Source organism: Miscanthus floridulus, chromosome 15 (genome assembly GCF_019320115.1).
Source record: "Miscanthus floridulus cultivar M001 chromosome 15, ASM1932011v1, whole genome shotgun sequence".
Taxonomy (NCBI): Eukaryota; Viridiplantae; Streptophyta; class Magnoliopsida; order Poales; family Poaceae; genus Miscanthus; species Miscanthus floridulus.
In genome coordinates, this window is record NC_089594.1 from 11989632 (window position 1) to 12052254 (window position 62623).

Here is a 62623-nt window from a genome sequence, read left to right on the forward strand (position 1 = left end):
ATATATATATATATATATGAACACACCAAAACCCTAACCGGCTATCTCCAATTTCCATCTCACCCAATAGACATCCGTTCGCACGCCGCACCGTGTTCCCTCTCAAACACTGTGCTTTCCCTTCCACTGTGCCTTCCTTCTTCAACGGAAGCTCTCCTCCATGCTCTGGTCCAATATCGGCTCCCCTCCCCTCTCCCTTCTCCACTAGCACGGGCGACAATGGCGCATTGGTAGGGGCTGGGGCGCGGTGGGATCAATGTGCCCTCAGCCCATCCCGACCACTAGTAGAGAAACGACCTTTGATCCACTTCGAAATTTAGCTGTAGTCCCGGTATTTTTCGCGGCCGGGACTAGAGAAACCTTTAGTCCCGGTTGGTAGCTCCAAGCAGGACTAAATGTCCCTGCCCAACGGCTACTGCGGCAGGCTTTTGCTGCAGGGGACCTTTAGTCCCGGTTGGAGCTATCAACCGGGACTAAAGGTTAACTTTTACTCCCGGTTGGTCCCTCCAACCAGGAGTAAAAGTCTACTCCCGGCTAGAGGCTCCGTCCGGGACTAGAAAGAGACCTTTAGTCCCGATTGCTGTATCCCACCGGGACTAAAGGTCTTCAACCGATTGAGCATGTGGATGGGCTGCGTGGGCCTCAACTGCGTCGCCTGAGCCTGACCTGACCTGACACGACCGGAGCTTCCGCCGTACTACAGCCTTTCTTCTAGCTTTTTCGCGTCGCATGGCAACAAGAGACGACGACGACCCGTACCACATGCATCCATCCAAAAAGCCCATCACCATTCCATCCACTAGATGATCGTCAGTCACCACGTCGGAAACAAGGATGCGATCCGTACACTAGCTACTGCACCTTGCTGTGTTGTGCTCCATGCACCGTCACCCTTCCTGCTTTGCCGTGGCCGTGCTCTTGTTCGATCCTTCGGACACAGCAGGGGTGCAAGTCCGTATATTGCACCCTGTGGACAACGCAAGAGCTAGTACGTGATGCTGCACATAGTACGTGATGTACATTAGCAAGCTTTAGTCCCGGTTCATTGCTAAAGGACCGTACATTAGCAAGCTTTAGTACGTGATGTACATTGCTAAAGGACCGTACATTAGCAAGCTTTAGTCCCGGTTCGCTGTTAGAACCGGGACTAAAGGTTGCATTAGCTTTAGTCCCGGTTGCTGTCTCGATGGGCCGGCTCGACCTGAAGCCCACACATAGGAGAGAATTGCTGGCCAGTCCCACCTATTAGCACCATCTCGCTTGCTCAGAAGAGTGAAAGCTAACTTAAAAACTCAGCTCTGTAGCCATGCAGCACGACTTTACTTGAAACAGATCTGGTCTATAGGATCGTACTGCTGCATCCTTGATACTTTAGTTTGTACAGAATGTTACGTATATTGTAGCGGCGTAGAATGCATATTTGAAAATTCTAGCAGCGTAGAATGCGTATTCGAAAGCCAAAACGAATCATCAAATGAAAATAGAAAAAAAAGAAAAAAGAAAATAGAAAGTCCCGGTAGCAGCGTAGAATGCAAACGAATCATCAAAAGAAAATAGAAAAGAAAAAGAAACCGAATCATCAAAAGAAACGGTAGCAGCGTAGAATGCGAATGAATCATCAAAAGAAAATAGAAACAAAAAAAAGAAAATCTTTAGTCCCGGTTGGTAATACCAACCGGGACTAAAGGGCCGGCCCGCGTGGCCAGGCCGGGAGGCCTCTTTAGCCCCGGTTGGTCTTACCAACCGAGACTAAAGGAGACCTTTAGTCCCGGGCGAGAAACCGGGACTAAAGGAGCGGTCCTTTAGTCCCGGATTTGTGCTCCCGGTTGGAAAACCGGGACCGAAGGGGTTTCCCAACCGGAAGTAAAGCCCGTTTCTGTACTAGTGGACACAGCTAAGCCAGTGTAGACCCGCCGGTCCTGGGCCGAAGCCACACCCATAGGCAGGCATGACATGACACATTGAGCAAATAGGGCCGTGCCAGCCCGACTCTAATCGGGTTGTGCCTTAATGGGCCCATGCCGTGCCGGCCGGGTCGTCCATTTGGATATATATCTTATATAACCAAAAAGATCCAAAGTTATATATCAACTCATGCATTCAAAGATAGGTTTGGACACCGCCCACTAATTTGGCATTGTGGAACCCCATCTGCATGGATGTAAGAGTGCGTCTGGTAGGGCTCTAAATTCTTGTAGAAATGTTTCGGATCCAGATTCTCCCTTAAAACGTTTCAGGTAATGAATCGGAATCATTTTGTGATATCATTTGGCTGGTATACTTGATAAATCACTTCTAAACTGCCCGGTGATGAATTTGGCGAAACCAGCCTTTGTCCGACTCATGTTTCTAGGCAAGAAACTAGAAACGTTTCTACGCTGAAAAGTTTCCTGCTTTCACCGGTTAGAAGTGGCTAGCTGAGAATCTGGAACATTTCAGCTTGCCGAACTAACGCACTATCAGCACCTACTTCCAACTGATTTGGCGGTATATTAGTGCTAGCCCAAGTCAAATGTATCAGCTGTTTTAGCAAATCCAAGCCGCCTGCATTGCCAACCGGGCCCACTTATATAGCAAACAAAAAGGCAGAGAACGGTTTACATGAGATGCACTATGGGGTACAGTAGCTTTGCCGAGTGCCAGGGACGCTCGGCAAAGGCCCAAAGACACTCGACAAACGCTTTACTGAGTGTAACACTCGGCATACAACACACGGCATTATTTTGTCGGCAAACAGTAGTTTGCCGAGTGTTATTTATCGCGCACTCGGCAACTAGTTTGCCGAGTGTCAATAAACACTCGGCAATAATAAACTCTCGGCACAAAAATGATAACGGGATGGCACGGTGACGGCGATTTTGCCGAGTGCACGACGGAAAAACACTCGGTAAAGTTTATCCAGTTTGCCGAGTGTCACGATTAAAACACTCGGCAAAGTTTGTAAACTTTGCCGAGTGTCATCTCCAAAACACTCGGTAAAGTGCTAAAGTTTACCGAGTGTCAAGGACAAAACACTCGGCAAAGTTTACACATTTTGCCAAGTGTCACGCCCAATACACTCGGCAAACAAGCGCGCAACGAGCAGATTTTATGGTCACTTTGCCGAGTGTCCATTTGAATACACTCGGCAAAGACAAAACACTCTGCAAAAATGGTTCCCAGAATAACAGAAATTGGTTTCTTCGCCGAGTGTTTTGGCTCGACACTCGGTAAAGCGTCTCTTTGCCGAGTGTTACACTCGGCAAAGCGACCAAACCCCCCCTTTTTTACTAATCTGTCCCGTATAACGGACCCCTCTCAATTCACAATAAACCATCACAATTCACAATAAAGGTCACAAGCATAATTATATGTCACAGACATAATTGTATTTCACAGGCATAATAAACCATCATCACAATTTACAAACCATCATCACAATTCACAGTAAACCATCGTCACAATTTACAAACCATCATCACAATTCACAGTAAACCATCATCACAAGTCACAACTAAGTCACAATAAGCCACAAAGGTAAATGCAATCACTGCGGAGGCCCTTGGTACCACTGCGACAAATCCGGGTCTTGAGACTGATTATTTGACGCCGCCGATTGATTCTGCACAAAAGAGAATAGATTGCATGTGTAAGCTGCAGATATAAAAAACTCACTGCAATCAGAAAGTATAAGTAGTGTCTTCAAAAAATACTTGCACGTAAGTATATATAGTACTAACTTGTATTTGTGCATGGGAAGCTAATAAGGAAGCTTCTAGTCTATTTGATTAAATTTTGGGAGAATTTATATTAAATTTTGTGTGCTGTGCTTCTGCCAGGAAATAACTATATATATTATTAAACTAATAAAGTGGGAGTACGTATAGAACTTAACAAACGCAAGAAATTTTACCGATTTGAGACTGTAGTAAGGTGTTATATGCACCTAAGGACTAGCACACCAAGTTGTCACTATAGGCACTTTTTTTATGCTTTTTTTATGTGTTTCTTCTTGTTATGAACCGTTGAGCCGTACTGTATGAGAGCACCAACATGCTAGCAGATCTTAAAAACAAATGTTGAGATCCAATATATTTTGTATTTTGTTTATGCAAGTTGAAGCCTTGTTTTTTTTTTCAGTTAAGCTGTATTTAAGTGCCCAATAGGCACGCCCTGCTTGCTGGTTGAAGGTCTTCTGGGAACAAACTAATCAAATGGAAGTGTATAGAGATGGGTGCTTTTTCTGTATTGCTTCTATGAGATAAGAGATGATAGTGTCTCACAGCCTGTTCAAATTGGGGCACTAGCCACTGCACTTGCTAATGCCCCACCTGATCAGCTTATGGAGATGGACCAGACGGAGGTTCTCCACCTGCTAGAGTTCACAGATGCTCTCAAGGCAATGGTTGCTGAAACCATGGAGGTCCTACGTTCTAGCCAGCATCTCCAGCAAAGCAATGCCTCCCCCGAGCAGCAGCTGGTTAATCTGTCACTGAAGGGCTTGGGTTGAAAATTGGAAATTGCAAGTTTTGATTGCAATTTGAAGAGACATGTACTTATATAATTTGAAGAGGCATGTAGGTATATAATGTGTCAACTACAACAAGAAAGTCTAATGCACGCTCCTAATCTCTCTCCACAACTGGATTCAGGTTCTTTGCCGAGTGTCTGAGGCACTCGGCAAAGGCCCAATTGCACTCGGCAAAGCCTTTGCTGAGTGCGGCACTCGGCAAAGAACACACGGCAAAAATTTGATCGGCAAAGCCCTCTTTGCCGAGTGCCCCGGGGACACTCGGCAAAGAAAAGCGACCGTCACGGCACCGGTCCTGTTGACGGTCACTTTGCCGAGTGCCAACCCTGCAGGCACTCGACAAAGATTTTTTAAATCTTTTTTTAAAATTTCTTTGCCGAGTGCTAACCCGTCAGGCACTCGGCAAATATTTTTTTTTAAATTTCTTTGCCGAGTGCCAACCCGGAAGGCACTCGGCAAAGAGCATTTATTTTTTTTTGAAAAATTTCTTTGCCGAGTGCCAACCCTACAGGCACTCGGCAAAGTGTTTTTATTTTTTTAAAAAAATTTCTTTGCCGAGTGCCAGCCATAGGGCACTCGGCAAACGTTTTTCATTTTTTTTAAAAAAGTTTCTTTGCCGAGTGTCAACCCGGAAGGCACTTGGCAAATATTCTTTATTTTTTTTAAAAAATTTCTTTGTCGAGTGCCCTATGGATGGCACTCGGCAAAGTTTTGAATTTTTTTTTAAAAAAATTTCTTTGCCGAGTGCCCTATGGCCCGGCACTCGGCAAAGTTTAAATTTTTTTTTAAAAATTTCTTTGCCGAGTGTTATGTCACAGCACTCGGCAAAACTGGAAAATCTGTTTTCTGGTCGCCCATTTTTCCAGCTTTGCCGAGTGCTGTGACCATTGCACTCGGCAAAGGGGTGTAAGAGTGCGTCTGGTTGGGCTCTAAATTCTTGTAGAAATGTTTCGGATCCAGATTCTCCCTTAAAACATTTCAGGTAATGAATCGGAATCATTTTGTGAAATCATTTGGCGGGTATACTTCTTCTAAACCGCCCGGTGATGAATTTGACGAAACCAGCCTTTGTCGGACTCATGTTTCTAGGCAAGAAAATGTTTCTACGCTGAAAAGTTTCCTGCTTTCACCGGTTAGAAGTGGCTAGCTGAGAATCTGGAACATTTCAGCTTGCCGAACTAACGCACTATCAGCACCTACTTCCAACTGATTTGGCGGTATATTAGTGCTAGCCCAAGTCAAATGTATCAGCTGTTTTAGCAAATCCAAGCCGCCTGCGTTGCCAACCGGGCCCACTTATATAGCAAACAAAAAGGCAGAGAACGGTTTACATGAGATGCACTACGGGGTACAGTAGCTTTGCCGAGTGCCGGGGACACTCGGCAAAGGCTCAAAGACACTCAACAAACGCTTTACCGAGTATAACACTCGCATACAACACACGGCATTATTTTGTCGGCAAACAGTAGTTTGCCGAGTGTTATTTATCGCGCACTCGGCAACTAGTTTGCCGAGTGTCAATAAACACTCGGCAATAATAAACTCTCGGCACAAAAATGATAATGGGATGGCACGGTGACAGCGATTTTGCCGAGTGCACGACGGAAAAACACTCGGTAAAGTTTATCCAGTTTGCCGAGTGTCACGATTAAAACACTAATTGCTACTACTACCACCATTGGTTCTACTACTACCACTATTGCTACAACTACTACCATTAGTTGTACTACTACTACTACCACTACTTCTACTACTACTACCACTAATTCTACTACTAATACTACCACTAGTTGTACTACTACTAATACTAGTACAACTAATACTACTACAACTACCACTACCTCGACAACAATAAGAGAGAAGGCATACCTGATGGGCGCCGGGGTAGGGGCGGGCGGCGTCGGGATCGGGCGGAGTCAGGGTCGCCGGAGTCGGGGACGGGGTCGGGCACGGACGGCGTCAGGGCGGGCGGTCCACGGGGCGCGGCCGGGGCAGGGCTGGCCGGGGGCAGGGCGCGGCCGGGGCGCAGGGCCAGCCGGGGTCACGGCGGTGCGGCCGGGGAAAGGGCCGACCGGGGGCACGGCGCGGCCGGCGGCAGGGCGCGCGGGCAGCGGACGGCGCGGCCGACGGCAGGGCGCGCGGGCAGCGGGTGGCGCGGCTAGGGGAAGGGCCGGCCGGGGGCAGGGCCGGCCGGGCGCGCGGGCAGCGGGCGGCGCGGCCGGGGGAAGGGACGGCCGGGGGCAGGGCGCGCGGGCAGCGCGGGCGAGCGGGCCGGCGTGGGCGCAGCGCGCGGCGCGGAGGCGGGGGCGGGCAGGCGTGGGCGCGGGGCTGGCTGGCTCTGACTGCCCGGCCGACCCAAAACGCCTACCCGCGGCTTTGCCGAGTGCCGGATCAGGGAGGCACTCGGCAAAGATTAGATTTTTTTTAAAAAAATTCTTTGCCGAGTGCCCCAGTTCTGGCACTCGGCAAAGACTTAAATTTTTTTTAAAAAAATTCTTTGCCGAGTGTCTCAGATCTGGCACTCGGCAAAGAAAAATTTTTAAGCATCGTAGAGATGTCCTGGTTTGTAAGCATCGTACGTGACAACGTGCATGAAATCTTCTAAAATTTTTATCATAGCCTCCACATATGATATCACGACATCTCAACAAGTTTCATGATTTTCGGACTTCGTTTGGTTTTTATAGAATTTAAAAACACTTCACACGCAATTTCGCCGACATGTTTCGTGAACAAGATGTCCGAAATTTCGGGTCCGTTCCTGGATACGGCCTCTCACAACACTCACTAACATGACTATCAATTTTTGAATCATTAAACTCCATTATTCGTACCACGTGCAATTCAAATTTCTATTTTTCAGAAAAATTCAAGTAAACAAAATAAAGTAACTAAATATAGCAAAAAGCCACAAAAAATCCCCAAATTGTAACTAGGAGTTCCTGGTGCTTTAAAAGGGCTGCACAAAAAAATTGGAGGCCAAAAACAAAAAAACAAAAAAAAAACTTACTCTTTGCCGAGTGTTTTAGTTTTTTTTAAAAAATTTCCTCTTTGCCGAGTGCATCCACAGGAGCACTCGGCAAAGAAATTATATAAAAAAAAATTAAATCTTTGCCGAGTGCCGTGCCAGGGGCACTCAGCAAAGTATTTTTTTTAATTTTTTTTTCTTTGCCGAGCGACAGATCTGAGACACTCGGCAAAGAATTTTTAAAAAAAATTAAATCTTTGTCGAGTGCCAGATCTGGGGCACTCGGCAAAGAATTTTTTTTAAAAAAAAATCAAATCTTTGCCAAGTGCCTAACAGCAGGCACTCGGCAAAGAAGGCCTTGACCGAACGCCGTTTCGCGGGCAGCCTATGCCGAGTGCCCTTGTTTGCCGAGTGCCCGGCACTCGACAAAGAACTCTTTGTCGAGTGCTGCACTTGGCAAAGAAGGTCTTTGCCGAGTGCCCGATTTTTGACACTCGGCAAAGAATTTTGCACTCGGCAAAGTTTCTGTTTCCAGTAGTGCTCTCTCTGAGGTCAGCACAGAGAAATTAGAGAGGGAGTTAGAGAGAGGTAGGGACTTATAGAGAGAGAGAGAGAGTCAGAGAGAGGAAGCTGCTGCAACATCAGTTCTAGCATTATTTTGGATAATTGGCACGATTAGAAACTTCCCAGTCCAGGAAGGAAATACAGAATATTTTCTTCGAACCTTCTTCCTGGGATATATATATATATGTTATAGCGATAGTGGATGAATTAATGTAGCTTCTTTTGTGCTTGCAGACAAGGCAATCATTTACAGCAAAGCAAGTAAACGAAGCTACCTATGTTGATATTCATGGCAACAAGGCTGTATTTGACAGCTTAAGGAATAATCCCAAAGTTTTATTTGATGGGACTCGTTTCTCTTACAAGGTAAATGCATTCGATGTCATTTTGTTAGCAAGTTTCATTGAATTAGCACATTCATGAATCAAATTGTTTCATGAATATTACTTTGATGCATAAAATCTTTTGATTTCAATGAAACGCATGTCTCCTACGTTTTCAAAAAAAAAAAAAACTTTCGATTTCACTGCTCAATCTCTAGATCTAAACACACAAGGAATATTGTTGATACAGGATAGGAACTAGAATATACAGTTGCAGACTAGCTAGCAGTCTTCCAGATATGCATCATTTCGACTTGACCTTGCCATCAGTTAAAAAGAAGCACAACACGCTTTATTGCCGACAGTACAGAAGCACAACACGTACGCTTTATTGCCGGATTAACTTAAGAATCAAGCTACAACACTAAGCATACACCAACGTAAAAAGAAAAGAAACAAGGACTATTGAGGAATGACCACCTAAATTTCATCTGAAAAGAAAATTAGTAGATTGATGGGTAAAATTCTGCAACAAACTCAAAATCACATATAGGAAGATCTATTTGCAGGCAATTGGAAAAACCTACTACATTCGTAGATTGATGTTTAAATTCAGAATAAAGCAAACAAATATGATTAGAACACATTCGAATCTAAGCAGTCCACTACAGAACATTCAGAGCAAAGCAAACAGACTGCAGGCGCAGATCCAGTAAAGAACATGGGTGTGCACATGTATGCATGATAATCTTTGGAAGGAATCGAAGTTAGCAGACATAATACATGTGCGCACAGCAGGAAGGGAAGAGAAGGGGTTGGTGTAACAACCCAAAAATCCATACACTAAAAATACCAACTACAAATTTTTTCTTAAAACTCCCATGTGTTAATGAGTGTCATGTATAGAAACCCAACCTAAGAGATGCATTAGGTCTAACCCCAACCTAAGTCATCACACAAGCATGGCATGCCATTGTTAATCATGTTTATTTAAATACTGACAAATGAAGCATAGCATACATTGTTAACTCACATGGTGATTTGGATTTTTCATTTGTTTTATGTAATGCCTAACAACTCCTTTAAAGAAACACACCATAAAGTAATTACTACTCAAACCAAAGAGTAAATGTTTAAAAAGAAAACTATTTCCATTTGTGTATAACAAAACTACACCTATTTTTGTTATACAAAATAGCTAAATAAATTCCTAATATATATATAAAAATGATATGGGCATCATATCTAAAAGGTACACCAATTTGGAATTCAAATTTCAAACCAAATTTGAATTCAAAACAAAGAAGAAGAAAAACAAAATAGAAAAAAGAAAAGGAAGAAGGAAGCCTCACAGCAGCCAGGCCTGCTCGGCTTCGCGGCCCAGCCAGCCCAACCGCGCCCGCCTTCCACCCAGCACGCGCGCACGCAGCCCACGAGCCAGCCCAGCACGCCGCGCACTCCCACGCGCTCGTCCGCTTCCCCTTGCTGCCGCTGCCACTGGACCCCACCCGTCAGCCTTCCTGTTCATCTTCTCCGCCTACGCCTCAACTGCCCACGCGACCGGAGGCCGACAGCGCTGGCAGGAGCGGGCCAGGGGTCACGCCCGGGGCATGGCCTCCACCGCTCGATCGCCGTCCACCATGGATGCCACGGAGCTCGGCTATAAAAGCCCTGGCCCTGGGAGCCCCTGAGCTCTCTCATCGCCCCGCCGCCACTTTGTGGCTGTCCACAACGCACCCGAGCCAAGAGAGAAGAGGGAGAAGGGAGAAGGAGGCACCATCGGAGCACCACCGAAGCTGCCGGAGCAGGAGACGACGCCACGATCGGCTACAGCAGCGCTGCACTGTTTCCGGAGCTACACGGCCTCGAACCGCCACTGCACCGCCATCCTATCTCCCACGACACCAACGGTGAGCCCGGTTTCTCCCTGCTCGCCGCCGGACCTCACTATGTCGGCCATGGCGCTCCACACTAGGAGCGCGTAGGCCAGGGCCGTCTCCGGCCTTTGGGTACACACGCACCCACGCGCACAACTGTGACCACGTCGTGACCACCCCATCGGAGCCCCGTAGTGCTCCCGCGTGCCTCGCCGTCGTCACCATGCCGCCGTGGCCACCGGGGAGCCCCTACCGGCCACATGGGAACCCGAAGCCCCGCCTTGAGACCCTGGACGCCTTCGCCGCATCCCCACAGATCCGTAGAAGCCCTTACCTGCCCCGCCGAGCCACTAGGGAGCCTACACGCGCGACCTCACCACCGACGAGCATCGCCGAGCCGCCGACCACCGTGGCCAACGACCTGGAGAGCCCCGGCCGCCACCTAGACACCACCATCGTGTTCGCCATGGTCTAGGGAATCTTCCCCCCACCCTAATTAGACGCCAACGCCACCGTGGCATCACGCCGGTGAGCCCACCACCGGTGGGAGCACGTCGGGATGGAAGCAGAGGGCCTCCTCTCGCCAGCCGCACGCACCTGCACTCGGTGCATGTGAGCCGAGCCGAAAGGAAAAGATGGTGGACTCGGTCCACCGTAGACCTGCCAACGGTCCATGGACCGTGAACCTGAGTTCAACGTGGACCACACAGTGCGGGCCGCACGATAGACGAAGCCCAATGGAGGCCCATGGCAACGACGTGGCAGCGCCACAGCATGCCACGTGTCCAGGTCGGCCCAGCCCAGACCGGCCCAACCCGAGCCCGCCAGAGCCCGTTTGAGACCCAGTCCGAGTTGACCATTGACCGGTCAACGTTGACCTGCCCCCACATGTCAGTGTCACAAAGACTTGGGACCCACATGTCGGTAAGTGATGTCATGCTGACGTCATGTCAACGTCACGCGGGTGCCACCTGTCAGTAACAACACGGCCAGGGTGACGTCGTGCTGACATCATGATGACGTCAGCTGCTGACGTCAGCAGCACTGGCCCCACACGTCAGTGACCCTGATCCGTTGACTGTTGACTCACCCGTTGACTTGACGTTGACTTTGACCAGACCCACATGTCAGTGACCCAAGAGCCCTTGGTCCCACCTCTCGGACCGATGATGTCGATGACGTCATGCTGACATCATGATGACGTCAGCAGGACCCCCCCACTTGTCAGCTCAGAGCTGAGCCAATGACATCATGCTGACGTCAGCATGCCACGTGGACCAGTCACTGCGTGACACGTGTCAGCCCAGGATTAATTCGGCCTTTTCCATTTTCAGAAATGAATTAAACTTCGGAAATTCATAACTAATTCATACGACCTCAGAAAAATACGAAACCAGAACCAAAATTCATCTAAAATCGAGCTTTACGCAATGAACCCATGTTTGAGTGCATTTGGCTCTTTTGAATTTTCATTGCTTCTTTGTGCTATTCTATAGACGTCGCTAACGCGACTATAATGCGAACGTTGCAGACTCGGAGGAGAACCAGACGGACGAGGATCATGAGTATCGTCAGGAGAACGGAGACGACTACACTAAAGGTGCCACATCCCACCCAATCTCGTAGCACCTATTACGCATGGCTAATATAGAACTGCTATTGCTTTACTTTACTGTTATAATCATACTATGATAGGACTTGCATGGTAGTATGCTTACTTGATGGCCTTTACCTTGACGCAACCTTACCCCTGCATACCCTGCTATTAGGCTAGACACACACTTGCTGCTATATTTCATTACTTATACTTCTACTATGCTTATATAACATTAATGCGTGGTGGAAACTGGTGTTATCTGGACTATGGGGAGAGTGCTGCGTGTGTGACTTGGGTGTGTGGAGGGTGAGGGTTGTGTCGACCAAGTTGGAGTATACGACGAGCCTGGGGCAAGTCTTGCCATGGGGTGCTACCTGGGCACCCCTGGAATGGATACCTATGGTGGGTAAATGGTATATGAGGTGGTCTTGGGTGTGAACCTGTGATGGGAGGAGCCCGGGATGGAGGTGCTGTGGTGGCACGGTAAATGGAAACCCTGATGGAGACATTCTGGCTTGGTCATCCCTAAGGACTTACTAGTACTCAGATTCACCGGGAAGCCTTACGTACCACTCGCCCTATATGGTGCGGGACGACTGGACTACTTGGTAGGATTTTGCCACTACTGCTGGGTTGATAGCGGACAAGTGTAAGGAGGTATGGGGCGCGGAGGATTTCCCCCACACCCTTCCGAGACTTCATGGAGACCTTGTGGACCTGGCTCATGACTCACAGTTTCAGCCACCCCAGACTAGACTTGGGGTGAACCATGGCTGAATGGTAGAGTGGCATTATCCTAGGCTAGCAAGCGGCCGGAATCAGCCTAGTTGATGACGGTTAGCGAGGAAGGCGGATCTTGTGGTTATGTAAAACCTCTGTAGAGTGTATGGTTGATCGATCGATACATATGCTGACTTGTCGGCTATGGACCTTTCTTGGGTTTCGCTTAAACTAGATAATGAGATGAGTCCTTCTCTTCTTCCCCCGTGAGAGGGTGTCGGTCGTAGCCAGGGGCTACGGACCTTGAGGCAGTGCCGAGAGGGAGTCGGCCTGTCGACTAAGCGTTGGTATGGTGGTGATGTGGTGATGATGTGGAGATGGTGGTATATCGATCCCAGAATCGAAACCTGGCTCTGGAAAGGGAATGGGGTGGAATGTGTGTGGGAATGGTGTTAAAACTTGACCAACTATTATTATATACTTGATAGACTCAAACGTAGGAAAACTCCAGCCTTATAGGTTCCTTTTGATTATATCCAACTTGCATCCAATTTCCACAAAGCAATGCTCATAGGGTGGGAGTGGCCAGTACAAATCGTACTGATAAATTTTGGCACATAGGTTCTGCTGAGGAGTATAGCTCCGAGGAGTTTGACGGATGAGGGGTTCGTGCCTACGCTCGAGTTTGGCGATCTTATCTTCAAGCTGTTCTGAATGAATGCTACTTTTGATTCCGCCAATGCGGTGATGTAATAAATTATGTAATTCCGCACTATTTATACTCTGTTATTATCGTTGTATGGATATGGTATTCGACTGGAATTTGGGTAATATGATCTACAACGGTCTTATTACACTTTGACTCTATGGATTTCCCTTCATGGAAATCAGGTCGTTTCAGTTGGTATCAGAGCCATACTTGACCATAGGACAAAACCCTTAGAAATGGACGATAGAATAGGACGTGAATAGCCCTTCTTTCGGTTATATACCGACCCTGCATGTACTTTTATGCAAGGCTTATCTATTATTGACCTGCTAACACCTATTCCTTAAAACATGTAGATGGCAACAAACGTCGACTGGCCGCCTCTAGGACCGCTACCTCTAGACCACGCCAAGCTCACCTTCGACCTACATGAGCTCGGGGGTTTTGCACAGACCCTCTGCCGAGTTCTCGTCACGTTAGGTGTCCCTGACGAGCTTGTCAAGGTCACCTGCACCGGGAAGCCAGCTCAGGAAGGAGGAATCAATGGACCGATTGTCACCTCAGTCGAGTTCCTAGCTAGCACTACCTTACCTTCTATCCTAGCTTTCATCGAGTTGACTATAGGGGACACAGTCGAGGAGGGACTGCAAGCTATCTCACACAAGGCACTTCGCAGAGTGATGAAGGACCACTACGAGCACCTGAAGATGATAGAGTTCCGTCTACTTCCCTAGGCCCTCGACCTTAGCCTTACCCCTAGTGAGCAGAGCTTCGCAGCCGGCAGAGTTATCTTTGCCGAGGAGGACAGATGCCTTCGTGTCTTAGCTATTCACCTACTGGAGCAGGACATGTACGTGACCTAGCTAGAGCAGAGGAGACGTCAAGACCAGGCCCTTCTGTGGGAGTACCAGGAGCGAGACTCGTAGGGAGCACAGGAGCGAGCTAGTCTACTAGAGATAGTTGCCAAGCTACAGGACGAGCTCAACCATTGTGAAGAAGTCCACAGAGCCAAGGTCGCTGACTTACAAGACAAAGCAGCCGACCTAGGCAACAGGAACTGCTACCTTGACAGCAAGGTCTTGGAGTTGCAGAGAGAATTGGACGACAAGAAGGCCGAGTTCAACCACAGGGGAGACAGAGAGAGGTCTAAGGGGATTGATATGCTGAAAATCCAATCTCGGAACAAGACCATGACTTAGGATCTAGAGGAGTCCAGGAAAATGGCCATTCGCAACCAGGGTCACCTGATCGAGGCACTCAGGTAGAACGAGTACCTACATGACAAGTGTGAGAGGACATGGCAGGCTTGGCAGAAGTCTGACAGGAAGTGCCTCAGGGAGATGAAGGGTATGTGGGATCAACTACCCAAGGAGATTCACAGCAAGACGAAGCCTAGGATAGAGGAGTTCGAGTTAGCCCCGACTCGCCTTAACCTAGATGCCTGCCCTACCCTACATGGAGCCAAGCCTACTGAGGAGTTCACCGAGGCCTTGAAGTACGTGTCCCGACTTCACAAGTCTGACGAGGAGATCGAGATCGAGAACAGTCGTATCCCGGCTGCGGTGTACGAGTTAGAGTAGAATGACCCTGCGTGGTCATGAGTCATGTTAGTAGCTTCCGTAAGTTGTACCCCATGATGTACCCCTTATGAGATGTATTATGAGACACTATGCGTAGTACGATTCTCGCGAGTCTTCAAGTGTAGCTACTGAAGATGATGCTATGTAATAAAACCTATGTAATGAATGTTTTGGATCTTATTGCATCTTATGGATCTTATTGCTTCTTTGTAATGAGTGTTAGATAGTATAAATGTTTTTCTTTAAATCGTCAAAATCATGTAATCGTACTAAATTATAAGCACTTATGGCACAAACACTAAAATTCCTATGATCCGTGTTGTAGATGCCGAACCGCCGATCTAATCGCCTAATGAACCATGGACGTGCGCCCACCCCTGAACCAGTTGAGCCAAATGGGGGGCGTGGTGGCAACAACCGTGGCCGTGGATGTGGAGGGATACCCTTCAACTTGGAGAATACCCCATTGCCTGAGGAGAACCTTCCTCCACCACCACCACCAAACCTGGCAGAAGTGATGGCACAACAGACTCAACTTCTTGCAGCTCTGGTTAACGGAGCAAACCGTCGCCAGGGAGGTTAGCAGAATGACTTCCAAAGGAAGCTAGAAGGATTCCAGAAGCTAAGGCAACCTACCTATGATGGCACCGACCCTGACCCGCTTGTAGCCGATGACTGGCTCAAGGAGATGGAGAAAAAGCTTGACCTCACTACTTTCACCGATGATGAGTGTGTTGGAGCAGTCGCACACCAGCTCACAGGTGCATCACACGCCTAGTGGGATAGTTTCAGTGATTCCCATGAGGACCCTACCAACATCTCATGGGATGAGTTCGCCGAAGCATTCACTAAGTATCACATTCCCAAGGGTATCATGGAGGCCAAAGCCAAGGAGTTCCACAACATCAAGATGGGAAAGGACAGGGTGACTGAGTACACTACTCGTTTCACCAACCTTCTACGCTATGCACCTTCCTATGTTGTGAACTCTGAGAAGGAGAAGCTATACTATTACCGCAAGGGACTTAACCCACACATCAAGCTGAAGTTTGGTGGTATTGAGAGTAGCACGCTGCGTGCGCTGGTGGATCGCTGCATTCAGATTGAGAAGGACCATGCTGAAGCTGGAGAGGAGTATAGGGAGAGGAAGCGTAAGCCTGAGGAGTCCTTCCATGGACGTGATCGCAAGAGGTTCCGTAGAGATGCACCATCCAAGGAACGCTCTCGCCACAACAGGGATGACAACCCTGGATCGAGTAGGGGTAGTGGAGGCTACACCGCCATATACTCCCGCCCTGCTTAGGATTGTTACACCTGGGACCGTTATGCTCAGGACCGCAACACTCAGGACCGTTTCAACCATCCCCGCTCAGCGAATGAACGCCCAGCACAGAACCGCTCCGCACCAAGCACTGGAAACTGGAAGGCACCCACGCCAACCTCTACAGGCGGTACGCCTTTCACCTGCTTCGCTTGAGGCCAACCAGGTCACAAAGCCGCTGAGTGCCCACAGAACTCAGCTGCTCAGAAGTCTCAGTTCAAGGGATCTGCTACCGTGGACGTCTCAACCATCTGGACGCCGAGGAAGCACAGGCTGCCCCTGATGTTGTGTACGGTATGTTTTTAGTTAATGGCAATACTGCATCCATTCTATTTGACTCTGGAGCAACTTGTTCTTACATATCATCCAAGTTTGCACGAGGACATGACCTGCCTGTAACCCCACGTGAAAAGCCTATCATCACCAGTTCACCTTTAGGAGACCTAAAATGCACCCACATCTGTAAGGGAGTGAGTCTTACCATTGAGGGTCTTATCTTTAAAGCCAACCTAACCCTGTTACCTTCCACAAACCTAGATGTCATCTTAGGTATGGATTGGCTAACCATTCACCGAGGTATCATATCATGTTCACCTAGGTATGTCCAAGTGACCCACCCATCAGGCCAAGTCATTAGATGTGAACCCTAGTCCGGAAAGTCCACCTCTATCCTGTGTGCCCTTAAAGCCAGTTCAGAATCACAGAAAGAGGAGAAGACAGTTCATGATGTGCCTGTGGTCAGAGACTATCCCGATGTATTCCTTGAAGAATTACCGGGTATGCCACCAGATCGTGATGTAGAGTTCATCATTGATCTTTTGCCAGGAATAGGACCCATTGCCAAGAGACCCTATCACATGTCAATTGATGAACTGGCCAAGCTCAAGAAACAGCTTGATGAGCTCATCTCGAAGGGATATATCAGACCCAGTGCTTTACCCTAGGGATCCCCTATTCTGTTTGTTAAGAAGAAGGATGGCTCAATGAGAATGTGCATTGATTACCGGAACTTGAACGCAGTCACCATCAAGAACAAGTACCCCCTGCCAAGGATTGATGATCTGCTTGATTAGCTTCGAGGTGCCAAGTATTTCTCCAAGATTGATCTCAGATCTGGCTATCATCAGATGAAGATTTGAGAGAGTGACATCCCAAAGATAGCTTTTGTGACTAGGTATGGGCAGTATGAGTTTACCGTGGTGTTCTTTGGACTCACGAATGCTCCCGCATACTTCATGAACATGATGAATAAGGTTTTCATGGATGATCTGGATAAGTTCATGGTAGTATTCATTGATGACATTCTTGTTTATTCACCCACCACCGAAGAACATGAACATCATCTGAGAACTGTGCTTGAGAAACTAGCCCAACATTAGCTCTACGCAAAGTTCAGCAAATGTGAATTTTGGCTACAGGAAGTTGCCTTCTTAGGCCATGTACTATCAGCTGAAGGTGTCATAGTTGACCCAGCCAAGATTGAAGCAGTGAAAGAATGGGATCAACCTCGTAATGTGATAGAAGTCAGAAGTTTCTTGGGGTTGGCTGGATATTATCGCCGATTCATTGAGAACTTCTCCAAGATAGCCCATCCAATGACCAACCTTCTGAAGAAGACTAAGGAGTTTGAATGGATGCCTGAGTGTGAACAAAGCTTCCAAAAATTGAAACAGAAGCTCACCACAACTCCTGTGCTAGCATTGCCTGATATCAGCAAAGATTTCGTAGTCTATTGTGATGCCTCCCGTCAAGGACTTGGTTGTGTACTGATGCAAGATGGAAGAGTGATAGCATATGCGTCTCGATAGTTGAAAGAACACGAGAACCGTTACCCAACTCATGATCTTGAGTTAGCAGCAGTTGTGCATGCCTTGAAGATCTGGAGACACTACTTGATAGGCAACAAGTGTGATATCTACACCGATCACAAGAGCTTGAAGTACTTTTTCACTCAAGAAGATTTGAATATGAGGCAACGCCAATGGCTAGAGTTGATCAAGGACTATGACCTAGAGATTCACTATCATCCAGGAAAAGCTAATATAGTCGCAGATGCTCTCAGTCGCAAAAGTTACTGTCACACTTTGATCACTGGATCCGTACCACCTGAACTTAAGGAAGAGATTGATGATTTTCCAACTTGAGATACTACCGCATGACTTGTTGAATGAGCTTCGCATACAGTATGATCTCACTGATCGCATCCGTCAAGCTCAGAAAAGTTGTGAAGAGATCGAATATCTCCGTGGTCTGATGAAACTAGGCTACAAGACCAACCACCAGGAAGATGAACAAGGAACCATCTGGTTCAAGAGCAGAATCTGTGTTCCATCTGACCCAGTACTATGAGGGGAAATTCTGTCAGAAGCTCACGATTCCAAGTACTGTATTCACCCTAGAGGTTCAAAGATGTATCAAGACTTGAAGAAACACTTCTGGTGGAAAGGCATGAAGACCGACATTGCAGGACATGTGGCACGATGTGACACCTATAATAGAGTCAAGGCTGAACATCAAAGGCCTACAGGATTGCTTAAGCCTCTTGACGTTCCCAAGTGGAAATGGGAGAGCATATCCATGGATTTCATAGTTGGATTGCCCCGTTCACAGAAAAGCAATGATTCCATCTAGGTGATTGTCGATCATTTGACCAAGATTGCTTACTTTGTACCAGTTAAGACCAAGACCGATGCCGAAAAATTAGCAGATCTATATGTTGAGCATATTCTCAGACTGCATGGAGCTCCTTCTAGTATTGTATCTGATCATGGTCCTCAGTTTGTGTCCCGATTCTGGGAAGTTCTGCACAAGTCCATTGGAACCAAACTTGATTTTACTACCGCTTATCACCCATAGATAGATGGATAGACAGAACAAGTAAATCAGATCTTAGAAGACATGCTTCGCGCTAGTGTACTGAATTATGGCTCTGATTGGGAGAAATGCCTATCCTATGCAGAGTTCTCTTACAACAACAGCTACCAAGCTAGTATCAAGATGTCACCATTTGAAGCTCTGTATGGTAGACCTTGTAAGACACCTTTGATGTGGTCCCAACCGGGAGAAAGATCGTTCTTTGACTCTGCTAAGATTCAAGATGCAGAAGGAGTTGCGCAAGTAAAGGAGAATTTGAGAATTGCTCAAAGTCGATACAAGAGCTATGCTGACAAAAGGAGAAGAGAACTTGAGTTCAATGTGGGAGATTTCGTCTATCTCAAGGTGTCCCCGCTACGTGGAACTGTCAGATTCCACGTGAAAGGAAAGCTTGCCCCTAGATTTGTTGGCCCATACAAGATTTGCAAGAGGATTGGAAAGCTCGCCTACAAACTTGAGCTACCCGAGGAATTGATGGGTGTACATCCCGTATTCCATGTCTCACAGCTACGCAGGTGTTTGAGAGTGCCCGATGAAGTAGTTCCAACTGATACGCATGACATTCAAGATACACTTGAGTATAAAGAACATCCTATCAGAATTTTGAGCAGAGACACCAAAGAGACCCGAAGCAAAACTATTCCTATGTGCAAGATCCAATGGAGCAACCACACTGAGAGAGAAGCAACGTGGGAGAAAGAGTCTGACCTCTGGCTATGATATCCTTACCTCTTCGAAGAGTACGTTACGCTTTAATCTCGGGGATGAGATTCTGTTAAGGGGGTAGGACTGTAACAACCCAAAAATCCATACACTAAAAATACCAACTACAAATTTTTTTCTTAAAACTCCCATGTGTTGATGAGTGTCATGTATAGAAACCCAACCTAAGAGATGCATTAGGTCTAACCCCAACCTAAGTCATCACACAAGCATGGCATGCCATTGTTAATCATGTTTATTTAAATACTGACAAATGAAGCATAGCATACATTGTTAACTCACATGGTGATTTGGATTTTTCATTTGTTTTATGTAATGCCTAACAACTCTTTTAAAGAAACACACCATAAAGTAATTACTACTCAAACCAAAGAGTAATTGTTTAAAAAGAAAACTATTTCCATTTGTGTATAACAAAACCACACCTATTTTTGTTATACAAAATAGCTAAATAAATTCCTAATATATATATAAAAATGATATGGGCATCATATCTAAAAGGTACACCAATTTGGAATTCAAATTTCAAACCAAATTTGAATTCAAAACAAAGAAGAAGAAAAACAAAATAGAAAAAAGAAAAGGAAGAAGGAAGCCTCACAGCAGCCAGGCCTGCTCGGCTTCGCGGCCTAGCTAGCCTAACCACGCCTACCTTCCACCCAGCGCGCGCACGCGGCCCACGAGCCAGCCCAGCACGCCGTGCACGCCCACGCGCTCGTCCGCTTTCCCCTTGCTGCCGCTGCCACTGGACCCCACACGTCAGCCTTCCTGTTCATCTTCTTCGCCTGCGCCTCAACTACCCACGCGACCGAAGGCCGACAGCGCTGGCAAGAGCGGGACAGGGGGTCATGCCTGGGGCATGGCCTTGTCCCCCTTGCGTCGCGCCTACGCAACCACGCGCGGGCCGTTGGATGCGATGCCCGCGCCTCCACCGCTCGATTGCCGTCCGCCATGGATGCCATGGAGCTCGGCTATAAAAGCCCTGGCCCCGGGAGCCCCTGAGCTCTCTCATCGCCCCGCCGCCACTTTGTGGCTGTCCACAATGGACCCGAGCCAAGAGAGAAGAGGGAGAAGGGAGAAGGATGTGCCATCAGAGCACCACCGAAGCCGCCGGAGTAGGAGACGACGCCACGGTCAGCTACAGCAGCGCTGCACTGCTTTCGGACGACACCAACGGTGAGCCCAGTTTCTCCCTGCTCGCCGCCGGACCTCACTGTGTCGGCCATGGTGCTCCACACCGGGAGCGCGTAGGCCAGGGCCATCTTCGGCCTCTAGGTACACACGCACCCATGCGCACATCTGCAACCACACCGTGATCGCCCCACTGGAGCCCCGTAGTGCTCCCACGTGCCTCGCCATTGTCACCATGCCGCCGTGGCCGTCGGGGAGCCCCTACCGGCCACATGGGAACCCGAAGCCCCGCCTTGAGACCCTAGACGCCTTCGCCGCATCCCCATGGATCTGTAGAAGCCCTTACCCGCCCCGCCGAGCCACCAGGGAGCCTACACGCGTGACCTCACCACCGGCGAGCATCGCCGAGCCGCTGACCGTCGTGGCCAACGCCCTGGAGAGTGCCGGCCGCCACCTAGACACCACCATCGTGTTCGCCATGGTCTAGGGAATCTTTCCCCCACCCTAATTAGACGCCAACGCCGCCATGGCATCACGTCGGTGAGCCCACCACCGGCGGGAGCACGCCGGGATGGAAGCAGAGGGCCTCCTCTCGCCAGCCGCACGCACCTGCACTCGGTGCATGTGAGCCGAGCCGAAAGGAAAAGACGGTGGACTCGGTCCACCGTAGACCTGCCAACAGTCCATGGACCGTGAACCTGAGTTCACCGTGGACCACACAGTGCGGGCCGCACGGTAGACGAAGCCCAATGGAGGCCCATGGCTACGACATGGTAGCGCCACAGCATGCCACGTGTCCGGGTCGGCCCAGCCCAGACCGGCCCAACCCGAGCCCGCTAGAGCCCGTTTGAGACCCAGTCCGAGTTGACCGTTGACCGGTCAACATTGACCTACCCCCACATGTCAGTGTCACAAAGACTCAGGACCCACATGTCGGTAAGTGATGTCATGTCGACGTCACGCGGGTCCCACCTGTCAGTAACAACACGGCCAGGGTGACGTCGTGCTGACGTCACGATGACGTCAACTGCTGACGTCAGCAGCACTAGCCCCACACGTCATTGACCCTGATCCGTTGACTGTTGACTCACCCGTTGACTTGACGTTGATTTTGACCGGACCCACATGTTAGTGACCCAAGAGCCCCTGGTCCCTCCTGTCGGACCGATGACGTCATGCTGACGTCAGCAGGACCCCCCACTTGTCAGCTCAGAGCCGAGCCAATGACGTCATGCTGACGTCAGCATGCCACGTGGACCAGTCACTGCATGACATGTGTCAGCCCAGGATTAATTCGGCCTTTTCCATTTTCAGAAATGAATTAAACTTCGGAAATTCATAACTAATTCATACGACCTCAGAAAAATACGAAACCAGGACCAAAATTCATCTAAAATCGAGCTTTACGCAATGAACCCATGTTTGAGTGCATTTGGCTCTTTTGAATTTTCATTGCTTCTTTGTGCTATTCTATAGACGTCGCTAACGCGACTATAATGCGAACGTTGCAGACTCGGAGGAGAACCAGACGGACGAGGATCATGAGTATCATGAGGAGAACAGAGACAACTACACTGAAGGTGCCACATCCCACCCAATCTCATAGCACCTATTACGCTTGGCTAATATAGAACTGCTATTGCTTTACTTTACTGTTATAATCATACTATGATAGGACTTGCATGGTAGTATGCTTACTTGATGGCCTTTACCTTGATGCAACCTTACCCCTGCATACCCTGCTATTAGGCTAGACACACGCTTGCTGCTATATTTCATTACTTATACTTCTACTACGCTTATACAACATTAATGCGTGGTGTAAACTGGTGTTATCTGGACTATGGGGAGAGTGCTGCGTGTGTGACTTGGGTGTGTGGAGGGTGAGGGTTATGTCGACCAAGTTGGAGTATACGACGAGCCTGGGGCAAGTCTTGCCATGGGGTGCTACCTGGGCACCCCTGGAATGGATACCTGTGGTGGGTAAATGGTATATGAGGTGGTCTTGGGTGTGAACCTGTGATGGGAGGAGCCCGGGATGGAGGTGCTGTGGTGGCACGGTAAATGGAAACCCTAATGGAGACATTCTGGCTTGGTCATCCCTAAGGACTTACTAGTACTCAGATTCACCGGGAAGCCTTACGTACCACTCACCCTATATGGTGCGGGACGGCCGGACTACTTGGTAGGATTTTGCCACTACTGCTAGGTTGATAGCGGACAGTGTAAGGAGGTACGGGGCACGGAGGATTTCCCCCCCACCCTTCCGAGACTTCATGGAGACCTTGTGGACCTGGCTCATGACTCACAGTTTCAGCCACCCCAGACTAGACTTGGGGTGAACCAGGGCTGAATGGTAGAGTGGCATTATCCTAGGCTAGCAAGCGGCCGGAATCAGCCCAGTTGACGACGGTCAGTGAGGAAGGCGGATCTTGTGGTTGTGTAAAACCTCTGCAGAGTGTATGGTTGATCGATCGATACATGTGCCGACTTGTCGGCTATGGACCTTTCCTGGGTTTCGCTTAAACTAGATAATGAGATGAGTCCTACTCTTCTTCCCCCGTGAGAGGGTGTCGGTCGTAGCCAGGGGCTACGGACCTTGAGGCAGTGCTGAGAGGGAGTCGGCCTGTCGACTGAGCGTTGGTATGGTGGTGATGTGGTGATGATGTGGAGATGGTGGTATATCGATCCTAGGATCGAAACCTGTCTCTGGAAAGGGAATGGGGTGGAACGTGTGTGGGAATGGTGTTAAAACTTGACCAACTATTATTATATACTTGATAGGCTCAAACGTAGGAAAACTCTAGCCTTATAGGTTTCTTTTGATTATATCCAACTTACATCCAATTTCCACAAAGCAATGCTCATAGGGTGGGAGTGGCCAGTACAAATCGTACTGATAAATTTTGGCACATAGGTTCTACTGAGGAGTATAGCTCTGAGGAGTTTGATGGATGAGGGGTTCGTGCCTACGCTCGAGTTTGGTGATCTTATCTTCAAGCTGTTCTGAATGAATGCTTCTTTTGATTCCGCCAATGCGGCGATGTAATAAATTATGTAATTCCGCACTATTTATACTCTGTTATTATCGTTGTATGGATGTGGTATTCGACTAGAATTTGGGTAATATGATCTACAACGGTCTTATTACACTTTGACTCTGTGGATTTCCCTTCGTGGAAATCAGGTCGTTTCAGTTGGCACACCTGGTTGTTCTCCTCACCGGAGAAGTGCGGCGACGTGGCGGGAACGGCGTCGGTGCGTCGCGGTGGTGGTGGCCTGGTGAAGTCGTCCGACGGCTTCGCAATCGCGGGTGGGGCGGAACATCGAGGGCGGGCGGCGCCGTGGGCGGGGCGGGGCGCCGAGGGCGGGCGGCGCTGGGGGCGGGAAGCGCCGGGGAGGGCGGCGCCGGGGGCGGGGCAGCGATGCCGCGCCGGTGGCGGGGCGCATTGGGGCGGGGAGGCGGCGGGGCGCTATGGGGATGGGGTTGGTGGCGTGCGGTTGTGTGCGCTGCGCGAGGGTGAGGGCCGGGGGCGCTAACCGGTGGTTTTTTTTTGAAGAAGTATGCCGAGTGCCAAGATCTGGGGCACTCGGCATTATTTTTTAAAATGTTTCATTACGGCCCGATTCTGTGCAGTGGGCCCGGTCGACGGATTTGCCGAGTGTCCCCTATATGACACTCGGCAACTGTTCTTTTCGCCGAGTGTCAGGTACAAAACACTCGGCAAAATAAATCAATATTTCATGCTCCACCATCCTCCTTCTTCATAGCATGTTCTACTAAATTTGTTACGATGTAATTTAAAAATACCTTGTCAAATTCACTCAACAATGCATATTTGATTTTTCTACGAATATTAATCCATTATTTCATGCAGTTATAGCTCAAATTCAATATATATCAATTAAAATTCTATAATTGCTGTTAATAAATTAAAATTATCAAACGGATCTGAAAAATTACCAAAATTTGACGTGAACCAATCTATGTTGTCTATTACCTATACAAAAAGTTTTGAAGTGAAACCCCGATTCGACCGTCACTTTGACTCCAAATCTTATCGAATCCTTCTAAACACTACGATTCTTGTACAGAGATGCTTCTGTTTGTAAAGGTCATACGTGACAAATTGTGCAAAACCTTCTCAATTTTTTTTCACAGTCTCCTCGTCATTTTCAGACTTCGTTTGCTTTTTTTAGAATTTTAAAACCATTCAGCCACACGTTTGTGGACGTGTTTCCTGAATAAAATGTTCGAAAATTCTTTTCATTTACCGAGTAAGGCCCCAAAATGGACTCAATAACATGAATATGATTTCTGCACTCAATTTATTCCATTATTTGTATCACTTGCAGTTCAAATTTGACTTAAACCAAAAAATTCCTCTAAATGCAATAAATTACTTAAATATAGCAAACTGAAGGAGAAATATATCAAATTTTAACATGTAGTACAACATGTTGTATGTGGACAGTAGAAAAAGTTTGGAGGGCAGGAGAGAAAAAAAATTATTATTTTGCCGAGTGCCACTAAAAAACACTCGACAACAACATTACTTTGCCGAGTGTAAAAAAAACACTCGGCAAAATTATTAATTTGTCGAGTGTCAAGAAAAAACACACGGCATACTTTGTCTTTGCCGAGTGTCTCTAACGGACACTCGGCAAAGTACTAACGGCAGGGCGGCGCACCCAACGGCCGTCAGATGGCCGCCGCACGCCCAGCGCACGTGACCCATTTTGCCGAGTGTCCATGGTTGCCGAGAGTTTTTTTTTATTTTGCCGAGTGTTTTATATTAGGCACTCGGCAAAGTTTTCTGTTGCCGAGTGCTATGTGTTTGCCGAGTGTTTCACTAAATACACTCGGTAAAGTGGACATTTGCCGAGTGCCCGATGGAATGCACTCGGCAAACTCTCAGGCACTCGGCAATTCTTCTGTTTCCGGTGATGGTTCGCAATTCGTGTGTTCTTCTTGTTCCCTGTTGAAATTTCCTGCATCATCATTCATCAACAGCCGGTTGTTGGGAACCGCAGCCGCTGAAACAACCACATATCCGAGGTTGACAGCTCCAACAAAGTATATACTGCATGTGGATGATTGAATTCCGTAAGCTGTCTGTGTCCTTCACCTGTACAGGAATCCTATGTCATATAGCAAACAAAAAGGCACAGAACGGTTTACATCAGATGGTTCGCAATTCGTGTGTTCTTCTTGTTCCATGTTGCAATTTCCTGCAAATGTTTCGCCGCCTCCTCAACAGCCGGTTGTTGGCAACCGCAGCCGCTGAAACAATCACATCCGCGGTAGACAGCTCCAAACTATACACTGTATGTGGATGACTGAATTCGGTAAGCTGTCTGTGTCCTGCACCTGTACAGCAAGTCAGCAATATGCCATTGCCATGTAGGGCAGTTAGAGTTTGGAGCCCCTGCAGCATCCAGGTCTGCACCTGTACATCGATGCCATTGCCATGTACAGACAAAAAGGAGTCAACCCATCCTGCAGCTGCATCTGTATGCCCAAGTCAACATGGCTGCTACTCCTACATATACTATAAGTGGGAGACAAGACAACAGCAAGTGCAGGACGACGACAACGAGTAGTAGGAGGGAGGGCGGCGCGCGCATGCGGATTGTGATGGATCATCAAGACGCCGGCGACCGGCGATGGCGAGGAGCGCCAGCAGCAGCTGGATGATCGTGACGATGAGCAAGACCATGTGCTGTCGTCGCCACCGGAAGAGGATGGAAACCAAGAGCCGCTGGAGATCGACAAGGAATCAGTAGTGCAGCAGCTGCAGGTACCGTTACCGCCGCCGTCGTCGTGGCGGTCTGCGGCGGCCAGCTTCAGGGAGAGCCTGTCCCGCTCCCTCTCCTTCTCCCTCAACGAGCAGGAGAAGGACGACGAGGTTGAGCTGAGATGGGCGGCCGTCGAGAGGCTGCCCACCCTGGACAGGCTCCACACCTCGCTGCAGCAGCTCCATGCAGCGGCGGACAAGGACCAGGACCAGATGAAGGCTCCTCCTGCGCCATGGCAGGCGGTGGACGTGCGCACGATGGGTGCGGCGGAGCGGCGCACGGTGGTGGACACCCTCATCGCCAATATCCACCGGGACAACCTCCGCCTGCTCCACAAGCAGAGGCAGAGGATGGACCGCGTCGGCGTCCGCCCGCCCACGGTGGAGGTGCGCTGGCGCGACGTCCAAGTCGAGGCCGAGTGCCAGGTGGTGCACGGGAAGCCGCTCCCCTGTTAGCAGCAATCGGAGGAGGAAGGAATCAGCTGGAGTTGGAAGGGAAGAATCGGAGCTTAGGAAGGGAGCAGAGCACGGGAACGACCACGGACGAATCTCGATTACTTGAGAAGGGAGTTCATACACTGTTTTCCATCCTCTGCTTTGTTCTCTACACGGCATATAAGCCGACGGTGACTCACGCACACACGCAACGCCCTTGGGCTTCTCTGCCATCGCACCGGCTCACTCGTGGCGCCATTCTGGGCCGAAGAAACGTACACTCCTGGACTTGGGCCGCGCTTGGCGCTCCCTCCTTTCCTGGGCCTTCTTGCCATCGTAGCTTGCCTGATCAGCGTCTGCTGCCGGTTGTTGCACAGGCACAGCGCTGACATTCCCCCCTTCTTGCGCGCCTGGTTGATCCCAGACCAGAGCGCGAGGAAACTGTTGTTGCAGATCAGCGAGCTTCTCCCAGGTTGCCAGTGACTCTGGAAGATGAGTCCACTTGATCAAACCCTGTAGGACCGAAGCCGAACCTTGGCGTAGGTAGCGCCGCTGTAGAATCCTTTCCGGAATGCTCCATACTGAAGATTCTGATGGAGGTTCAGGAGTAACAATCTGCTCGGCACCCACCGCCTTTTTAAGTTGGGAGACGTGAAAAACCGGATGAATGGCAGATGAGGGTGGCAGCTCCAAGCGATACGCCACAGACCCGACCTTGGCAATAACGCGATAAGGTCCAAAGAACCGAAAGGCCAACTTATGATGGGAATGCTCAGCAAGAGAAGATTGGACATACGGTTGGAGCTTGAGGTAGACCCAGTCATTGAGCTCGAATTGCCGTTCGGAGCGGTTCATATCAGCAGTCTTCTTCATACGTTGCTTGGCCCGTAGCAGATGTTGCCTGATCAGCTCGGTGTGAAGAGTTCGATCAGATAGCCAAGAGGTTAGATCAGTGATGGAAGAATTGTGAGCAGCCTCAATTCCGAAGGCACCAGGGGCATAGCCATACATCACTTCAAATGGGGAGCAACCCACTGCAGTGTGGAAGCTAGTATTATACCAGTACTCAGCCAAATCCAACCATCGGCTCCACTGCTTCGGACAGGCATGCGTGTAACAGCGAAGGAAGGTCTCAAGACATTGGTTGACTCGTTCGGTCTGGCCATCGGATTGTGGGTGATAAGCAGTAGACATGCGTAGGTCCACTTTGGCCAACTGGAAGAGCTCCTGCCAAAACTTGCTCGTGAATATGCGGTCCCGGTCCGACACAATGGCTTGGGGCAGGCCGTGAAGCTTGAAGACATTGGAGAAGAAAAGCTTGGCCACGGTACTCGCAGTGAACGGATGCTTCAATCCGAGGAAGTGGGCATACTTAGAAAAGATGTCAACCACGACGAAGATGCAGTTAACAGACCCCGACAAGGGTAACCCTTCAATGAAATCAATTGAGATGATCCGCCAAGCCCGATCTGGAACTGGAAGGGGCTGGAGAAGACCTGGTAACTTGGACCGGTCAGGTTTGGCCTGCTGGCACACTTGACAGCCAGTGACAAAATCGCGCACCTCTGTGTTCATGCCAGTCCAGGCAAAGTATTGCTTGAGGCGTCGGAGAGTGACCGGAATACCCGAATGCCCTCCCATAGGGTTGGAATGCAACTCAGCGATCAATTGGCGCTTAACAGCAGTGTTGGCCCCCACCCACAAACGAGATTTATACCGTAGAAGGCCGTTGAGAAATGTAAAGTGGGGCACCGATTGGCCATCTGCAGTCAGACGTGTGATGATAGATTGTGCCTGCTCATCGGTACTATAGGACTGGATCACCTCAGACAACCAATGGGGTTCAGTTACTGAAAGAGCAGCACAGGAGCTGACTGGATAGCGTGAGAGGGCGTCAGCAGCTCGATTCTCAGCCCCACGTCTGTAGACAATCTTGTAAGATAAGCCCAACAGCTTGGAAAAGACCTTCTGTTGCCAAGGAGTGTGGAGTCGTTGTTCTGTCAGTTGGCTCAAACTCTTTTGATCGGTCAAAATTTGAAACTCGCCGTACTGCAGATAAGCACGCCACTGATCCAGCGCCAAGAGAATAGCCATATACTCTTTTTCGTATGTCGACAACCCCTGGGATCGTGGACCCAAAGCCTTACTGAGAAAAGCCAATGGGTGTCCCCCTTGCATCAGCACCGCGCCAATACCTATGCCGCTGGCGTCAGTCTCCACACAAAATGGTCTGTTGAAATCAGGAAGAGCCAGAACCGGGGCCGAAGTAAGAGCATCTTTCAATGCTTGAAATGAATTGGCTTGGGGTTCAACCCAATGAAAGGGAACACCCTTTTTGAGTAACTCAGTCAATGGCTTAGCAATAACTGCAAAATGCCGGACGAAACGTCTGTAGTAGCCGGCAAGCCCCAAGAAACTGCGCACATCTTTAGCAGACAAAGGCACTGGCCACTGCTGGACTGCGATGACCTTATCAGGATCAGTAGCCACCCCGGCTTCCGAGATGACATGCCCCAGATAACGGAGTTGGCGCTGCAGGAAGGAGCACTTAGAAATCTTGACTTGCCATTTGTCACGGCGGAGGAGCTCTAACACCAAGCGTAGGTGGACGAGATGTTCTTCACGAGTCTTGCTGAAAATAAGGATGTCATCAAAGAAAACCAGAACGCATTTGCGAAGCAGCGGCTGTAACGTGGTGTTCATTGCCTTAAGAAAGGTGGCTGGAGCTCCAGATAACCCAAAAGCCATCACCCGGAACTCATATTGCCCCGAATGGGTCTGGAACGCCGTCTTGGGTTCTTCTCCAGGACGCAAACGGATCTGATGGTAGCCGGCAGTCAGGTCCAGAGAAGAAAACCAGGAAGCGCCCTGTAACTCGTCCAGCAATTCCTCAATTACCGGTACTGGGTACTTGCACTTAGCTGTTATGGCGTTCAACTGACGGAAATCCACACAGAAGCGGAACGAGCCGTCTTTCTTTTTGACCAAGAGCACCGCAGACGAAAAGGGGCTGTTGCTTGGCTGGATAAGGCCTGAATGCAGCATCTCTGAAACCTGACGTTCAATCTCCGTCTTGACCGCGGGAGGGTAACGGTAAGGCCGAACCTGCACTGGAGTGGCACCAGCAACCAAAGGAATCTCGTGGTCACAGTGGCGGGCTGGGGGATAGCCTTGGGGCGGGTCAAAGACATCCTTGAACTCAGACAATAGAGTTGCCAATTCTAGTGGAACAGAGGATGAGCTGGCGCCTACCCCGTCGGCCTGCACGGTTGTGATCTGTAAAACAGCACCCACGGGAAGAGAGTCTAACTGGCCTTGCAATTGCATCGGAGCACCGGCATAGGTGATAGTCATCCACTTATATCGCCAATCAATCTCCATAGGGCTATGCGCCGCGAGCCAATCCATGCCCACAATGAGGTCGTACTGAGATAGGGGCAGGACTTTGGCCACGGAAACAAAAGAGCACTGCTGTACTGACCACTGCAAGTGCTTGAATTCTGTATCACACCATAACTGAGAACCATTGGCCACCATCACTCGGGTGGGATGAGGACAATCAGAACGGCCTTGAAGGTGAGCTGCAAGTGAAGCACTGACAAATGTATTGGAGCTGCCAGAATCCAATAAGATACGGACCTGCCTGCCCTGGACTTCACCGCTGAACTGCATTGTACTAGTAGAATCGCGATCGGACACTGCTGCTGAAGAAAGGGTCATGAACAGCTGAGCATCGGCATCGGAATCCTCTGGCGCCGGTTGGTTATCAGAATCATCACCATGACAGAGATCCCACACTTCCTGGAGTACGTGCAGCTGAATTTGCTCAGGACAGCGATGGTCGCGAGACCATTTCTCGCCGCACCTGATGCAGAGGCCGCGGGCTCGACGATAGTCGCGCAGGGTGTTGAGCTTGGCGTCGACTCCGCGCCCGCGACGGCCATCATCACCCACCACAGCGCCCGCCGCACGCTCTTGACGTTCATTGCGCCCAGCTGGTACCAGCGGAGGAGGTGGCGCGCGTGGTGGTAGCTTGGCCCACTGGTACGCGTCCGGACGACGCAATTCTTTCTTCTTCGACGAGTCCAGCATTTCCTCCTGCAACAATGCGAGAACCATGGCAGTATCCAAAGTACCAGGGCGCTGCATATGAACAACAGTACGAATCTCGTCGCGCAATCCATCAACAAAGCGCATAGCATAGTAGATGGGGTCAGTGTTTTTGCCATAAGCTATTAAGCCATCAACGATAGAAGTGAATTTGTCAGCATAGTCCTGCACGCTACTCGACTGCCTGATGTGAAATAACTGACGGATAAGCAGTTCATGCTGGTCTTTGCCAAAGCGTTCCATCACTAAGGCAGAGAATTGTGGCCAAGACATTCTGGAAACTTGCTGCTCAACAGCGGGAAACCAGCGCGCGGCGGCTCCTGTGAGATGCATCGTGGATACCTTGATCCAGCGACGCGGAGCCACCTCGTACATCTCAAAATAATCAGTGCAGTTGCGAAGCCAGAGACGTGGATTTTCACCATCAAATTTGGGAAAATTCAGTTTAGGGAGTTTGTCATGAGATGGGTTAGGATCCCAGAGCTCGGGTGCCTCATGTGTGCGCAACCCCAGTGTCACCCCATCCTGACCCGTATCCAGCATGGAACCAGAATATGATCTACGCAGGGCAAAAGCCGGACTAGGAAGGGACTGCGGATGAGGGTGGGTATAGGGAGGGAAGTGACTGTGCGTACCCTTGACCGGGGACAGAGTTTGGAACTCGAATCCCCAATGATGGTGCTCGACGCCGTGCCCGACCAACGGGCCATTAACCGTGGGGCCGGTGGAGAAGGACACTCCCGCCGCGGTCCCCGTTGGAGGAGGTTTGGTTGAACACGACGCTCCCGTCATGGTCATCACGGAAGGTAGCTTGCCGAACTGCCTGCCTGCCGCGGCCGTGGACATCACCGGCGGAGACAGGACGCCCGACGCAGCGCTTGGAGCTGCATCCATCGCCGCACGGCTCACCGTCTTGCGCAAGGCCGTCATCTCCTCCCGCATCTGACCAACAACCTCCTCAGACTTGCGGATGGCACCGATCTCGGCGCGGAGGTCTTTCACGGACTCATCGACAGTGGGCTTCCATTCGTCGAACACCTTCGCTGCATCCTCCAGGCGACCGAAGCGATCGGAGATTGTGCGCTCCACGGCACCGATGCGGGGGCCCAGCGACAAATTGACCGCCGTGATGCTGCCTTCGAGAGCTGTCTGCATGGATTTCATCTCATCCAACATCAGCTTGAAGTTGGGCTCCATGGCTCCCAGATTTCGGCGGAAACGAGTGAAATGGTCGTGATCTATTTGGTGGGGCTCCAGGGTAGGGATGGGTGGGCAACAACCTTCGATTCACGCCGACCGGACCAGCCTCGGATCGGACCTATGGTTCACGCGATTCCTCACCGGAGTGAGGATTCAGCGATCCGCTGCCGACGGGGGTTACGATCCCAGATCAAGGCGAGAACGAGGTTAGCGCCGAGGAAGGTGGCTCCGAGTACCAATTGTTAGCAGCAATCGGAGGAGGAAGGAATCAGCTGGAGTTGGAAGGGAAGAATCGGAGCTTAGGAAGGGAGCAGAGCACGGGAACGACCACGGACGAATCTCGATTACTTGAGAAGGGAGTTCATACACTGTTTTCCATCCTCTGCTTTGTTCTCTACACGGCATATAAGCCGACGGTGACTCACGCACACACGCAACGCCCTTGGGCTTCTCTGCCATCGCACCGGCTCACCCGTGGCGCCATTCTGGGCCGAAGAAACGTACACTCCTGGACTTGGGCCGCGCTTGGCGCTCCCTCCTTTCCTGGGCCTTCTTGCCATCGTAGCTTGCCTGATCAGCGTCTGCTGCCGGTTGTTGCACAGGCACAGCGCTGACATCCCCACCCTCTGGAACGCCGTCGTCTCCAGCCTCTCTGTACGTGTTCTTTCCATCGGCGCTCGGCCGGCCCAGCTCTCTCCTTTCTCTCTCTTCTGCGGCGTCCATTACGTTGTCCATTGATTCCATCAGGTGGTGAGCACCATGCTGGGCCTCAACCGCCAGCAAGAGGCCAGGGTGCGCATCCTCCACGGCGTCAGCGGCGTCGTCAAGCCGTCCAGGCTGACGCTCCTCCTGGGACCCCCTGGCTGCGGCAAGTCCACACTCCTCAAGGCGCTCGCAGGGAAGCTCAACGCCACCAGTCTCAAGGTGACAGGAGAGATAGAGTACAATGGCGTGGAGCTGAGTGGCTTCGTTCCGGAGAAGACGGCGGCTTACATCGACCAATACGACCTTCATGTCCCTGAGATGACTGTCAGAGAGACCATCGACTTCTCTGCAAGATTCCAGGGCGTTGGCAACAGAGCAGGTAATGTCTCCAGATCAAATTATTAACTGGTGAGCACCACTCACTCTCACTACCATTGTATCTTATTTTCTCAGAGATCATGAAGGAGGTGATTAGAAGGGAGAAGGAGGCCGGCATTACCCCTGACCCTGACGTCGACACTTACATGAAGGTAAACCACCACTAGTAGTTTATCAATTATATATCATGCATGTTTTTCCAATGCAAGTGCCCACATCATTTTTATATAGTTTACTTAACTTTTTTCATTGTCTAACTATAACCAGCAAATTATGCATGCATGTGCACAGATTCTACTCCAATTCTAACGGGCATTATTGTATCTTAATTTCATAGGCGATATCTGTGGAAGGTTTAGAAAGGAGCATGCAAACAGACTACATTATGAAGGTACGCTACTATAGACGTACAGTACAATTGTCGCCTGAGGATACATATGCATGCTCTTGGTGTTGGTGGCCCACCGTATATATGAATAAGCTCTTCCTCTATTGACAGATTATGGGACTTGACATATGTGCTGACATAATGGTGGGAGATGCAATGAGAAGAGGTATTTCAGGCGGTGAGAAGAAGAGACTTACCACAGGTGATTCCACGACTCAAATTATTTGAGGGCGTCCCAACTACAATTATGTAGGGATTGAATTTCTTCTTCTTGAGTTCGAGGGATCCCCCATATATGCATTGCAAACAGGACATAGAAGTTTTAAGCGCCCTCTAGAAACGTAGGAGGTTCACAGGAATTGTATATCTAAATTTTATAAGAATTAGTTCAATTTCACATGAAAAACGTAGGATTTAACGCCCGCGTGGGGGGCAAGGGACTTTGATGCCCTTTTTGGTGAATAACATATGATGCTGAGAAGCACCAGCCTCCTGGACATGGATATCGTGCTTTTGGACCCTCCAGTATCTAATATATCGGTTCTAGGTTTGATGTATGTGCATATCACGTTTGTGGCATGTTCCCTCTTATTCATTGTGGGACTAGGGAGGATTCCAAAAAGGACTTAGGGTTGCTGCTAGTACGGCAGTACTTAACTAATAGAGTAGACACTGTTTTGGTGGACTTATTACTTGTGTACCAAGTTAACATGTCGGTTTGCCAAAATCACATTTCAACATTATCTATATTATTATATAATCCTGAGAGCATTTCCAATAGATTACTTATCTCATCCCAATACTAAAAAACTACTAGATTACTTATCCTCTCCCCAATATAAAAAACACTTAAGTAACTACCAAAAACCACAGCCATCGATCGTTGTTCTTGCCACGTGGACTTTTCCGACAAGCCGGTGCCATTGTTTTGCCATGGAGGACAACTACACATGAGTCATTCACCATTGCCCGTCAATCGAGCGCCACAAACATGAATCATGCACCGGCGGTAGCCAATGTTGCCTACAGACTCAATCACGGGGCGGGTGGTGGATCCGTGCATGACGGAGCGCGACACCAGCAACCAACCTAGCTGCTTCCCCACGCTCGGGGCTTAGTGACAAACCCGCTTCCCCATGCCGGCGACCAACCTGCTCCCTTGCATATCTAGTCATAGGGGAGTTCGAAGCTGGCGGATCCAGTTATATGGGGGAGCTCGAAGCGCGTGATGACAACCTCGAGGAGCAGGAGCAGCTTTTGCTTCGCAACAAAGGCACGAGACGAAGCAACCGGTGCAGTCGTTGTCGTGCCTGGCATTCTCGGCGCCACTGGAGCTGGGGAACCAAGAGAGGTGGTAGAGACTAGAGGGCAGTGGAATGGCGTCGGGCCTCGGGAGCAAGGAAGGGAGAGGAAACGATGATTTTGGAAGTAGACACATAAATGACACGTGGGTTTCAGATGTCAGGGCAGATATAGGGTACCGGGTTTTGGTAGTCTGTTGGATGTGGGAAAGAAAAAACTACATTACTAATAATGAGAGAGAACCTATATTCAGTTTTAGGGGATGGAGGATAAGTAATCTGTTGGAGATGCTCCGACGTCAGTAACTAAATTTAGTTGACTCAATTGAGGATGCTTGTTCCATTACTGAAGATTCTGTCTTACAGGAGAAATGATAGTTGGACCCTCAAAAGCACTCTTCATGGATGAAATATCAACTGGGTTGGATAGCTCCACAACATTTCAAATTATTTCTTGCCTCCAACAGTTGGCTCATATCTCAGAGTCTACCATACTAGTCTCACTTCTTCAACCAGCACCAGAGACGTATGAGCTTTTTGATGATATTATCTTGATGGCTGAAGGAAAAATTGTATACCATGGATCTAAGAGTTGCATTATGAGTTTCTTTGAATCATGTGGATTCAAGTGCCCTGATAGGAAAGGCTTTGCTGACTTTCTCCAAGAGGTAAATATACAAAATTGGTTATGTAAAAACAAGTAGCATCATAATTAGCAGTTTCTATTACATTTCCTATAGCATTGCTTGTTCATAACACTTGTTGGGGGCATGGCATAATGCATTTAACAAAAAATATGTCTCCCACTAGAACAAACGAGAGTATATGGAACATGTATCTTTGTCTCTCTACATCCTACAAGGGAGAGTTGTGTCTTGACCATTGACCTTCAACACCAGAATCCCGTCCTCTATCTCATTTGGTTTACAAGATTGGCCATATACTGACAGTCTTGATTGAGGAAACAATCCGAATATCTATAGCTTTTGCAAACTCTAACAGAATCATCCTGTTTATGCAGTAATGCAAAAGGCCAACCTTGCATGCCAAACTTTATCTACTTTCATTTTTTGCAATATGCAGAATAGCTAAACTAGACATTTAGGTTGACACAGTGTTCTTAATAACTACTATTTATGTGGGCATATGTCTCAAGTTTCACTGTTTGTGTAACGTACAAAGGAGTAATATCTATAGTTTGTGAACTGTCATGAAAAATTGTAAAAAATGTACATATGAAGCAATAATCAAGTATAGATTAAACTATATATTAGGGTAATAGATTAACTTCGTTAGAAGCTAGGAATTCTTATTCTTCCATACTTATATATAGGTCTTATCGGAAAAGGATCAACAACAATATTGGAGCCGCGGTGGAGAATCATACAATTTTGTTACCATTGACCAGTTCTGTGACAAGTTCAAAGTGTCTCAAATTGGCCAGAACCTTGCTGGGGAGATTTCAAAGCCTTATGACAAATCAAAAGGGCATACAAATGCCTTGTCCTGTAGTATCTACTCGTTATCCAAGTGGGAACTCCTCAAAGCATGTTTCGCAAGGGAGCGTCTCCTCATGAAACGAAATGCCTTCATCTACATAGCAAAAATTGTTCAGGTAAGCCACATAGAAATGATAATTTGTAGAAAACATTGTCGATAAATACAAATTGTTGAACATACAGATTTAGTATTATTAAACAAATATAAAGACTAATCACCTAATTTTGTAGTTCCACATGATTCACATGGAACTAAATATTGATGATCATAAGCACACACTTCCTACTCAATTTGATAGTTAAGAATTTTCATTACATGTGCTTATATGAACTACTTAACTACACTTTTATGGTGTAAAGTATGTCTTACAGTTGACATGAACTAAGGTATGATTTTACATTTTCTTAGTGCGCCCACTAGCAATTAATAGTTCACTATTACCACAGATTGCACTACTTGCTGCTATTACTGGGACGGTATTTTTGCACACGCATATGGGTGTTGATAGAGTTCTTGCTAACTATTACATGGGTTCACTATTCTTTGCACTGATCCTGCTGATGGTGAGTGGATTCCCTGAGCTTTCTATGGTAGTTAGCAGACTTCCAGTCTTCTACAAACAAAGAGACTGCTACTTCTATCCTGCATGGGCTTATGCAGTACCGGCTTTTATCCTAAAGGTTCCAATCTCTTTAGTTGAGTCAATAGCTTGGACATCACTATCTTACTTCCTCATTGGCTATACTCCCGAGGCATCCAGGTAGGAATTACAATTTTGTTATGACTAATTTAATCACATAATTTTTCTGTTATCAACTTTGGTAATAATGCTTGTGTGTCAACATTTTATCTGCATAAGCTTCTCTAATAAAGAGGTAAATCATGCATCTCATGTTTTTTTGTGACTATCATGCATCTCATGTGTGTACATATTTATGCGCATTTCCCCTAGTCTAGCCAAAAGAAGCGTTGGGTAGATTCTTTAACTAACTTTTCAGTGACCCCTGTTGAGGTCAATTATATATAAGTTCTTTAGGCCTTATTTAGCTCTAGGTTTCTAAGATTCAGTTACTAAGTTTGCTAAAAAAATTAAGAGATTCATTTATAGATCTGTATGTTCTGACACACTCCATTTGTGTCCGTAGATTCTTACATCACCTTCTTATCCTCTTCCTAATCCACACTGGAGCATTGTCGATGTTTAGATGTGTCGCCTCTTACTGCCAAACAATGGTGACTGGTGTAGTGGGTGGTACAGTGGCACTTCTACTCATCCTTCTATTTGGGGGTTTCCTCATTCCTCATTGTAAGACATTCCCATGTTTTCATGAATTTGTACTTCAAGCAAGATATTGGCCTACAACTATTGAACACAAACTGCTAACACATTTTGTGTCAAATTGCTACAGCATCCATGCCTAATTGGCTGAAATGGGGATTTTGGCTTTCACCATTATCGTACGCTGAGATAGGTTTAACTGAAAACGAGTTCTTAGCACCAAGATGGATAAAGGTAAACTTTGACATAAAGAATTTGTACCACCAATTGTGCACTCCATAAGAAAATCATTCCCCTTGTTCCTTGGAAGCATGCCATATTTTCTTATACAATATTTGTGTTTTTTACTTCAGTTTACTACCTTGTTAGCAGAACTTGCAAGCGAGGTATACACATGGAATTAGTAGATTGATTATCAGAGTACATGGTGCATGTTTATGTATGCAAGGATATTCTAGGGTTGGCTTAAAGAATTAGAACCAACCACAAAGATCCTTGCCTATCTCAAATAAGTCTACACTTCCCAAAGGTGTGCATGGGACTCTAGCTAGGTCCACGATAGCACAAGCGATGTATGCTCGACTCTAAGTCCATGGCTTTAGTGAAGATATCAGGGTGCTGTGGAGAAGGCATCCCTTTAGTAAAAATATCAGGGTGTTACGATAAAGTAGGAACGCGTGGAATACATGAACAAGCAGACAAAGAGCAACTCTCTCATGAACAAAATGAAGATCAAACTCCGTAGTCTTGTTGTGCTAACATTGAATGGGGTTGGAGGACATGTAGACAATGCTGATGTTGTCATATGTAACACCCAAAAATTTGAATTCTTTTTAAGATAGTGAATTTGATTTAAATATGCAATTATACGCGCATTTCAAATTTAGGAAATAATATTTCTTTTATGAAATTAAAAGAAAATGCAAGAATAGAAACATGTGATGCATTCATGCTATTGCGTATTTATTTCTGTGACGGGTGGTTTTGTTCAAATGCTAAAAGATCTTAAAAACCTTTTGAAATTGAGTTTGAAAATTTTATTTGTAAAAAGAAAAAGGAAAATTTCCTTCCATTCCTCCCTTCCTCAGATTCGGCCCGCTGGCTTTTCTTTTTTTTTTCCGCTGGCCCAGCTCCTTCCCGCGGCCCAGCACCGCAGCCAGCAGCCCAGCTCACCTTCCCTCCCCCGCTCGGCCCAGCCACGCGCTCAGCCCAGCCCAGCAGCCGCGCGCTCCGCGTCGGCCTGGCAACTGCCGCCGTGCCCTCCTCCTTCCCTTAGTCGTTGACCGCACGGCCCCACGCATCAGCTCCGCCCCCTTCCTTCGGCAACCGCCCGCTCAAGCCGCTGCGCAACCGCGCCCACGTCGCGCGTCGTGGGAGTCCTCCCGTTGCCTCGGCCTCGTTAAAAGGCAGCCGAGCCCCCCCCCCCCTTGCGCGCCCCTGCTGCTCTGCTCCGTTTTCGCCTCGTCCCGGCCGAAACTGCCGCACGGAGGAGCCCCGCCGATCTCCGACCTCGCCGTCCGCGTCGCCGTCGTCTCCGAGCCGTCCCCACCTCTGTTTCTCGCCCGTGGTGAGCTCGCCGTGACCCCCTCTCTCTCCCCATGCGATTCATTTTGCGTTTCGTGATTTGTATCGCCCAATCCGCGAGCGCCGTGAGCTCTTGGCCGTCGGCCATGGCGGCCGCCGCTCCAACCTTCTCCTCCGGCCGTCGTGATGGCCTGGGCGAGTTCCCCTCCTCCCTAGCTTTCTCCCGGTGCCTCCGGATTTCCGAACCATGGCCCCTAGCCCCGGAACCGCGCGCGCCTGTGAGCTTCACGCCGCCGGCCATGGCTTGCCTCGCCGGAGTCACTGTTCCGGCCGGCCAAAACCCCCCAGGCTAATCCGAACCGTCCGATCTGGATCTAACGGCCGAAAATAGAAGATACCCCTTCGGGGGTAAATTTGCTAAAGGGCCCCTGGATTTTTTCTAAGTCCTAACCCGCCGTCCTTAGCGTATTTCACTGAATGTGCAAACCCGTTTAGAAAACGTAAACTTCGCTGTTTAAGTCAAAAGTACGCTTTCAGTATTTACAGAAATGCCATTCGAACTGTTTCGCTTATAGAATGGTCGTTTTAACTCTGAATTGATCCATTCAAATCGCGTTAGCTTCGTAATTTCATAAGCTGCATGTTGGAGCTACTGTTAGTCAAGTTTGGAACTTTTTTAATTTCATGATTAGAATTAATTAAATATAGGGCTTTTGGAAAACCCGTTTTAATCATAATTTTCGCATTTTAGCTCCGTTTTTCGTGAACTTCGCATTGACGTGATCGTAGCGAAACGTAGATTAGTTTTACAAACATTTTATTTTGATTTCAATACTGTTGGTGTACTGTTCTAATGATAGGAGTGTTTGCCTTGCATGAATGCTTTTGGAATGTTGTATGTTGCCGTGTTGGTCGCGTTCAGACGGTGAGGAAAACGTTGGAGACCAAGAACTCTTCGACGACCAGCAGGACCAGCACGAGTTTGTGAACCAAGGCAAGTATAACATGGGCCTTCCTTGATGTCCTATTTCACTTTAATCAATTACTCATTTGCATGTGTCTAAATTTGATACCCGTAAGGACATTCTAGTGATTGATATCCTGTTTCTTGTCTCCTATGGGTTAAATGCATATGGGTAGATGGCTAGTGCTCTAACTGAACATGATATACATATTGATGAATGATACTATGGAACAAAGTGAGTAACATGAATTATAACAACTGTTCCATAGGGCGAAAGTGCAAATGACCTTCGTTCATGTTGCTCCCGGCCCTCCATAAGGACTTATCTGTCGGCAAAAGCTGGGACTGACAGTGCAACCGGGAGAGTCATATGGCTCTGACTTTAGCTCAGTAATAGGATCTTTCCTAACCAGTTAGAGGTTACCTTTTTGGCGCAAATGGGGCTTGCCACTTTGGGTATAGGGCTGCCTTTGTTCCTATGAGTATAGCCGCGATGGATTTGTGCCATAGGAAAGGGGGGTCCCTACATCTGCCTGCCAAGGAAACCTAGCGGCCATAACTTGTTAGGGAAACCTATGAAATGGCTTCATAGTGTACCCTGTCCGTTCACCTTGGAAGTGACATGGGAGTAATTAACCCGGGCATATGGGGATCACGACTCGCGGTGAATGTGCACCACCTCTGCAGAGGGTAACAAACTGTTATAACAGCCGTGCTCACGGTTACGAGCGGCCCAGAAAACTCACAGAATAATTGGATGCTTGTTGACGATCAATTAAGTTGATCTATGATGAATTATGGTAATCTTGACCCCGTTATATGTTCTTATGGAAATTAATTGGGAGCTTAAGCATAACTTGATAATACTTGAGAATAAAAGTTTGACCTACTAAAAATGCTAACTGCAGTAAACCAGAGTCTATCCTTTTGAGCTTCATAACCCCATGTTAGCTTGCTAAGTACGGAATGTACTTACACTTGTTTATTTTTTTTACTTGGATAAAAATCCCGGATGGGTAACAGATGACAACGGGTATGAGGATTTCCCGGAGGATTATTAGGCTTGTGGTCAACCAGTTGACCTTCCCTGTGATGCCGGCCAGGAGAGTTCATTCTATTTTTATTATTCCGCTGTGATGTATGAGACTAAGTTCGATTATAACTCTGATGTATGTGACACTGTGATGATACTATTGTAATTTGTCAGCTTGTGTGTGTGATTGAATCCTGGGCACACACGAGTTTAGTGCATTCAATTTTATCCTTAAAATTGGGTGTGACAAATTGGTATCAGAGCCGTGTTGACTGTAGGACGCAAGCCTAGTTAGAAAAAGGTCGTTTTAGCAGCTTTGCTCCTCTGGTTTCTTGCTTACTGACTTATCCTTGTTATTTTATTAAAACATTTATGCTTTTCATACCTTAATCTATTATTTAAAATTGTTGATTCTAATTTCATCTCACTTTAAATCTATAGATGTCTCATAATCCGAAGACTGCTCGACTCAGCACCGCCGGCTATCGTGCCATGTTCACCCCGCGTGCCCCACCAGCGGAGAGGGAGATTGTGATCATCTCCGACGACGAGGAGATGGCCACACCGACGCCTACACCTACTCCTACACCAGTCGCTGTGCCCATCTACCCCGTGGTAGCTACACCTGAGGAGTCGACGGCTACTTCCCCCACACCTGCACCCACCCCAGCTGCCCCCGTGGAGGACGATGAGATTGGCTGGAAGTGCAAGTACTACTTCAAGCCAGCTCCAGAGACAGCCTACTACCACACTCTTCTCACCCATGTGCTGGACGACTACTTCCCCGACTTGCACGCCTCCATCAGCTATCACTGCGCCGAGTACAAGCACCCATTGGAGGCTACCTTCTGGAAGGTAGAGCTGGTGGTCACCGCATGGAATGATATCATCAATGGACATGAGGTGGAGACTGTCCACAGTGCCCCTGCCAGGAGAGCCCATGCTTTGGATGGCATGGAGGATGCAGCACAGAATGCCTACATCCACTACCATGGTCGTCGCTTCGAGGCCATGAGGGAGGATCGCTTTAGGTTCCTTCCTCGAAATGATCATGAGGGTGTTTGGCAAGTTTTGGCTCCACCAGAGAATGACCCAACTCTGGAGGCAACGGTGCAGCATGTCCACGCTATGCAGGGAGTGGATGATGAGATCAAAGGAGAACTACGTGCATCTCAGAGGGCGCAGAGACGTCTGCAGAAACAAGTGGATGAACTTCGAGCACAGCTGGGACAGCCTTCCATCTACAAGAAGAAGCGCCGTTCTTTCACCATGATTGACACCGCTCCATAGGTGTTAGGTGCCTTGATCTAGATTACCACGTCGTTAGTTCGTGTCCTTATTTAGTCTTGTTGGTCTTGTGAACTTGGTTGTTTAGATGTTTGATTTGTGAACTTGGTTGAGTTGGTATTTTGCTTGATTGCTGGAAGTTTGTGGGCATGTCCACAACTTCCTTAGATTGGAACTTTAAATTTTAGAATGAAATCTTAATGCAGAAGTATCATTTTATCTTATCTCTGCTGTGCTGACTTCTGGAGCAGCCTGTGTTCTTTATCTGGTAACTCGAAATCTGGGATGATAAAAATTCTGAAATTTTTGTGGAGATAACTAGACCTCTGTATCTTTCAAGTGTCTTTGGAATCACGTCAATAGCTATTCAGGTTTGGGAGATCTAATTGGCACAAGTTGATGTTCCTGCGCTGTCTGGAACTCAGAACAGTTTCGGTTTAGCTCTATTTTTGACTAGGTGTGAGTTCGAATCTGTAAAAGTGGTCTAAATGAAAGTTGTAGCTGATGTCCTAAGCTTTCTAACGAATCTTGGTGCACCTCTGTTGGATCTCTGAAACTCGAGTTATAACAGTTTTACTGAACTGCCGAATTTGAGTCTTGCCCAGAAAAATTTCAGCATTGCTTCATATCTCTTGTAAGTTCTCTATAATTGGAAAAATCTCTAAATTTTGCACATTTGTTGGACAACAGATGGCCGCAAGAGGAGGAAGAGGCAGAGGCCGTGGTCGTGGGCGTGATGCTCTTATGAATCCACCACCGCCACCTGTGACCATGGAGCAGATCTTGGGAATGCAAGCGCAGCTGATGCAAGCTATGATGCAGCGTTTGGACAATGAACATGCAAGAGGTCCACCGCCTGTCCAGGTTAGAGATAAGCGTGGAGAGTTTATGAAAGGTCGTCCACCGGTGTTCACACATGCCACAGACCCTATGGAGGCCGATGATTGGTTGCGTGCTGTGGAGAAACAACTGAACATAGCACAATGCAATGACCTGGAGAAAGTGTTATATGCTTCCGGGCAAATCCAAGGAGCTGCTCAGGATTGGTGGGAATCATTTCAGTTTGGACGTCCCAACAATACTCCTGATATCACTTGGCAGGAATTTAAGGACAGTTTCCGATCATACCATATTCCTGATGGACTAGTGGAACTGAAGCAGGAAGAATTCAGATCTCTCAAGCAAGGATCAATGACTGTGGCGGAATATCGGGACAAGTTTGCACAACTATCTCGCTACGCTCCTAATGATGTGGCGGATGACAAGGATAAGCAATGCCGTTTCCTCAAGGGACTCTATGATGGACTGCAGCTCCAGCTGATGTCTAATACTTATCCTAACTTCCAGTCTTTGGTGAATCGCGCAATCGTGATTGATGATAAGCGCAAGGAGATGGAAGCTAAGAAGAGAAGGCTCCAAGGGCAAGCTTCTGGAAGCAACACTCGCCCGCGTGCTTATCCCCAGCAAGGTTTCCAGTAGAGGAATCAAGGACCAACTCATCAGGGAAACCGTGGTCAGTATCCTCAGCGGAACCAGTTCCAGCAACGCCCTCAGTTTCAGCAACAGTTTGGAAATCAGCGTCCCCCGCAATAGACTGGCAATCCTGCAACACGCCAGGGAGTGCCTAACAATGCTCCTGTGAAGAGTGGTGCACCCAACAATCCCAATGCCTGTTACCGATGTGGAGAAGTAGGTCACTATGCTCATCAGTGTCCTAAGAAGCAGAACCAACAAGCCCCTCAGAACCAGGCCAACAATCAGAAGTTCAACGCCCGACCACCTCTCACAGCAAAGGTGAACTATGTGTCATCTGATGCAGCTCAGGAGACGCCTGAGGTCATGTTGGGTACGTTCAGTGTCAACTCTATTTCTGCTACCGTACTTTTTGATTCTGGTGCTTCGCATTCTTTTATCTCCCAAGCTTTTGTTAGAATGCATAGCATACCTTTGTGTGCCATGAAAAACCCAATACTAGTGAATTCCCCAGGAGGTAGTATGCCCGCTTCTTATTGGAGCCCCTCAACTAGCATTTCCTTAAGGGGGGTAGACTTCAAGGTGAAGCCTATTGTTTTGAGAACGGCGGGAATTGACCTTATCCTGGGAATGGATTGGATGAAACAACACCGGGCAGTGATACAGTGTCAGGAGAAATCTGTGGTTGTGACATCACTCAAAGGGGATAGAATCTGTGTAGAAGTAGTAGTGCAAGCTCAGCCTACAGCCACAGTGAATTAGCTAGATGGTGAAATCAATGAACAAGATCGTGTCGTGGAGGAATTTCCGGATGTCTTCCCCGATGACTTGCCAGGTATGCCACCTGACCGAGACATTGAATTCATTATTGAATTATTACCTAGAACTGCACCAATAGCTAAACGTCCGTATAGAATGGGAGTTAATGAATTAGAAGAGCTTAAGAAACAACTAAAAGAGTTGCAAGAAAAAGGTTTCATACGCCCCAGTTCTTCCCCGTGGGGGGCACCTGTGATCTTTGTGGATAAGAAGGATGGTAGTCAACGGATGTGTGTGGATTACCGCTCACTTAATGAGGTTACCATCAAGAATAAATACCCTTTGCCTAGGATAGATGATTTGTTTGATCAGTTGAGAGGAGCTCATGTGTTCTCCAAGATTGATCTCCGATCTGGTTATCATCAGCTTAAGATTCGGAACTCGGATATACCCAAGACAGCATTTACTACACGGTATGGATTATATGAGTACACCGTTATGTCTTTTGGATTGACCAATGCACCTGCATACTTCATGTATTTGATGAATAAGGTGTTCATGGAGTTTCTGGATAAATTTGTGGTAGTATTCATAGATGACATACTAATATTCTCCAAGACTGAAGAAGAACATGCGGAACACATAAGGATGGTTTTGCAAAAGCTTAGAGAACACAAGTTGTACGCTAAACGGAGCAAGTGTGAGTTTTGGTTAAAGGAAGTCTCTTTTCTAGGTCATGTTGTCTCCAACGGTGGAATAGCAGTAGATCCAGGCAAAGTGCAAGATGTACTGAATTGGAAACCACCAACTACTGTAAGTGAGATTCGAAGCTTTTTGGGATTGGCTGGTTATTACCGAAGGTTCATTGAAGGCTTTTCCAAGCTAGCCAAGCCTATGACAGCTTTGTTGGAAAAGAATGCTAAGTATGTATGGTCGGATAAATGCCAGGCAAACTTTGAAGAGCTAAAGAAGAGATTGACTACAGCTCCAGTATTAATTTTGCCCGATTTAAACAAGAACTTCTCTATATATTGTGATGCATCCCGTTTGGATCTTGGATGTGTGCTTATGCAAGAAGGAAGAGTGGTTGCATATGCATCTAGACAACTAAGGAAGCATGAGTTGAATTATCCTACTCATGACTTGGAATTGGCAGCGGTGGTTCATGCTTTGAAGATCTGGAGACATTATCTGATTGGACATAAGAGTGATATCTATACTGATCATAAGAGTTTGAAGTACATATTCACCCAATCAGATCTGAATCTAAGACAACGTCGTTGGTTGGAATTGATCAAAGACTATGATTTGGAAGTGCATTATCACCCAGGAAAGGCAAACGTCGTAGCTGATGCACTTAGCAGAAAGAGTTATGCCAATGGTATTCAGACAACATCTATGTCAGCAGAGTTGTGTGCTGAAATGGAGTATCTCAACTTGAGTCTGGTCACTAATGCAATGGAATTGGTGATAGAGCCTACTCTAGAGCAGGAGATACGCAAAGGTCAATTGGAGGATGAAAAACTTAAAGAGATAGCAGAGAATGTAGTGCTTGGAAGGGCACCCGGATTCAGAATGGATGAGAATGGAACCCTTTGGTTCGGGAAAAGGATATGTGTACCGGAAGTGAAAGCTATCCGAGATGCAATTCTGCAAGAGGCCCATGAGTCTGCTTATTCTATACATCCCGGAAGTACCAAAATGTACTTGGATCTTAAAGAAAAGTATTGGTGGTATGGTTTGAAGAGAGATGTGGCAGAATATGTGGCTTTGTGTGACACTTGCCAAAGAGTGAAAGCTGAGCATCAAAGACCTGCAGGGTTACTACAACCAATGAAGATCCCTGAATGGAAATGGGAAGAAGTTGGCATGGATTTTATTGTAGGATTACCCCGCACTCAAAGAGGTTATGATTCAATATGGGTAATAGTGGATCGACTCACCAAGGTCGCTCACTTTTTACCAGTCAAGACTACTTATAATGGTGCAAGATTAGCAGAGTTATACATGGAACGAATAGTGTGCTTGCATGGTGTTCCCAAGAAAATTGTGTCGGATAGAGGCACCCAATTTACATCGCAATTCTGGCATAAAGTACATAGATCTTTGGGAACAAAGTTGAATTTCAGTTCTGCTTACCACCCGCAAACTGATGGGCAGACGGAAAGGATCAACCAGATTTTGGAAGATATGTTGAGAGCCTGTGCACTTCAGGGGTATGGTGATAGTTGGGATAAGAGTCTGCCTTACGCAGAGTTCTCGTACAACAACAGTTATCAAAAGAGCCTCAAGATGGCACCTTTCGAGGCATTGTATGGACGTAAGTGTAGAACGCCTTTGTTCTGGAATCAGACTGGAGAAACTCAAGTGTTTGGTCCCGATGTCCTTAGAGACGCGGAAGAACAAGTGAGAATGATTAGAGACAATTTGAGAGTAGCTCAGTCTCGACAGAAGAGTTACGCTGATAACCGTAGAAGAGAGCTGACTTTCGAGATTGGTGATTATGTGTACCTGAAAGTGTCACCAATGAGAAGTGTGAGAAGATTTAATATGAAGGGAAAGTTAGCACCAAGGTATATAGGACCTTTTAAGATCCTAGAGAGACGTGGATAAGTAGCTTATCAGTTGGAACTGCCTGAGAGCTTGTCCGATGTGCACGACGTGTTCCATGTTTCCCAGTTGAAAAAGTGTCTGAGGGTACCAGAAGAACAAATTCCTTTGGAAGAACTTGTTGTCAAGGAAGATCTTACTTATGAAGAGTATCCGATAAAGATTTTGGAAACTGCTGAAAGAGTTACGAGAAGCCGAACAGTAAAGATGTGCAAGGTGCAGTGGAATCGCTATACAGAGGATGAGGCTACTTGGGAAAGAGAAGAGGATCTGAGAAAGACTTATCCCCAACTGTTTGAGTAAGCAATCACCCGAATCTCGAGGACGAGATTCATCTTAAGGGGGGTAGAATTGTAACACCCAAAAATTTGAATTCTTTTTAAGATAGTGAATTTGATTTAAATATGCAATTATACGCGCATTTCAAATTTAGGAAATACTATTTCTTTTATGAAATTAAAAGAAAATGCAAGAATAGAAACATGTGATGCATTCATGCTATTGCGTATTTATTTCTGTGATGGGTGGTTTTGTTCAAATGCTAAAAGATCTTAAAAACCTTTTGAAATTGAGTTTGAAAATTTTATTTGTAAAAAGAAAAAGGAAAATTTCCTTCCATTCCTCCCTTCCTTAGATTCGGCCCGCTGGCTTTTCTTTTTTTTTTTCCGCTGGCCCAGCTCCTTCCCGCGGCCCAGCACCACAGCCAGCAGCCTAGCTCACCTTCCCTCCCCCGCTCAGCCCAGCCACGCGCTCAGCCCAGCCCAGCAGCCGCGCGCTCCGCGTCGGCCTGGCAACTGCCGCCGTGCCCTCCTCCTTCCCTTAGTCGCTGAACGCACGGCCCCACGCATCAGCTCCGCCCCCTTCCTTCGGCAACCGCCCGCTCAAGCCGCTGCGCAACCGCGCCCACGTCGCGCGTCGTGGGAGTCCTCCCGTTGCCTCGGCCTCGTTAAAAGGCAGCCGAGCCCCCCCCTTGCGCGCCCCTGCTGCTCCGCTCCGTTTTTGCCTCGTCCCGGCCGAAACTGCCGCACGGAGGAGCCCCGCCGATCTCCGACCTCGCCGTCCGCGTCGCCGTCGTCTCCGAGCCGTCCCCACCTCTGTTTCTCGCCTGTGGTGAGCTCGCCCTGACCCCCTCTCTCTCCCCATGCGATTCATTTTGCGTTTCGTGATTTGTATCGCCCAATCCGCGAGCGCCGTGAGCTCTTGGCCGTCGGCCATGGCGGCCGCCGCTCCAACCTTCTCCTCCGGCCGTCGTGATGGCCCGGGCGAGTTCCCCTCCTCCCCAGCTTTCTCCCGGTGCCTCCGGATTTCCGAACCGTGGCCCCTAGCCCCGGAACCGCGCGCGCCTGTGAGCTTCACGCCGCCGGCCATGGCTTGCCTCGCCGGAGTCACTGTTCCGGCCGGCCAAAACCCCCCAGGCTAATCCGAACCGTCCGATCTGGATCTAACGGCCGAAAATAGAAGATACCCCTTCGGGGGTAAATTTGCTAAAGGGCCCCTGGATTTTTTCTAAGTCCTAACCCGCCGTCCTTAGCGTATTTCACTGAATGCGCAAACCCGTTTAGAAAACATAAACTTCGCTGTTTAAGTCAAAAGTACGCTTTCAGTATTTACAGAAATGCCATTCGAACTGTTTCGCTTATAGAATGGTCGTTTTAACTCTGAATTGATCCATTCAAATCGCGTTAGCTTTGTAATTTCATAAGCTACATGTTGGAGCTACTGTTAATCAAGTTTGGAACTTTTTAATTTCATGATTAGAATTAATTAAATATAGGGCTTTTGGAAAACCCGTTTTAATCATAATTTTCGCATTTTAGCTCCGTTTTTCGTGAACTTCGCATTGACGTGATCATAGCGAAACGTAGATTAGTTTTACAAACATTTTATTTTGATTTCAATACTGTTGGTGTACTGTTCTAATGATAGGAGTGTTTGCCTTGCATGAATGCTTTTGGAATGTTGTATGTTGCCGTGTTGGTCGCGTTCAGACGGTGAGGAAAACGTTGGAGACCAAGAACTCTTCGACGACCAGCAGGACCAGCACGAGTTTGTGAACCAAGGCAAGTATAACATGGGCCTTCCTTGATGTCCTATTTCACTTTAATCAATTACTCATTTGCATGTGTCTAAATTTGATACCCGTAAGGACATTCTAGTGATTGATATCCTGTTTCTTGTCTCCTATGGGTTAAATGCATATGGGTAGATGGCTAGTGCTCTAACTAAACATGATATACATATTGATGAATGATACTATGGAACAAAGTGAGTAACATGAATTATAACAACTGTTCCATAGGGCGAAAGTGCAAATGACCTTCGTTCATGTTGCTCCTGGCCCTCCATAAGGACTTATCTGTCGGCAAAAGCTGGGACTGACAGTGCAACCGGGAGAGTCATATGGCTCTGACTTTAGCTCAGTAATAGGATCTTTCCTAACCAGTTAGAGGTTACCTTTTTGGCGCAAATGGGGCTTGCCACTTTGGGTATAGGGCTGCCTCTGTTCCTATGAGTATAGCCGCGATGGATTTGTGCCATAGGAAAGGGGGGTCCCTACATCTGCCTGCCAAGGAAACCTAGCGGCCCTAACTTGTTAGGGAAACCTATGAAATGGCTTCATAGTGTACCCTGCCCGTTCACCTTAGAAGTGACATGGGAGTAATTAACCCGGGCATATGGGGATCACGACTCGCGGTGAATGTGCACCACCTCTGCAGAGGGTAACAAACCGTTATAACAGCCGTGCTCACGGTTACGAGCGGCCCGGAAAACTCACAGAATAATTGGATGCTTGTTGACGATCAATTAAGTTGATCTATGATGAATTATGGTAATCTTGACCCTGTTATATGTTCTTATGGGAATTAATTGGGAGCTTAAGCATAACTTGATAATACTTGAGAATAAAAGTTTGACCTACTAAAAATGCTAACTGCAGTAAACCAGAGTCTATCCTTTTGAGCTTCATAACCCCATGTTAGCTTGCTAAGTACGGAATGTACTTACACTTGTTTATTTTCTTTACTTGGATAAAAATCCCGGATGGGTAACAGATGACAACGGGTATGAGGATTTCCCGGAGGATTATTAGGCTTGTGGTCAACCAGTTGACCTTCCCTGTGATGCCGGCCAGGAGAGTTCATTCTATTTTTATTATTCCGCTGTGATGTATGAGACTAAGTTCGATTATAACTCTGATGTATGTGACACTGTGATGATACTATTGTAATTTGTCAGCTTGTGTGTGTGATTGAATCCTGGGCACACACGAGTTTAGTGCATTCAATTTTATCCTTAAAATTGGGTGTGACATCATAGTATACCAACTTAGCTCAACAAAGAGGAGAGCAGAGATCAATGAGTAGCTGATGTGTAGCCAAGTAGATTTGGTGATTGGAGTGGCCAAAGCATGATATTCTACCTCGACACTAGAGCAAGACATATTACCTTGATATTTGGATCATCAAGAGATAAGGTTGCATGCCATCAAGAAACACAACATAGCTCGAGGTGGGCTTGTGTACCAAACTCAAAGGATCAACATCACTATAGAGTTACAAAGACTTCAAGTGTCCCAGCGCACCAAGATTACAAGGGCACAAAGCCCAACTTACTCTAGGTCGTCTCAAGATAAAGCCTAAGGACTCGCTAATCAAGCTCTAAGCAAGATTATAAGCTTTGGATATTAACACAAAGCTCCCATATGGGGTTGGAGTGTATCTATAGCTTCTGTTGTCTCCAACAACCTTCAAATAGCCAATAGAAGCCACCCAAGTATATATATAGCTCCTCATGGCTTGGATGACTAAGACGACGGTGCCAGAGCGAGGTGGATGTGTTGGTGGGTTGGGCGCACAGTGAAGACACAAAGGCCGATGAACACTAGGGGTATAATGGTCTGTTGATATTGGACCTAACGACTAGTTTTTGCATTTGAAGATCTTTCATTGAGCAACTAGTGGGTTCAATAAATTTAGTAGAATGATTGCTGTTAGTGGTAAATTGGCAAACATTTATAAGATTCTTAATCCTTAGGGAAGAACATTATTTATAGGAAAGAACAAAACAAGTTGGTTGGTAGTAGAAGTGACAGGAAGCAAAGATGACCCATTGTTGGCAACATTAGATGAAGAAAAATGACACTACTATAGAAAAGAAGAGCATGGAAGGATACAAACGTCAAAGGCCATGTGGGAGGTGGCATTTTAAGCAAAGTAACATTTGTTTTGCTAGGCCAGCATCAGTGCCATGGTGTTGAAGTTGGATGCAAGGGAATGTTGGTCTCATGAAGAGACACCAGCTATGGGGTTGTGGAACACTGGAGGGGTGGCGTGCAATGTTTAGGAGCACTAACCAAAAACACTTGCTACAGATGTAGTGATGTGGACTAGTTGCACGGGGTGAAGGGATATGAGCAAGGGATGGCCAAGGACCAGGACACATCTAAATGGACTCGGTCCATGGTTTATAGATTGATGGATAGGGAGAGAGAGAGAGACTTGATTACCAATGAATTAATGTTCAAGGTGTCAGATTAGTTAGCTCCGGCAATGCCTAGCAACAAGATCACATAGATGGATTTAGATGGTAGCACATGAGACACAAGGATTTATACTGGTGCGCTAAACCCTACTCTAGTGGTGCGATTGCTCTTGTGTTTGTATACTCAATTATAGGGGCTGTTGCTCTTAGCTACGTAGTAGATTGGAATGATGGGAGAGGATCCCGAGCCCGAGGTCCCTACCCTCCTTTATATAGGTAGAGGGGGTAGGGTTACAGAGAGGGCGATCTGGCTAATAGATTGGATTCCTAGTTTCTTACATGGAATGCGCAACAGATTGATCCTAGCTATCATCCAGATACGTCTGCCTTGGCTTGCCTTGATCTCCACGTTGGTCGACCGTGTCAACCCTTGCGGGACTCCTTGGCGACTGCTGGGCTGGCAGCTTGGCGATGGTCATATATACGGGTGGTGCGGGTCCCCTGGCCCATATATCTGACACAAGGGCAAGCTAGAAAACATGTGTATGGTGTGGTTATGCCCATCACTGTCTTGAAGAAGTCCCTAGAGATAGTGGCATAGATCCACTACTAGTTAATACAATCCATGCAGACTCGATCCAGGATGGTCAAGTAGGGATGGTCATTGAGAATGTGGCTCTAGAGGGAGAATTTCATGAGCATGATGAAGAAGTGGCCACACCACATGGTGTAGTTTCTAGTTGCTAGATCGAAGATATGAAGAACAAGGGTCCTGAACACACGTTTAGGGTAATAATAGCTAGAGCATGATAATTGACAATCATCGTTGCTTTGTGAAGTAGCATAGTGTCCTGATGGGAACATAATGACTTGGCTTCTTTGTCATCATAGGGTAGACCAATTGTGCCAGCGCGCTCACAAGCCACGTGCTCAAGGGTGGCATACATGCGGGCATCAACAATTTGTGTTCCTGGGTAGTGCGTTTGCCTCTGTCTAGCAGCTTTAGCGCGAGCAAGAGCAGCGTTGCTGATAGCTTTTGAGCACTCCTCCTAGGCATTACAATCAGGTCAAATTGGTGAGTTTCCTCTGCAGCCATGCATTCTTGCTCGAGTGTTGCCTCTTCAGTCACATTATTATTATTATTGAGAGCAACTACAGTGGCACTAGGGGAGATTGGAGACGTGGTGGAAGGAGGGTTGCCGGCCATGGAGATGGTGGCAATAGCTAGGGTTTAGGCGAAGGTGTGTGATTGAGGATAAACTAGCCTGAAACCATGGAGTAAGGTATACGCACATAATTTGTTTATATAGGCAAGGATATCCTAGGGTTAGCTTATAGAATACGAACCAATTATAGAGATCATTGCCTATCTCAATTCAGTCTACAGATGTGCGCCAAACTCTAGGTCCATGACAACACAAGTTGTGTATGTTGAAGAACTAAAGGCCTAATTTTTAAGTTATATTTGTAAAGTTGTAAATCAAATTTATTTTGCCTTTTAATGGATTCCTGTTGTCACAATGCAAAATATATAACAAAAAATGTAATATGCAATTTTTCATCACTGAGATAGTACTAAACTTTTTTCCTATGTTGATAGTTCACAATATCTGGTGTGACACTTGGAAGGAGGATATTAATGGACAGAGGGTTGAACTTCTCTAGCTACTTCTATTGGATTTCAATTGGAGCATTGATTGGGTTTATTTTGTTATTTAATATAGGTTTTGCTGCTGGCTTGACTCTTAAAAAGTGTAAGTGCACTATTATTTAAATTTTTCTTAGAATTCAAAATTTGGACTACTTTTAATTCTCAAATGTATTTTGATTTGAATTTTAAAGTTGATGAAAGCTTATGCTGAATAGTTCAAACATACAATGCATAATTGTTCTAACCTCCCATGTACCTCATTCTCAGCTCCAGGAACTTCTAGGGCTATTATTTCTCGTGATAAGATTACCAAATTTAATAGAAGAGACCAGTGTACATTTATGGACACTAAAGATGGGATAGATAAGACACAAGAAAGTTCTTCTACTCCTAGCAGGACTGGTTAGCCTCAATTCTACAGTGTGGAACCAATTATAGTTCAGAGTGTTAGTGAAATGGAACTCACTTTCGATAATCGATTACATTGCAGGAAGGGTGGTGTTACCTTTTGTGCCCCTTACAATATCATTTCAGGATGTGAACTACTATGTCGACACACCTGCGGTAATTATCATACTCTAAAAAGTCAAGATAGTTGCTAGTGAAAGAAAGCCATGCTTGATGGACCATCACATGGGCATGTCAGGCACGTGTGCTTCCTAGTGAAGTAAACAAAGGAAAAAAATTACTAGCAGAAAGTAATTAGGAACATTTATTGACCAATAAAAAATGTTTATTGTTGTAGGAAATGAGGGAGCAAGGCTACATGGAGAGAAAACTTCAACTACTCCACAACATCACAGGAGCCTTCCAACCAGGAGTCCTTTCAGCACTCATGGGGGTCACTGGGGCAGGGAAAACAACCTTGCTTGATGTTCTTGCTGGGAGGAAAACTGGTGGTATTATTGAAGGAGATATAAGAGTAGGAGGCTATCCTAAAGTTCAAAAAACTTTTGCTAGGATATCAGGTTACTGTGAACAAACTGATATTCACTCCTCACAAATCACAGTGGGTGAGTCTGTTGCATATTCAGCCTGGTTGCGTCTTCCAATAGAAATTGACTCCAAAACACGAGATGTGAGTTATAATTGATGATATGGCATAAATAAATGGTTCTTTTACTTCATAGTTGTACCTTAGGTACATCAAAATTACAAATAACTACAAGGTAACTGCTATTCTTTCCCCTTGCAGGAATTTGTCAATCAAGTTCTTGAAATAGTTGAGTTGGACAAAATAAGAGATGCTTTGGTTGGAATACCTGGGATAAATGGACTATCTATAGAGCAACGGAAGCGTCTCACAATTGCAGTTGAGCTTGTATCCAACCCTTCAATCATATTCATGGATGAGCCAACATCAGGCTTGGATGCAAGGGCAGCGGCTATTGTCATGCGTGCAGTGAAGAACGTTGCAGACACAGGTCGAACAGTTGTGTGCACTATTCACCAACCAAGCATCGAAATATTTGAGGCATTTGATGAGGTAATAATACCATTTGTGCATCCTCTAATTTGTCAACGATAAAAAGGAGGTAAATTCAAAATAATAGGAAGAATACCTTCTATAGTTCTGTTTTCCAAGAACAAGATAAAGTTCAAGTTATACCGTACCTGAGTAGTATGAAGCACTAGAGGAGCTAGCTGAAAATTCATGCAAACTCAGATGTAACGCCAAACAATTCAGTCACTAGAAACTAAAACTTATCCATATGTTAATCGTCTACCTAAAGGACAAAAAACTACATTCAATACAAAACCTTCTTCAACCTTCTGATGGTCTAATTGTTTGAGATGTTGAGAGTACAATTAACCCTATTATTTCCAAAGAAAAATTGTTCTTTCATCTAATTTATTGATATGGTTTCTTTTAAATAATATCATACATTGCTAATTATTATGTAAAATTCATACATAGCTGATGCTGATGAAGAGGGGTGGACAATTGATCTATGCTGGGCCGCTTGGACACCATTCGTGTATGCTCATCCAATATTTCCAGGTAACTAAAAGAAAGTTCAATTTTTGTGTATACACATATAGTTTATATTGTGACTTAAATCAACGTAAGTCGTCTTACATTGCAAGCAAAATAGACTTCACAATGGTTTCCATTTGTTTTGAATATTTTCAATAATTATAACATGATGTGTTTTCGACTTCTAGAGTGCCCATGATTTCCATTGTACATAACACATGGAATAGACTTGCTATATTTCATGAAAGAGTAAAGTACACAAACTAGCTATATCCCTAAACTTTGAAAGTTGTGGTTTCAAACCCCCTAAGCTTTTTAAGTGGTTGATCTGAGGTCCAAAACCTTCTACTCGATCAACAACTACTCTCTCACTTTTCATGATTGATCTAGTGGCATTGCATGCGCCAAGTTCAAGAATCACCAGTATAATTTACTCATCGTGAAAATGCATTTAGTTTTAGTGAAGACAACAATGACCTATATTTTATCCTCGAGTAGAGTGTGTTCCATAGGCTAACATACTTGTGAAAGTATTCCCTCTATTTCTTTCTAGGTAATACCTGGGGTACCCAAGATAAAGGACAACTACAACCCATCAACATGGATGCTAGAAGTTACCACAACATCTTTGGAAGCTCAACTAGGAGTCGATTTCGCACAAGTTTACAGGGACTCATCAATGTACAAGTAAGCTTTGAAAAATCATCAAAATTAGTTATAAACCATGCGTATGACACTAACAAACATTTTAATACAATCATTACAAAATACAATATGTAAAACAAGTTTAGAGGCATTGTGTATCCACAATACTTATGAAAATAAATTTCATAGATCATAAAAGCAATTTGATTAGGAAGGAACTATACACCCTGTTTGCTTGATCATATCAGCCATGCTTATCAGCCATGATATAGTGTTTTTCTCTCACAATAGAACAACATCAGCCGGCTTATAAGCCACAGAAACGATCAAGCGACAGGGTGTATTTTGCCATGAATTCTCTCTTATTTGTTATGAATTAAATTTTGCATAACATCTATGCTAATAATAAGCTTTTGGGATTGAAGGGATAAAGAAGAAATCGTAAGACGCTTGAGCATACCACCTGTGGGTACAAGCAACCTCCATTTCCCGACATGGTATCCACAAAATTTTTGGGAGCAGTTCAAAGCTTGCATTTGGAAGCAATGTTTATCATACTGGAGAACCCCTTCCTACAACTTGGTGTGGATTGTGTTCATATTTTTTGCCTCCATGGCCTTCGGGGCATTATACTGGCAGCAAGGCAACATAAATCTTATGTATGTAAACCATCATTTTGACCAATATGACACCACATATCTCTTAGTTATATTTTTCTTAATTAATTTATTGTTAATTAAACTTTTTGGGGTAGAAATGACGAGCAAGGTCTATTCAATATATTGGGGTGCATGTTTGGCACCGCTATATTTGCTGGCATCAACAACTGTCAATTGGTGATGCCATTCATCTACATTGAGCGATCTGTCGTCTATAGAGAAAGGTTTGCAGGAATGTACTCTCCTTGGGCTTATTCCTTTGCACAGGTAAATATAGACTTGGTGCAAACTACTTACATAAGGAGGCTTATAAATTAGTTAGTTCTTGAGCTCGTAGCAATAATGTTTTGATATGGAGTTAGTATTAATTAATATTTGAAGACTTTAACTTTATTTTATGTTTTTCCCAAGTAGGTCATTATGGAGATTCCTTATGTTCTTGTGCAAATAGTGTTGTCCACATTGATAGCTTACCCAATGATAGGGTATGCATGGGAAGCAGAAAAGTTCTTCTGGTTTTTATATACCATGTTCTGTACACTGCTCTACTTCCTATATTTTGGAATGATGATGGTGTCACTCACCCCAAACATCCAAGTGGCGTCCATATTAACATCTCTATTCTACACCATGCAATGCCTCATGTCTGGCTACGTTGTGCCTGGTCCAGTAAGTCCTTCCACTCACTTAATGGCGTAGTTTGCTCTATTTCGTTTGTCGATGTTTGTGATTTTTTCATTCAATGTATCATTGAGCTTGTTTCCAAGGGAAATATGCTAGTGAATTAAAGGAGTGGCAAATTTTCCACTTCTTGGTTTCATGTTAGCTTTAGTCAAGGATTTAGTAAAGCTACATATATGCATTAGTGAAGAAACAAAACTAATCTTAGATGAATAATAGACTGAAGGAAAGTATTTTATTATGCATATAGATACTACTAAGGTTGCATTGATGCTGGGTAATTTATACTAGCTTTTTGGTGCATTTGTTGCAGCAAATACCAAAATGGTGGCTATGGTTGTACTACATGTCTCCCATGTCATGGACACTCAATTTATTCTTCACCACCCAGTTTGGGTATGAGGACCACAAGAAGATTGGGGTATTCGGGGAGACCAAATCTGTTGCAGCATTTCTTAGAGACTATTTTAGTTTCCGACGTGAATTGCTACCCCTAACAGCTATAGTTCTGGTGGCCTTCCCCGTCTTCTTTGCCACTCTATTTGGTTACGGCATTTCAAAATTTAACTTCCAAAGGAGATAAATCAGTAAATAATCAAAAGCAAAGTTTATTTGCATAGTGTATCATAAAGGTCAGTCTTGTGCACATTAGATATGTGCTGTAGTGCTAATGATTAGCTTGTGTTTGGAACAAGTAGTTGAGTAACATGCAAAGCATCCAGAATGGAATGTATTATGTGGAACACCTAAAATACAAACTGTATTGCTCTTATTTAATCGCTCAAAATATACATATGTTTGTTTCTGCTGTTGTGCTGGACAGGACTATTATTTTTCATAGAAAGCTGAATGGACTTTACTAGTTTCCAAGTAATGCTTGTGAACTATAATATTTAACGTTTGGTATAATGGATGAATGTGTTCAATGTAGTTTTTAAGCATCATTTAGTAGGACAAAATGTTAAGTTACAATACTAAACAACAAATTGAAGTGCACTATATGTGCATCAATTTAGAAAACTATACTACTTATTTAGTTTGGTTCCTGTTCATCCAAAGAGGTACAATTTTAGATAAATCTTACTTATAGAGTGTGGCACTTGTAACTTGTTTCCCACCACTTCTCTAGGTAAAAGGGGACTTAGGTATTCACATTTTCATTCCATGACTCCTATTTCTTCAATAACTAAATGACAGAAGATCACTTAGATAGAAGGTTCATCTCTGAGGGTGCTAGTTATATCAAATTTTGACCTTGAGAGCTCAGCTTTGAGGTACAGGATTCCACGCCTTAAGACCAAGCCCTTTAGCTTTGGCTTGTTGGTGAACCATGTTTGTCTTGGCCCAGGCGTCGGCCTCGTTCTAGGATTGCTTCAAGCAATAAAACCGAGGTAGGTTCTCTTAGTGGAATATAGTCTTCAAACTAGACCTCTTGGCAAAGCTCTACAATAGATAACAACAAGTTAGCTATTTGAGATGATTAAAACCTTGACCCTCTATTTAGAAGGTAAACTAACATGATGGATGATTCATTGTAAAATACTGCCCAAGGTAATGGGAGCTATCAAATGAGTACTAGTGGATCATAATCCATAACAAGAAAATGAAAGCAGCAACTTCGTCATGGGATTTATAAAATGCTAGCATGTTGGATAGAACCAATTCTACGCTTCCTGTGAGCACAAGCTTAGTCAAAGAATAGAAGGATTCATCAATAATCTCCTAAGGCACAATAGATTACATAAACCAAACGTGCAACCCAATCTACCTAATAAACACATCTGAAATCCTCAAGTTGTTCTTATTGCTCATTACACTCGTTGCATGCTATAAAGTAGTTTTTGGCGTATTTTTGATGATCGTCTTCCTGGTTCCCATAATACTATTACATTCTTGGATGAAGTAAATGTTATACTAAATGCTAAAAGATAAAAAGTCGGCCACATGCTATTTAGCCATTATTCGGACAAACAACCACTTAAGCAGGCAAAACAACTTTTTAAACGGGATAAACGTCCGATTAAACAGAAATGTCATACCACTGTGTAGCATTTTATACGATGTGTAACAGTAAACATTGGTGCATAGTATTAGAGATATGTATAGTCTAACACATGTATATCATGTGACATGTACTCCAAGTTGTACTCTGACAATATATGAAAGTCAGCCCTATATTGAGGGTGAGCTGTTCTCTAATTCTCTACGTGGTATCAAGAGATCGGGTCCTCTTCCGGCTCCATCCTCTACCCTAGCTTCTGTCCTACACCATCTCCTCCTTGGCCGTGTGGCCACCCCATCTTGCGACGCCCCTACGAGCGATCTTCGCTCCCTCCGATCAGGATCCCTCTCCTGATTGCCCGCCTCCGCGTGATCCTACATGCCGCCTTGCCCATCGTGCATGCGACTTCTTCTTCCTACCACTTGCCCCCATGCGTCTACTCACGCAATCCTGCATCCCGCTCACTTTTGCACGATCTTTCGCGCCTCATGTGCTCACTCGTGCAACCCCATGCACACTGCCCACTTGCAGCTAACCTCTGATTGATCCCTACCTAAACCTGTCTTCCTTCTTCTTGCATCAAAGAATTTGCATATTTCAGAAAAGAGAAAAATTCCAACATATGTACTCCTTTTAAATATGTATGATTTCTAATTACTTCTGCCAGAGCATACACAATGAGAATGCAACATATATAGATAACAAAGGTTAAACCTATGTACGGTTTGTTGTCCGGTGCACACTTGACATGTCAGGTGCGTGTGCAGAAGCTACAACTTTTGGGCAACGACTAGTTTGCTTGTGGGCTTATAAATAGAGTGTGTGGCTGGGTGTTTGAGGGTGGTGTGGTGTTTGTGAACCCTCCCACACATATGAGAGCCAAAACTAACTACTCCACTCACTTGCATAGTTGAGATTGCGATTCAATGTGAGATTGAAGTGACCTAGTTCTTGTGCTTCAGAGAGAGATCATCTAGTGCACTAGGGGCTAGTTAGCAAGCTTGAGGGCTTGTTACTCTTTGAGGTTGCCACCTCATACATGACTTGGAGGCTTGGGGGATCCATTATAGCATAGGGAATGTATTCTTCTTTCGAAGAATTGGCCATTATCCCCCGGAATGATTGCGGATGGGGTCCAATAGAAGTAAGTAGATGGAGAGATCAGCCACAAACGATTTGATTTCTAGTTTTGTTGTATCACACCCCGATATTGATATCAGATACGTATTTTCTAAACAGGCACTAGGGAGGTCATGCCAAAGCGCTACCCTGAGATTAGACTCGAAGGGTAGTAAGACATCCCGCCAGGATGCCCTGTCCGAAGTCAAGTATTTTGGACAAGTATTTAGGAAACAAAGATTGTGTGGTGCTCAGGAAGCATCCGCATTGTGAGGGGTGTTGTGCTTGCCCCACGGGAGATCACAAAGAGCAACTCTAGTAGAAGCGAGGTGCGAAGAGCGTCAAGTGGTTAAACTAGATCAAAGTGCTAGAGATCAAGTTGGGAGCACACCTCAAGGTGTGAGAGCAAGCTTGCGCGCTTGCCGCTAGCAAGAGTATCAGTGTTGACATTTCTTAACGCAATCACCAAGTATGGAGATAGAATCCATCCTTAGCAAAGGCGCCAGGAATGTGCATTGGCAATCCTTAGCGACATTACTAATATTTAGCAATGTCACTAAGTAAAGCCTTGATAGTTCCTTAACAATTTTAGATATTTATCTGCAAGAGCATGGATCTATCATTGTAGCATTTCACCCGGGAGTATTCAAGGTATCGTTATTTATATTTTACCAAAGGAAGGCATTAATTGATTAAGAGTCTAGTATGGATATGAACTCAATAATATACTTGCAAAGTGAACCAATGTTTAATACAGGGGTAAAGATGGTATAATCAATATAGTGGACACACACTTGGGCATTCCTCAAAGATAAAAGGAAAATAAAGAATAATCCTAAGTAGAGCATGGCATGTTCTAATATAGTCATGCAAAGATTAGTTGATGATCGTACAAGTCACATAATTAGTTTTAGTGCTAAGTGTGAAGCAGGCCGGGAGGCCACCGAGTACGTGTCTGCCAGGAACCTCATGTGACAATTTAGACTCCTACACCCTAAATGAACATGGCAGAATACAAGGGATGGACAGGGCTGCCACCACCTGCCACCTACGCCTCAACCGTGGAGAAGGACAATGCATTCACCTGTCTCTCCATACCTAAGCACCACACCCTATACATAGAAACTACCCATATCCCCCCGGGACTCCAACCCTATGGATCAACAAATAAAAGACTTGGGCACATCCAAAGGCACGATGAACCCGCTACCTCAAACTTAGCTCTAATTCCAATCATATGAGTTATATGAATGATTAAGCATAAACTCATGTATGCTAATCTCATGACATAGAGACTATATACTAGTTCATATGTCAAGATCATAACATAAAGACTATACTTTAGTTCATAAGTATGACTATAATTATAAGATGAGTACAAGACTTTGGAAGAAACTCATATTTCTATTCATACCAAGAATCTCTTCTTCCAAGGAGTCAAGCCCTCCAAGGTAGCTTTGCCTTGCTCTAGATTACTACAAAAAGGTAAAAGTACAAGAGAGAGTGAGGTGTTGCTCAAATGGTGTGTGTTGAAGAGGGAGCTCTCCCCCTCTATTTATATAGGCTCTATGGCGGTTTGGAGAGCATATCTGGTGGGAGCCCCGCATGCCACTGCATCTGCATGTTGTCCAGGCACTGCCTTCTGAAGGAGTGGCCGAGAGGAGCCAGGGGCGGTGTGCCCGCACCAAGGGTGCGGCCCCACCCTGATCGGCTCTCCTCGCCACCGCCTTCGCATGGGTGGTTTTGCGCCCAAATTATCTAGGTA

General features: G+C 46.4%; 1 protein-coding gene across 1 annotated transcript; it reads left to right on the forward strand.

Moving 5' to 3' along the window:
* The first annotated feature begins 26953 nt into the window (after window positions 1-26953).
* LOC136508386 (ABC transporter G family member 41-like) lies at window positions 26954-58473 on the forward strand. Its single transcript, XM_066503055.1, has 22 exons — window positions 26954-27135; window positions 33043-33094; window positions 33188-33524; window positions 33599-33675; window positions 33861-33914; window positions 34023-34113; window positions 35579-35880; window positions 36546-36827; window positions 37159-37472; window positions 37858-38018; window positions 38122-38225; window positions 53724-53877; window positions 54042-54176; window positions 54265-54338; window positions 54520-54852; window positions 54970-55260; window positions 55693-55776; window positions 56306-56439; window positions 56823-57056; window positions 57152-57323; window positions 57471-57725; window positions 58051-58473. The coding sequence occupies exons 1-22, from the start codon at window positions 26954-26956 to the stop codon at window positions 58318-58320; spliced, it is 4092 nt and encodes a 1363-aa protein (XP_066359152.1). The 3' UTR covers window positions 58321-58473.
* The last annotated feature ends 4150 nt before the right edge of the window (window positions 58474-62623 follow it).

Bases quoted from the DNA above. Each gene is read 5' to 3' on its own strand.
- LOC136508386 (XM_066503055.1), top strand. From the start codon at position 26,954: ATGGGTGCGGCGGAGCGGCGCACGGTGGTGGACACCCTCATCGCCAAT. The intron at 37,473-37,857 runs GTAGGAATTACA...TTGTGTCCGTAG, and splicing joins TATACTCCCGAGGCATCCAG to ATTCTTACATCACCTTCTTA. The intron at 56,440-56,822 runs GTAAGCTTTGAA...TTGGGATTGAAG, and splicing joins AGGGACTCATCAATGTACAA to GGATAAAGAAGAAATCGTAA.